The sequence below is a fragment of the Equus asinus genome, chromosome 2 (assembly GCF_041296235.1).
Source record: "Equus asinus isolate D_3611 breed Donkey chromosome 2, EquAss-T2T_v2, whole genome shotgun sequence".
Classification (NCBI taxonomy): domain Eukaryota; kingdom Metazoa; phylum Chordata; class Mammalia; order Perissodactyla; family Equidae; genus Equus; species Equus asinus.
Window position 1 is genome coordinate 5,041,667 of NC_091791.1, and position 72,089 is coordinate 5,113,755.

A 72,089-nucleotide genomic window follows, 5' to 3' on the forward strand; every position below is an offset into this window, starting at 1 on the left:
CTGCGGTCAACCTTAATCTCCCATCCTGGATAACACTTATTTGTAAATTCCTTTTTTTCCCCCCATTCCTGGATACTACTCTTAGAAGCACACAGCAGGATTTATACTTAATAAATAGTGAGTGATTTAGGTGACATGAGACAAAAGCTTGAGGAAATATAGAATCCATGTTATTTTTTTTCATTTTGCTCCTTTGAAGACCTAAAACAGGAAAAATCTGTCCCTCTTTAAGTCTTATGTCTTGACAGACAGAAGTGCAGACATTTAAATAATGCCTTTTTTTTTCTGTTGTGAATTTAGCATGTAAAAGAAAAGCCATCGAAGGAAGGGATCCTGCAAAATTCAATTGAATATCTGGAAGTGGTGTTGTCGATAAATAGAATCCCCTTTGAGGAGTTTCTCTCCAGCCCTACACGGCATTCAACTGTTTGGTTAAAGGGGTGAGTGGAATCCTATCCTTAAGATGACAAATGCAAGAAAAATCAAGGCCGGGTGGCTCTGGTTTCCCGGTACTTTTGCACTTGGGGTTGGAGTCAAGTGAAAAACAGAAATAAAACAATAGCACAACCACAAGGAGGATTTATCCCCCAACGACATCATCTGGGAGCGTCTCAGGCCACAGTGAAAAACACAATCCCATCTGAGCTGACAGCACCAGTCATTTCGCTCTTCCAATGCAGATTTAACGACGGAGGCGAAAGCAGAAACAACAGATGACGCTGACGGCAAAGGTGTGCCGTTTATTTTTTAACAGTTTGTATGTTTTGAAAAATAGTTGTGCAAACCAAGAAGATTCCTTAATTGCCACCAAGCACACCCCTGCCTGCTGGGAATGCAGCTGGAAAGCTCTGTGGCTCTGTGGTTAGGCCAGAATTTGAGACATTCTCTCCTTTTCTTCAACTCTTTGTGCCAAATGCACTCCGAGAGCGAAAAACACAGAACCTGTTATCATGCCTTTCCCAGAAATAGAAAATTAATTTCTTGCATTTATATACATACAAATTGCAGCTCTGGACACCTGCCCTACAAGATCTTGCCTCTGGATTTTGATAACTAGCCACTTCTGCCAGATTTCCATTGAATATAAATTAGGAAGCACAGGGAAATAGGGCCTTAGTTTATGAGGACTTGCATTAAGTTTTTTGGCTTTTTTAGTTTTGTGTTTTTCTCCATTGTTGCCCAAATAAAATGCTTTACCCTGCAACCACAGAGCCAGCTGGGCCAGATGCTGGCTGCGTCCTTGGAAAGCAAAACTCCTGAAATGGTACAGAGAACAGAACATAGGACCTACAGAGGGGCTGCAGCCACACTGCACATTTCATGGTCATTACGACAGTGCCGTTTGCAACTTCTTCCTTCCACTCAGAAGAGGGCGTCAGGGGTAATTCCTTCTGGGTCTTTGCTGATGGTCTTTGTGGTACTTTAAGGGGTGTTCTTTGTTGTGATTACCTGGAAGGACGGAGGGTTACCAACCCGCTGAAGACACCTGACAGAGAGTAAGGTATTTGCCACTGGACACAGCTACTGTTTCAAGAATGGATTCCATATTTAATCTATTTTCTAAAGTCAGAGATGATTTTTATAGGAAAAGAAAGAACTGTATGAACGGACTCCTCTTAAAACGGAGGGGATTTTCCTGGGAAAAAACCTTCCCGTCGTATTTCGCTTGGAATTCACCTGTGGACAGCCAGTGGCAGTATAAAAAGACTCATGTTTTGTCCAGGTGGACGGTATCGTTGGTCAATGGCGGGCACAGGGCAAAGACACCTGGCTAAGACTCCTGCCCTAGAGATGCTCTTCATAAAGATAAAAATACACATTCACCAAATTAGGTGTTTTCACATAAAATAGGACCAATTCTTCCCTATTGCATTCTACCAATCTCAACCTTTCTAATGTGGAGCAGGGGCAGTGTTTCGTAGCTAGGATTATATTACGCTTAGCTGGCTGTTCAGCTCACGTAACTCACTTCATACTTAAAAAAAGAATTGCAGGAAAAAATTAACATCTTTTTTTCTTGAGCATTTTAAGGCAAGCACCTACCTTCTAATGGTAGAACTTTATTTTCTTCCTCATAGTAATATATAGTACTGAAATTCCAAAGGTTTCTGGTGCATTTCAGCTGTCACCTCAAGTCAAAACCATAGAGTTCAGCTATAAAAGAATATAATAAATTTAACCTGACCTAACTGGGGATTTTTAAGCAGCCAATTTTTTTTTTTTAATTGTGTATCTGTGAGCTCCCTATGCCCACATATAGATGTTTTTTCTTGCCTGGTTCTTTCTTGAGTTCAAGCTTATGTACATATGTGACATGATTTCTGCTTAAAGGAAAGGGCTTTCAAAGATTTTAACGGGGAGATGCCACTGGAAGAAAAGGCAATTCTAAGCGAAACTTTAAATGGAGTATTTTAGCCTAGCCTCCTATCACCTGAATTTTCGCTGGCGTCCTGTCCTGGACAAGGATTGTAGGAGCCCGCCAGGGGAATCTCCCTCCCCAAGAAACGTCTATGGAACGCGCCCAGGCACACGAACACCCTGGCCCCCAGCCCAGCCTGCTCGCTATTGAGCGCTCACGAGGCTGGTATTTTACACACCGAAGTAAACTTCCGCACTCCAGTTCAAATGTAATCAATGTTTTTGTTTTGCAGCCTTTGTAGATTGAGTCTTTGTTAGGCAAGCACGTCTTGTTTCCCCAACACCGGAGGAAATCCCCGGCATCAGAGTGCCCCCAAAAGGCAGCCCGGGAAATGAGCAGGGGCGCGCTGACCTTTAGCGAGACAGCGAAGGTTATGCACATAACATTTGCTTGTTTACTTTGCAAAATAAGCAAGGAGTTGGAAACTCTGAGCTTCGCAGGCGCCTCCACGCGCACTTAGAAACCACCACTAACCCGCGGCAGCCCGGCTGCCCAGCTCCCGCGCGCGGAGCCCGTTATCTGCTTTGCTCTGTATCTATCGTGATGCAACTTTAATAACGTTAGCCAAGACTACTCAGAAAATCACAGCTGTAGCTGGAGGCAAAAAAAAAAAAAAAAGAGGAAAAAAATCCGTTAAAACGAGGTGCTTCTCCCCAGCCTCACCTAGGAGCCGGGTGGCGCCGGCCTGCACGGGGGCAGAGGCCACCGGATCGATGGCCGCAGCGGGCTGATGGCCACTGGTCGTTTTGATGGATATGACTGTAAAAAAAAGTCCAGATTGGTTCACAGTGGACCTCAAACCATGTCAGCTAAAACCAAAGAGACAAAAAAGTGACAGCTGTGGAGAGTGCACTGCAGGCAGTCAACGGCGCCTGTGATTTATTGTTCCATCTGCCTCGCCGCTGTGAGGACAAGTTCCTCCTGATTTGGTTAAAATGAAAAGGACCTCAGAGAGCGCAACGTGGGTTTTGAAATTGTGCAGAAACTTTTTTTTTTATTTCCTGATTTATGTCCCTTTCCCCCTCCAGAAAGTCTGCCCCGCTCGGGGAGCTCGGCAGGAGGGAGGGTTCGCGCGCCTCCGCCCCTGAGCCCCCTGATTTCGGGGTCTCTCGGGGTCCAGCGCCCCCATCCCGGCCAGGCGCGCTGCGCGAGGCCGCGCCGGACCGGGGGTGCCGCCGCCTTTTCGGGGCGCTCGGACGCGGGCCCCCCGCGGGCTCGGAGGGCCAGGGGCGCAGGCAGCCGAACCCCAAAGATGCGGCACGGGCCGCGGAGCAGCCGGTCCTGGCTGCGCCCTCCCCAAACCGTCATTCCCTGGAAGTTCACCCTCCTGTCCTCGGATTCTAATAAAAGTTTTATGCTGGTCAGCACATTTTCAGCCAATTTCCCATGAAGAGGCCTGTTGGTTTCGGTGGTGTATGGAAAGTTCTTCTCTCTCCTGCCTTAGCGCGGGGCCTCTGGAGCCCTGACCCGGTGGCCAGCACTTCCTGGCTGGAGGTTTTAGGCCTCACAGGTCCAACCTGGTGTCAAAAGCTGGCCTGTCTTCTGTCTCAGGATGTTGGTTTTACCTCTCAAGTGTTTCCTGAATTTGTGAAAATTCTTTTTCTAGCCGCTTGTCCATAGTGGCTTAATGCTCAAAAAAATATTTACTTTTTTTTTTTTTGAGAGAGAGAAAAGGAAAAGAGGGGAGGTTGGAGGTGGGGGAGGGGACTGAGAAAGTGGCAGAAAGAGGGAGAGAGAGGAGGCTTGGCAGCTACCGTGGAGCGGGGGCTGCCCCCAGGGGACCAGTTCTACTTTTGGAACATGTTCCTGTCAGGCAGGGGTCAACATCTTTTACCTCTTTTTTCCATTATTCAAAATAAGTATTGATGTTATGTTTTAGCTATTTAAAAGCCAGCTGCCTTGCTCATTTCAGATACTTTTCCTGGTATGATTGTATGTGGTAATAGCTGGTCTGTGTATCGTCTTTCACAAAATCTAGCCTTTCAGAGCCTCAGTCTTCAAATGATATCAATCAAAATTTATGCAATTCAAAATCCATATGTATAGAGTCCCAGTTCACCTCATTTCATGATAATAGTAAACCACATGTTGTGTACATGTCTAAAACACTTTTCTCGTTCTTGACTGTGTTAACCCTAGGGGCACTCTGCTCTGTACAGCTTGCCCAACTGCGCAGCATAATACATTGATTAATACTTGGCAGCCACGGAAATCTTGAATAATAAAATGGTGAAGGAGGTAAATGCAAACTACTAAAACAAGGACAGTGTCAATAATATTTGAAGAGGTGTGTTAACATAAACAACCCAGGAGGACCTTAAAAAGTGGTGGAAGCCAGTTCATCCGGATGTATGGAATTGTCTCTTATTAACCATCTTACAGTCGATCTTCGCTCACAACAGATGTAGTGACGAGTGAAAAATAAGCCATTTGGTCTGGCTGGGTCCTTCCTTGCATCAGAAGGAGGAGACCTCTGCCCCTCACCCCAGCCGGACCAGCTCCAGACTTCGGCCTGTTGCTTCTGCACGTGTGCGTGGAGCAGAGGGCGAAGGAAGAAAAGGAAAGATCATCATGAAATTCGTCCCTCGTTATCTTACTCCTAGGTGGGAAGAATTCAAGCGGGGTTTTCGAGAGTTCATTTGCATTCGCTTTGAGACCTGGTCAACATAATGCTTGAGGTTTTTTTCAAGAAACAGCTGATAAGGAGGTGGTTCAAAAGGAGATGAATTCACTGTACTTGGGTGTTACATTCTGGTGTGTTCAATTCGTGCACAGATTGTTTATAGCTACGCAGATGTATGTGCTCTTTCAATGACACAATCCTTCATATGATCTATTTTCATCAAAGGCAAAATCGGTAACTGTTCGTAGTTGCACGGTAGCACTTGCCTCTGACAGGATGCATTATTTACTTCAGGGTTAATACACATTACAAATAAGATTCGCTTTCATGGAAAAGCATTAAAACATTTGGCAAGGGGAGAGCTGAACATTTTCCTTAATTTGTTTTGGCAACTCTGAAAAACAGAGGTCATTACACACACTTCTCCATTCCAGAAACATACCAAGGAACAAATATTTTAAGAAAATAGAGATATAATTAAAAATACCACAGTGTCTTCGAAACCGAGACGGCGTGAGCGTAACTCACACTCCAGCCATCCGGGCCCACCTGAGCGAATTGTACCAGAAACAGAAAATTAGAGGTGAAGACTCCGAAAGCATTTCTTTTGGAAATCCTTAAAAACACAAAACATGACATCAATTATTCAGCATCAAACTAAATTGGTTTCGTTTTTTTCCCCCTGAAAACAAGCCTTTTTGAAGCATCTGTATGTCCATTTGCCTCTCCGTCCTGTGGTATCAAATGTTTACGGGAAAATTAATACTGAAAAATTAAGCACACTTTTGTTTGGATTCACTGCAATGGGTTCCTAAAACCACAAGGTGAGAAAGCCCTGCAGATGTGTCTTCCTTCTCTGCCCTCCAAATGAGCCAAGCCGGAGCAGGAAAGCTGTTGACAAATTAATACTTTAAGAAAATAAACTATGGTCGTGTTCAACACAGAGCAACTTTATCCTGATTAATTTGTGTTGGAGGCTCTCCAGCCCCCATTTACAAAGCCCCGCAGTTTGTACAAATGTAATTTCCTAATATTTACATGAGGAAAGCCTCAGCAGTTAAGCTTTGCCTCCAGTGTGAGTTTTGTGGTTTGTGAAAAGACAATAAAAATACAGAGAGGTAATTGTAAGCACATTTGAAAAAGAAAGGAAAAAAGAAAGGATTTTTTCTATCCTCCTCCTTGCATAGCCCTATAAAAACGGGCTGTGTGTGCAGACGCTCAGAAAGGGAAGCCAGCAGCGTTCAGCCAGCGGAGTTTTAAGTAATGTAACACCTAATACTTAATAATGTATCCTTGCAACTGAATACAGCTAACGAGCCGCAGAACACCCACCGTTGTTCTTAACGTGGATCTTTTGCATCCTGACATACTTCATCTTTGTCCATCTACGCGGTCTTGTCATTTTATGCCTTTATTTATATCCAAATGTCAGGCACTTGTATGACTGTCTGATTGAATAAATAGGAAAAAAGACAAATGCAGTTGTAATGTGTTGCTTTGTTCTGAGAATATTAAAAAAATAACCTTTCGTTTTAATGAGATTTTCCCCATCAGTTTACACAATTTTCCAGATGCAAAATGAGCTTTTGGCTGTAAAATATTTTATCACATTGTCTTACACAATAAAGATTAGATGTTTTCTCTCTCTCAACTGCACTGCAATTATTTTTTAGTGTTTGCAAATCATAATATCATTTAAAAACCATATTTTATACCTCATCTAAAATACTTTTATAGCAGTGTGATGAAAAAAATAACATCTATTTAACTACTCTTTTTAAGTGGCTGTTATGTGCTTTACTGTAATTTCCCAGGAAAAGGCCTAGCTAAAAAGCTTAGCTTTCCTTGAAAACATATCTCTCAAGCAACGTCTTTGCAAAAATCCCCAGAATTTAATTCCCCCGACTGGAAAGCCCAGAGTGCCTGAATGTAAAAATAGTAGCCCTGTCATTTCACATTCATTAAGTGTGAAACTCAGAAATTAATAATGTAAAAATATGCTTTTTAATTAGTCTTACATTCTGCCCAATGTACTTAAATGGGATCAGCGGCTCCCTAATGATTTTTTTCTTAATAAAGTATTAGCCTGTGATGCACCGAGGTTGACAGGTATGATAAACTGGAAAGTACTTTTGGAGGCGTATGAATGATACAAAAATAGTACTCGCCCATTTAAATGTAATTAACATCAGGGAGCAATATTACAAGAAGAGAAGCCTGCGAGATTTTTATTTCAGGGTTTTTTTTTTCATTTCTTATTTTATGAGTAGTTTGATGATTGCAGCAGTGATTTTATAATTTAATTACCTTTGCTGAAAGCTAAGCTTCCACTAATAGCAGGTCAACAGGATCATAAAGCAGTCTTCAAAAATATTACAAAGAAAGTAAATCCCTTTAGACGGACTCTTCAAGTATAATGTGTGTGTGTGTGTGTATGCATATGTATGTATGCAGATATTTCCTTACGTGTATATGTATATAGATGCGCATGCTCACATCTATATAAAGAGAGACAGAGAGAGGCTGGTATATAGATAGGTCCATGGGGTGTCTGCGTGTGTCTACTCAGGAAGTATGTCACCTGTGGTGATGAGGACCATCAGGAAGAAACTGTGGTTATTTGTCCTCTGAAGAGAATTGATGACAGGAATTCTTAAACACCTTAGTTTGGGAAAAGGCAAAAGAAGACCCAAAAAAGTGTATTTGATCAACACATAAATATTAAAAGTCACGGCTGAATAAGAGACTCAGTCGGTTGTCGCCTGGTTATCTCTGATATGCGGCCTCCAAAAGACGGCGGCAACTTTGAATGGGTCCACTATTGTCTCCAATAGTAAACGAGAAATAGATTTCTTAACACATTCGCACGCTGTCAGCCTTGTTTACTCAAGGACTTCCCCTCAAATCTCTGAGTTTCTGAATCCCAAATGGTGGTCCCATTCAACTCAGTAAACAAGAAAAGAATGCCATGACATGTAAAATACAGTCATGTGCCAGCTACCAACGTTTCAGTCCATGAACGGGCCGCATAACCGACTGTGGTCCCATCAGATTAGCACCAGGTAGCCAGGTGTGTAGTAGGCTATACCATTTAGGTTTGTGCAAGTACCCTCCATGATGTTTGCACAACAACCAAATCACCCAAAGATGCATTTCTCAGAAGGTATCCCCGTCGTTAAGGGACCCATGACTGTATGACAAAATCCAAAGTCTTGGGTTTACCCCTTACCAAAGAGAGGTGGCTGCAGACCAGTTCCATACCTATCCTGGGAGGACCCCTGGAAGCCCATGGGAGGCTGGGAGCTTAGATGACAGGTGTCTGATGGACATCCGTGGGTGACCATAGACTAGACACAGCAGCCGCAGACCAGCCAGAGAGTGCCACACAACCAACACTCATGACCGTCATTCTGTCTGCCCATAGAGCTGACGGAGCCTCAGGAGTTTCTTTCTTAATTAACCTCAAGAACAAAAGAGGAAACAGCCATGGCATTGTTTACCAGGCTTGCTAACAGCCTTTGTTGAGCCCTGATGATACCCATATTTTCATTTGTTCCAGAAGCAAACTAAAGTATGAAGAATGCCACATCAGTCAGTTGGCCACTTCTATGGAATTTAGCTCAAGGATGATAAGACCTGTCCTTATTTTCTAACAAGGCATGTACAGCCCGGTTTTTCTGAATTTTCACTGAATCATCCTCGTTGATATATTCCTTCGCACACTGCTATTTACACCGGCTTTCAATGCCTATTGGAATCCCTTAAAGAGAAACACAGTGGCTGTGTTAGGGGGAGGTTTGAATCCTGGATAAAGAGATGAGATTTCTCTACTTCATACAACTTTATTATCAATCATTTCCTTATCGTACTTTGAGAAGGAAAAAGGGAGGCGATTGTATAAATTGCACTAATTTTCATACTTCCTTAAAATTCAGGTGGACAAAATTCCCACTAGAAGCTCTGTGAAGGCAGGTGAGGTGTTTTCTTGCTCACCGCAGGATGCCAACTCCTGGCGTGGTGCCCAGCACACCACATGAATGCTGGGTGAGTGAAAGAATGTGAGATATGAAGTCTTCTCTGTGTACAGGGAGCCTCAGTGTCACCTCAGATCCAGTCAAAACCTTGATAGGGGTTGTTTTCTTGGTGTTTATGACACAAAGTGGAAATGCCTTATTCAGCTTTTCAGTCTATCATACAAAGTACCTAAAAAAGTCATTGCCAAAATAAAACTGCAGAGTGAGATGGTGAACACATTCTGGGGATCTAACGCACAGCACAGTGGTGATGGTCAACAACACCGTATCATGCACTTCAAAGTTGCTAGGAGACTAGATCTTACATGTTCTTACCACAAAAAAGAAATGGTCGGGGCCAGCCCAGTGATGTAGTGGCTAAGTTGTCACACTCTGCTTTGGTGGCCCAGGGTTCGAGGGTTTGGATCTTGGGCACAGACCTAAACACCACTCATCAGCCATGCTGTGGTGGCATCCTACATACAAAAAATAGAGGAAGATTGGAACAGATGTTAGCTCAGGAACAATCTTCCTCAAGCAAAAAGAGGAAGATTGGCAGCAGATGTTAGCTCAGGGCCAATCTTCCTCAGCAAAAAGAAAAAGAAAAGAAAAAAGAAATGGTCATTATGTGACTTGATAGAGGTGTTAGCTAACCCTACAGTGGCCATCATATTGTGATGTATAAATGTATCAAATTAACATGTCGTACATCTTAAACTTACACGATGTTAAATGTCAATATATCTCAGTAAAAAAAAAAGAAAAAAGAAAGAAAAGTGCAGAAAGCCAAGTGTTTGAGGCATCAGGGGACTGGAACCAATCTTTACAGCCCTTCACCATTCAGACGTCATCAGTTCCTAAACCAGCCAGTGGAAACTGAGTCTTCACTTCTGATACTGTCTACTAGGTGTTTCATCATCAGGATGTTCCTGAAGATTGGCAATAAATTTACCTAAAAACATGAATTAGAGCTAATACCATAGATTTCTCTTACTGTAAAACAGATTTTTTTTCTCTTACTATGTTAGAGATTTTTGTCCTACCTGGTGGTTTTGTTGGAGAAACACCAAAATGTTAACTAACTTTTTGACCACTGATAATTTTAATTACATTCATTGTTTTGTGAAGAATTATGCTAAAATGGATTTATGCATTTATTTATGTGTTCTTGAATCACATAGAATAAATCATTAAAACTGATTTTAATAATCTGGGACTTTAATAAAATCTCACCAAACTTCAACTTGTTTGGAGATTATTAGGAGGACCATATTGTTAAACTAAACTCCTTAATTGCATTCTACACAAAAATAAGACCAATTGAAACTAAGTAAAAATCACCTGTGAATAAACCGGGGTAATATTTAAGAACAGATCTACAAGACATGATAATGACCAGCCAAATAGGTTTCATTTATTGAGGATTTTCTAATATCATTTTCAAATGAGAAAACTGAGGTTCAGAGAGTTCCAGTGACTTACCCAAGGCTATGCCTCATCTAGAGGATGTTCACAAAAGGCAAAACCAAGAGACATCAGAGGCCAAGGGGGTTGACCTGGCTGCTAGGTAGCCTCTCAGAGGACGCTGGAGGTGGTCCAGGTGTTGGAGGGCCTTCTCCTGGAAGAATACTGACAGCACATATTTGGTACCAACTATCTGGGTCCCCAGATGCACAGACCTTTGAGTATGATGATTTTGGAAATATTTGTACTCACCCACATGGCATCAAGTGTATTTAGATATCCTTGCATATAACGTGACAGCTGTGTGGGCCAGTAGGTTAGACAATGGAAGGCACGTCAAGTTTACCCAGCTTATTCCTACTGACTTAATGGCAAATTTGATTAAGGCAGGATTACAAATCCAAGAAATAGTGACTATTACTAAAAAATGGTATACACAAAAATAACAAAATATGAAAGTAGTAATTTAGCTCCAGGGAGTTCCCTTCGTTCATCTGTCTTCCATCCCTCCTTCCTTCTTTCTCTCTCTCTCTCCACCCCCCGCCATCTTTCCTTCCTTCCTTTCTTATTCTCAAAGCCAGCTGTGAGGTTGATCTATCTTCTTTTCTATCTGACTTCATTCTCTTCTTGGAAAATACAGCTTGGGCCATTCCCTTCAGGGGAATTTAATTTCTTTCCCGAATGAAGGACTTACACTGAGAGTTTCACACTGCAGGAAGAGAACCAGGCTCTCTCATACTGTCTGGACAATCCTGGGGGCCAGACAAGTGTTTTCTGGAAACTTTAGTATCAAGTTTGTGGTCAACCAGGGTCACTGCAGACCAGAGAATCCACATGTCACAGAGGGCTGTTGAATCATCCATCTCCCCTCATGACAGACCCAGTGAGCCGTGGGTCCCCTGCTCACAGACCTACCAACAGAGCAGCTCCAGGCAGACCGGACGTGCCCGCCACCAGCCTGGCCTCGCCTCCAACAGCCACTCCAGTGACCAAGGTGTGATGGTCCCAAATGCACCTTCTTCTTTTTGTGGATCCACAAAGGATTCCGGTTTGCTTAAGTGTGAAATGAAATCAGAGGCATTAATGGAGACTTAAAGACAGATCACTGAACACGAATGGATGAAGCTATAGCACACACCAAAAGACCTGCTTCTAAGGGACACAGGAATCTCAACCCTGAGATGGGGGAGCAAGGGACATCATACTGGGGATGTGCTTTCTTCCCGGAAGGACCTGCAACAGCTCCCATAACAGGCTTTCTTAATGGCCAATCCATGCACTGGCATTTATGCAGAAGCCGAAGGGACTGCTTGTTTACTGACTGGATGAAAGAACATGCTGCAGGGTTAGGAACACAGGCCTGAAAGAGGCCTGGGAAATCTGGCAGACATGAGTAAAATACAAACCACCGCAAATGGTCCAGGTCCCTGAATTCCACGGATCCAATTACCCTAAAGTTTTCCTGCAAACTCGAGAAAGGTGCAGAGACACAGGATAAAAATGCAACTCGGTCACCTTGGGTCTTTGTCCAGAGTTGCTCTTGGCTCCAGCCAAAGGAATTGCCCAGCAGCCCCACTGCCAACACCTGTACCTGTGTTCTCTCCTTCCGCTCCACCCCAGATAAGACAAGGGAGAGGCTCTACTTGGCCCCAAATTCAGAAAAAAAATCCGAATTTCAAATGGAATATCAATCTGGATATGCAAAGTGATGTTTGATTAAGAAAAGAAAACAAATTCATTGTTAGGTTTCATAACTGTCCAAGCAGTACAATAATGGATGGAAGTTATACAGTTGGTTCATTTAGGGCATATCTAGAAGTCTTAATAAACACAGATTTTTGGGGGGTATAAAGACTAAAAAAAAAATCATTCTTCAGCAATCAGTTGACAGCTATAATGAAATAATTCCTCCCAGAGCTGGGTTTTGGCAGTGAACATTCCTTATCCTGTATCTCCCTCCATTGGGTCCAAAGTATATCCCAACTCCAGCCTGAAGAGCGTGGTGTAAAGAATCCCTCTGAAGACATGAGACTGGGGGGAGGCAGAGTCTCAGCTAAGGCCTTCTCTGAATGGGTATTAGCATTTGCAGTAGTGGACTATTTTGGAGAGGCAAACAGTGAAGTGAGTGCTGGTGTTTATGCATATATTGCAGGATGGAAGAGAGACCAGCAGTCCTCCAGCTCAGGAATCACGATGGTGCTGCCAGCTGATGTGCAAAGCAGGATCACAGCTCCGCAGTACAAAACAAAATTATCAGTTCCACCCTGTGCAGGGAAAGTCATCTGCTTGGTGAAGTGCAGCACTATGGTGAGACCAGAAGAAGATGGGCCAGGAGGAAGGAGGCTGTCCAAGGGATGTCAATCTAAAGAGGAGTCCATTTAAATATTGCCAGAGGAAGAGACACTTGGCAATTCAGGCTGAATAATCCTAATTCGGTTGTTGGCCAAATTGGGACACCGAATTCTTTGATCAGAGGCATGATAGGTCTGGCAATTCATCACGCTCTTGGAAGAACTCCTGCATGACAACAGCAGGTACTGATGAGGGCACCAATGGATGGTGATCTGGAAGCTTTCTGAGGTTCACCTTTGGGAGCTCCCCAGCCTGGTGGGGGGAGTCCAAATAGTGAATCAAGAACCTGACTCTTTCTCGTGGCGGCCACTGAGGCAAGCTTGCCGAAGCCTCCCTTTGCGGGGGGAAGGAACGCATTGTTTCTATCCAAATGACCTCTAAGATTAACCTAGAATACGGACATCTTCATGGGCTTAGGAATTCATTCTGATGTCACAGCCGCCAAGTGAAAGAATTGTCTGCCACGGGATGCAGAGCCTGAAACAGAGAAAGGCTCAAAATCTTGTGGACTGACACCAAATATTTAGCAGGCTTGGGTGACTTCTAAGTTCCTCCTTCTTAAAAGTAGTTCTCCTGTGATATTTGCCTGTAGTTCAGTCATCAAAAGACACAGCCACTGATTTCTCTAGGTATGAATCTTTGCAGAATAAATCCAAAATGCTACTGGAAGTAAGGGGAAAAATATTTCAGGCCTTCCACAATCCTTAACACTTCCACTAATGAACAGCAGATGGGGCTACAAAAATCACCAGATTAAAGACGTGGGGGAAAAAGAAGCTTTTAACCTGAAAACTAGTTCGCTCAGAACCATTTCAAAATATAAACAGGGCTTTTCTTGGCGGTTTAAAATGTTCGTGAGTCTGTTTCCTGCTGGAACTTTTGCAGAGCGTTCCAGATATTCTCGTGAGTTAAAATTAACTTACTTTTTTAACATGGTAGATTTTTAAATAACCTTCCCCCATGTTCTTCTATGTATGTTACAATGCAACTTACTAGAAGACGAAATGATTATCTAGAATTAATTTACTCACAGCAACTCCACCCTACAAAATCTCAGAACAGGGACAAAACACATATAGTGCTACTATTATAGTCACGCACGCCACACACACGCATGCGTTCGTGCACACAAAGTCTTCAGTCATCCTTCACTAGATTTAATGGTCTGCACTGTCACAGGCTGAAGAAATTCATGTATCAAGCTGCAGGCCGTGCACAGACTTACGTGAAAATGAGCCACCAACACAACGGATAGACTGGGATTGGTCAAGTAAGTGTCCTGTTGAAAAGGGACACAAACCGAACTCAGCAAGTCAAGAAAATGAGCCCTTGCATTTCCTTGCAGAAACAGGAGAAAACCAGCCCTGAGCCACGGCTGCAGTGGGAACAGTGCCTTCTGAGGCTCACCTGGTTCCAAGACGTTTCTTAGCCGCTGGCTGAGTCCACCTGGGGAGAAAGATGAGCAAGGAGCAGATGGACAGATGCCACTTCTGGACAAATTCAGGCCACAAGTGTGTCAATGAATTGAAAGCTGCCAGATATGGCTGCACACTGGGGTCCACTCCTAACCCAGAAAAAGAAGGAGAAGGCTCCTGCCTCTGGCAAGGAGGAGACACTGCCAAAGGAAAGCTGCCATTTTATGCTTGTGATATAGATTGGAGCAATTAACAAGTATACATTGTTTCAAAATAAGCTTAAATCTGCATTTTATGTGCGCAAATTTCCAGCTGTAATGGGATTATGATGTCAGCAGAGGGAGAGAAGTCCGCAGCTGCGGCGGGCTGCGGAGTAGTGGGCAGCTGTTAAAATAGAGAACTAATGGTGATTAATTCTTATTACGTGTTTGAAGATTTCACAAAGAGTTCAAGACCCAGCCCTTCCCACGGGGGATGAAGTGAAGAAAAGGAGGATTCCTGTGCAGAGACTCAGAGGAGAGCGCTCTGTGCTCACTGAGTGGCCTGGACTGTCACATTGACCAACCCAGTCATTTTGTTGCTCAGCTCTTAATTCCATCTAGTGTTGTCACTAGCCCGGATGCTCTGGGTGTCTGCGAGGTCACACTTAAATAAGTTGGTTTAGGGTGGTGGTTTGCTCTGTCTCCCAAGGTGGCCAAGACCAGGTGTTCATCAGGTCCCCAAGTGGAAACCATTGCCATCAGTTCTGGGGAGAAGAGCTGTACTGCCAGGAGCGTGACGCCCCGGGCTGGGCTCAGCCGGCAGCCTGGAGCGGTTCACCATTTCCTGGCAGGTAGCAGCTATGTGTGTGGAAACCAAGGGCTCAAACAGGCCCTTAGAAAACTCTTTTTAAAAATCCTTTTTAACTTTTATCTCCACCTATGAGTATATCCTGGGTCAGGTACTGGGGTGGTAAGACACGCATTCATTTCTGAGGTTTTATGTAACTTGGATTTCTGTAAAACGTGGTCTGTTTCGCTGTAGCTTTGAATACAAAATTGGACATTATGTTCTTAAGGGTGGGGGGGATGTATGATGACACAAAATAAGAAAATTACACAGAATAATGTTTAAAGTAGCAGAATAACTTTACAGTAAAAACAATCAAAATGAAGGGAAAAAATCTTGCAAACTCTTATGCAAAATATCCCTGGTCTAGCATTAGTTCTTAAAGATGTAAATTGAAGTTTGGAAGCCAGTGCCCGGCAGTCAGAACACTAGGTCCTTCTCCCAGGTCAGCAATTCCCTCTCTAGAAGGCACTGGAGAAGTCAGCTTCTTTATTTGTAACATCTTTTTATCAACTCTTTCAGCGCAGAGAGTATTTCCAGCTTTAAACGGAGAAGAATGGCCTGGCACAGGTCTAACTAGATACTGGACTCAGAAACCACCAAGATCAAGCCAGACGGCACTCCAGCGTCTACAACAGCACTCCATCTTGTCGAAGCTTCTCAGGGCCCATTTCCTGCACTTGGCGGAAGTCGGTATTTCCTTAACGTGTATGTTGACCTACTAAACGGGGAGGAGAAAGAAATACAACACAGGCAGTGACTCAAATTGCAGGAGACAATGAGCAGAGGCTGCAAGTTTACTGGAAGGTAGCTTGAAATCCCGGACGCTGAATGAAGGGAGTGACCAGGTATTGCATATGCATCTGTTCTCCACCAGGACCTCCTGTGTCTATTTCTGGGCATGCCCATTTTCTATACAGCGAGGCATTCCTCCACACAGGTCAGAACGCAGACAGGCTGAAATGGAAATGAGGCAGAATAATGCCTGCAGAGCTTCAGCACGGCCTTCTGGCTTTGACACAAGTCCTAGGGCTTCAGGGATGGGAAACAAAGAGCCCTTGTCTGCCCGCTCGCTATCTCGGGGAAGATCATATTGCTCAGTCCTCATTCCCCCTTTTCTTTACTTAAAAAAAAAGTAGTAGGAGGAGAAGAACTGGAGAGTTCAAACCAGAAAAAAAGCTTGAAGGCCCTAAAATACTGCGCTCTGCAGGGAGGGAGCAGGAGGGAAAGAGGCCAGATGATTTAATTTGGGGCAGTCGATGCAGTGGATCCCTAATCCATCGGCCTCTCCCCAGGACTCACATGTTTCTGGGGCTTGCGGCCATTCCTGACCAGTTTCCCTGTAAAAATGTTTTGGGCTCACCTAACTTTCCTTCCAGCGTTACCTTGATAACTTGGTTATTACAAGGAGCTCACAGTGGTTGGCTTAGGTTCTTTTATTTTAAAATGAAACTGTAGCAATGGAGCAATGATCGTCTTTCTGTCTCCTCCTTCATCCTCCCCTCCTCGGGGCGTAAGGATGACCTAGCTGGTTCAGAGCAGCATCCATGCCAGAGTAGCGAGGCTGTGGTGCGCCTTTTACTTGAAGGTTACAACTTGGCAAAAGTCAATCAGAGGAAAGAACAACCCAAGATTCACAACCTTCAGCTTAACTTGCTCTGGACCTTGGTGTTTGGGGCCAGTGGGGACTTTGGTGAATGGGCACTGAGGCAGGATTCCCGTGTCCTCTTTAAGGATAGCGTCCCATGGAGGGGTTGCAGGCAGCTGGGCCCCGGAGCCCTTGGTCTGGTCTGAGAGCTCACACAGCCCGCACGCGCACGTCGGTCGGGTGTCCCCAGTGCATTGCAAGCTGGAGCATCTGAGGTTTCCATTCAGCCCAGTGTCAGGGCCCAGCAGAGAGCGGTCACAGCTGCTGTGCTCCACAATCTCTAACAGCTAAAGGTAGGGGGTCCTGGAGGGGTGCCAGGAACTGCCTGAGAGGTCAGAGGAAGGGGGAGGCTGTGGGATGGGGGGGGAGTGCGGAAGGAGGCTGTAATGGGATGGCAGGATGCCCGGGATTCATGGGGCATAAAGACGGGGAGGTGGGGTGGGGCAGTGGAGGATCGTGGGGAGGCAGGAATGAGGCTGGAGGAACACGGAGCAAAGTGGGATGCCTCACAGAGAGGGGCCCAGAAAGACAGGTTGCACGGAGTGGATTCGGCATCAGATACACTTCCCAATCTGGTTTTAAAGTGTGAACGAAAATCTAGCAGCACATCTTAAATAATAAGCTGCAATATGCTGATTGGATCCCCAGGAAAACATATCTTTCTTCACACAAAGACAAGTGTTTCCATACTCTTCACACTTAGTCTATGAAAATCTGCAAGTTAAGGTATGACCATGTTGACCAAATGAAGATACAACAAAATTGTATGTAATGTGTTTTACAAAAACTGTTCAAATTTCTGACTTGCATAAAATACATATGTATATATATAATTTCCAAAACCAATTATTTCTGACTTTTCCACTGTTTTATTCCAATTTCCACTCCCCTGTTTCAATGAAGATGAACTCGTCTCCTAACAGAAGCGCAGCAGTGCAGTGCTGCTGGGCTTATTCAGAACACGCCTGGAATTCTTTCTGCTTGTTGGATCAAAGACAGACTAAAATTTAAGAGGCCAATGAGCAAAGACGGCCATGGAAGGGATCTCAGTGGGCATCCAGAGACCCAGGAACAAGAGGAAGAACCAGGAGAGTGCCAGGGCAGGGAGTGGCTCCAGGAAGGGCTGGGGGAGAGAGCAGTGAGGGAAGAACAGGTGAAGAGATGCAGGAGATAAACGGGTGAGGATGGGAGAGGGTGGACATGGTGCCTGGGTGCCGATTCTCTCTACCAAAGCTGCAAGACGACCCCAGCGGATTCCCAGCCCTACCTTAGGGAACCCGCACGGGACCCAGCCAATGGCCACCATGCTGTTCTTTTTGTACTTGCTTCTGTTCACACTTACCGCCTTCTAACAAACCATAGGCTTTGATCATTTATCATGTTTATTCTGTCTTGTCTGTCCCATTCCACTAGAAGCTGAGCACTATGAGGGCAGGAATCATGGTCTGTTTTGTTCATTGATGGATCCCCAGGGCTTAGAATAGTGCCTGATAAATGGGGAACGCTCTATCCATAGAACGCTTAAAAACCCAAGTAGTAAAGGAACGAAGTAAAACACACGGTCCTCCTAAGCTTATAAAATATCGCGCTGCTTTCATTTCACGAGAAAAACAAAACATGAAAACTTGAGAGAGGTTCAGAAAGGGTTATGCCACCCAGAAACATCAAGTGACGACTCAAGATAGCTGAGGAAACTTGTGCCGGTCAAGTTTATTGCATGTCACCAGCAAGTACCTTTTGGGACCGAGAGAATTAGCAAACAAATTCCACAAACCTCTGGCAGTTATTTTTAGCGAGGTAGTGGGAAATGAGAGCCTAGAGGAGAAATGGCAAGAATGGATGTGAGAGTGATTTTTTAACTCGAAAAGAAGATTGATCCTGATTTTTACCATCTGGGAGCTAACCTAAATCCCTAGGAAAATAAGGCTCCCTCAAGCCAAGGTAAAATTAAAGAGACATAGCAATCCATACTCATTAATAGTCCCATAAAGCATCAAGAAGGGCTTGCTCTGGTCCCAGTTTCCTGGCTGGTTGGAGGCACCCATCTTGTAAAGAATATAGTAAATATATTTACATTGTTTATGAACATGGCTTGATTGCAGTTAAACAATTGATGGAAGTTAATCCCCTTTGGTTTACATAAAAAATAGTGGTGGGGAGCCTGAAAACATATCTGAGTGATGACAAATTGGATTTCCTGATTTGGGGAGATAGCCTGTAGGGATGGGAACAGATGAAAAATACACAGGCAGCTGGGATATTGAAGCAGGTAAATGATTTAAAGCAGCTTTGGAAGCAGTTTGTTAAAAGTGAGTTGCCATGAGAATTTTCCACCCCTCATTGTCGGGGCATCTCCTCCTTTAGCACTGTCAGAGCCAGCAGGTGCATTTCTTCCACCTTCCTGCCACACCTCCACCTCTTCTTCCGTCTCTGCTCCTGACTGTCTTTACTCGCCCTAGACCTTGGGATTGCGTGCTAATAAATTGGTAATGATTGCGTCTTTGGCTCTGCCACCAGATGTCCCTAGGACCACTGTGCCCACGCAGGTCACTGCTCTCTTTAGCTACAGCAAGTTGTGGCACTTCAGAGAGTGGAGTGCTCTTAGCATTCAGGTGGTGACCCAATCCCGCCAATTTACAGGTGAGAATAAAGTCTGAGAGAGAGAAGAGAGCACACCGCAGGCCCTGACTCATGACTGATGGAGGCAAAACCAAAGCCTGCTTCCCGGACCCCCAGCCGCTGCCCTCTCCATGCTGCAGGCCCCTTTCCTTCACAGGGAATGGGGCCGTTCTGACCCGATGCACTTCTCTCACTGGTACCAGAAGAACAAGTTCTCATCCATCACTTATTTTTAGCCCACCTTGGAAAGTTTCCAGTTGCCAAAGGCATAGAGGTGACCTGTTATTTTTGTTTTTACTATTATAGAACATTCTGAGAAAAGAAAAGAGAAAAGCAGAAAAAACCCAGCATTCCACATACCCATAGGTTATCCCTAAGAACAAAACATCTTTTCACACATTTCACTTATCTAACGGTTGAGAGATGATACATAGATAATAGATAGATAGATAGATAGATAACTATAGATATTGTCTGAGGATGCACAGTCCAAGTCACACTGCTCCTTGTTGGTCACAATCCCAGTTGACCAGTTGGGCCCAGAGGCAGCATGTTGCAGTGAAAAGAATTTGGAGTACAATGTGGGATCTATTTCTGAGACCCCCTGCCTGTCCAGCCTGGGTGAGCGCCCCTCTACTTGAGCATCTTTCTCTACCTATAAAATAAGGTATTTCACAAATTTATAGGGTTAGCATAGGAGATAATTAAAATAATAATGCTAACCATAATAATAACAGTAGCAACCATGCACGTTCTCATCATGTGCTGAGTCTTCATAACGCCTTTTCTCTCAGGTGTACAAAGGCTGCATCCTTCCTATCAGAGAAAGTAGAGCCAGTGCCCCAACCTGAATGTTGGTCCATCAGATCAAGGGGGAATTTAACAGCAGTGCTCAGAGTGCTGGGTCCTGCAAGGACCCTCAAGAGGTACATGAATTGCTACGCATCTTCAAATGGCTTTGAGTTTAGTTAAGGAGATGGGCAACACCCTTGCCGCGATTAAAGTACTATCGAGAGCCTCCTCCAGCACTGTCCAGGCCCATCCGAGCTCCCAAGCCTACTTGAACTTCAAAATTTAGCTCAAAAAATCAGCTCCTCTATAATAAGCACTAACGTTTTTTTCCTTTATGTCAAGGACCACGGCCCAGCTCTATGTCGTTATCAGAGTTTATCCTCTCAATTACTCTGTGTCACTTTTACTTTTAGCCTTTACTTTGCCTGTAAGGAAACAGAGGAACAGGAAGGTTGGGAACTCGCCCGGTGCCCCACAGCTAATACAGTACTTGATACAGAGTAGATCTCAGTAAGTTTTTGTTGAATGGCTGAATGAAAGACTCGGGGTTTGAACCTCGGGCTCCCTGGTAGTCACTGACATGGCAGGGACCAGAGTGCAGGGAAAGGGTGAATCTGAAATGGGGTGAAGAAGGAAATGGTGGGACTCAGTGACCAGAGTCCTCTGGACCACAGGGCTTTAAAACCAGGCAAATTTCTCAATCTTTTCTTTACAGCTCCCTCCCTGAGCTCTGTCTGCCTTGGTTTGTCTCTCCTTTCACTTTCAAAACCAGTTGTCTTACTAAATGTAAGCCACCTTTCAGTGACTCTCCTCCCCCAGTATGATGGTGACACAGGAAACTTCTGGAAACCTAAGACTTGCCTATGGGGACGTGTTCCTGCCCACTCTGGATTCCGTGGACTCGTGTGATAAATGTGGGACTGGGAGCTCCCACTTTCCGTCGACAGCTTCTCTGGTTTCTTCAGTCACTGGGTAGCCACGTTGCCTGGGCTGGGCTTTGCTGCCGCTAAGAAGGAGGGAACCCCTGGATCATGCTGTTAGCCACAGGAGGACCCTATGCTCTGGCCCTGGCTGAAAGGCCCCAGAGAATGAAGAAGAACCAGTTTCCTTAGAAAGGGACTGGCTGGGTCAGAGCCTAGGATGGCTCCCTTTTCCTGCTTACTGCACATAAATTAAGGGAGTCCTGGGATGAGCAGAAGGTAGTTATTTCTTTTTCGTGTTCTGACACCCCCTTGCTTCTAGTCCGCCCATTCCCAAGAAGTGGCCCTTGCTGGTGCAGACACCCACTTGGCCTTCAAAGGAATGTAATCTCACAGAGGAACAGGCAGTGAAGGCGGTGTCCTTGTGCAAATGTAGCAAAGCTGTGCCCACCTTAGGAATTGTTAAGAACAAAACAACTAAATGGCCCAGTCTGCTCTCTTCCTGAGCCGAGGGGACCCCCTAGGCAGTTACCCCCAGGCTGCTTCAAGCCAGGCTTTTTTATAAACTCTTGGTCCCTAAATAACAAAGTCAAACGTAAAACTCACACAGGAGACCAAAATTGCAAGCAGCAACGTTTTTGACTTCAGGTAAAAAAGAGAAAACGCATTGGCTGTGCTGAGTTTCATGACAAATCCCTCTCTGGGCCATGTGGAACAGGGGGCAGGCAGCCATCTCAAGCTGCCATTGGGCATCTCGGGCTGCATTGGGAGGGGCTCTCCAGATAGAGACAGACAAGCCACCTCTGAGAGCTTGGATCCGGGAGGAAACACAGACAGACAAATGGACCCAATGCGCTCTGTCTACCTGGGAGATGGCTTTTGGATGAAAAACAAACAAGCAAAACCTGTATTCTGCTAGGGGGAAAAACAGTTAAAATAGTTATTTAAAAATTATTTAAAGTGAAAGTACCATTTCCATTCTGCAGAAATAAAAAGGATCCTGAGTTGGAGAATTGGCTGGAGTTTTCTTTCCTTAGACAATTAGGAGTTCTTTCCAGAAATGAGTCACTCTTTTCAACTAGTGGCGAAGCGGAGAAAGCACTGAAGCCACTCCTGCCTTCGCGGTGGTGTCCTCCTGCAGCAGAGAGGTCAGATCATCCTCCGACAGCGGAGAGGTCAGATCAGACCAAAGTGGAAAGGGAGAGGAGAAGAGGAGCCACTTGGAAATTGGCCCCATCCTCATTTCATTCACTCATTCACTCTCTTTTTCATTCATTCATTCATTCATGCATTCATTCATTCATTCATTCATTCACTCAGTTATTCAACCACCCTTCCCTCTCTCAAACTCACCTCTTGGAAGCCCCCCCGTTGTCCGCTCCCCATATTTCCCTGCACACATACCATAACAGACAGTGGTCCTCACTAGGCTGCAGCCCCCGTGGGCTGTGATTGCCTTATGGAGCAGGGGCCCACTCTAGCATGACCTTGTCCCCAACTCAGTGGCTGGCAGTTGGAGAAGCTCATGGAAGAATGTATAGAAGAATGCTTTGTCAGGCTTGGCTGCTGTATCCATTTTTGTGACTATAACGAGGGCAGAGGCATTATTGTGAAGGTTAGGGCATCACGGGGCTGTTGACAAGAGCTACCCAAAGGTACCAATGAAGCATGACGTGTTCTTGGAGGACTGGGTGAGGGTGGTTGCCTTGGGTAATCGGAAAAGCCTCCTTGGGGAAGGTCTCCATCCATCGCTTCTTCACTGAAGGAATATTTGTGGCGCTCCAGCAGCCTGCCAGAGGCCAGTGATTAGGAAGTTGCCCAAGGCAGATGCAGTCTGTCCTCATGAAGTTCAAATCCCCCGGGCGGCCGACAAGTAAAGAGGAAGCTGTACTGCAGGGTGCTGGGGGTTGTGAGGGGGAAGGGCAGGATGGGAGGCGTGCTTGGGAGAAGCGCCTCAGCCAGACCTAAGAGGCCAGGAGGCCTCCAGGACGAGGAACACGTAAGTGAGGAACTAAAGCTTGGGCTGTGGGAGAGGGGCTAGAAGGATGAAAGCCTGCAGGTATAAAATTGCCTGGAAGGATTTTGCAGATAAGAAGGGACCCTAAGACTCGGTAAACAGAGCACTGACGCTAAAACATGGACACAAATGATGGCAGCGAGGTCAGGGCCAGAGTGTACAAAGCCTGGGTTTTTACCTTAATTTCTGGACCCTGAGAAGCCACCGCAAATGCGTGAGCAGGTGAGTTACAAAGTCTGACTGGGCAAACTTAACAGACGGAACGAAGGCAGGAAGACTAGGTTCTTGTACCAGGGCCTTTGAAAGAAAGAATTGCCCCTTGTTAGAGGAGGCAAGAGCCAAGGAGACCCGAGAAGGAAGCCACCTCACTGATGCCTCAATGAGAGGACTAGGCCCCAAGCACCAGAGCGCGGCCTGGGCTCTCATTAACCTTGGCCACTCCTGGCTCCTGCGCTTTGCGAAAATTACCCTTCCCTAACCTCAGTTTCTTCATCTTCAAACTGAAGGACGAAATGTTCTGGAAGGTCTTCTCAGCCCCCATGCACTCTGCTGGAGGTGATTTCATGCAGGAAGCAGTGCAACCTGCACGTGGAAGAGAAAGTAGAGGCTGCAGCGTCTGCGATGGTTTTGACGGCATGGTGTCACACAAGCAGTGGGCCGTCCATGAGGAAGGGCCGGCCCCTCAGCGGAAGGCACGGCTGCGGGGATGTCCACCTCTGCAGGGTCTGATGGGGGGCATTGCAAACCACTGCAGCAGAGCCCCTGGCATGGAGGGTGGGTGGGGCGTGCTGCCGCTGCTGCTGCTGCAGAAATGCCACTGGGTTGGTAATACTAATGATACGGAGAGTTTGCAGTGCAAAAATTAGTTTACAGAGAAAATGACTCTCTGGAGAAGGCTGGCATCCACAGGAGGTCAGCCAGACAATGAATCACTGGCTGATGCTCAGAGACAGCTCTGGTGACTCAGGCCACTGGCCTTTTGGTGATGGGGACCCTGGGGCTGCACACCAGAGTTGTCTTTTAGCTGTGACTTAAAAGCATGACTGAATGAGGGATGCTGTTTCTATGTGCTGTGATGCAGCTTTAAGTTTCTTAGAGTAGATGGGAAGAGTAGCTCCCCCTGGCTTCCCGAATCCACTCTGTTTGAGTCGGTAGAGGCCAAGCAGGGGTATGGGTGGTACCCAGGGGTGATTTGCGGGCTGTGGGGAACGAGGCGACTGGAGGCAGAATTAGTGTGCTCCAGGGGTCAGCTGTCTAGTTGGCTGATAAACAAAAACCAAATAGACGGGAGAGAGAGTACAGAGTGTGTTCAAGCCAGAGAAGCTTCAAGAAAGAGCAGTTGCTCAGGGCCGGCTCCGTGGCCGAGTGGTTAAGTTCGCGTGCTCCGCTGCGGCGGCCCAGGGTTTGGATCCTGGGCGCGGACATGGCACCGCTCGTCAGGCCACGTTGAGGCGGCATCCCACATCCCACAACTAGAAGGACCTGCAACTAAGATATACAACTGTGTACGGCGGGGGGGGGGGGGGGGGGGGGGGGTTTGGGGAGATAAAGCAGAAAAAAAAAAAAAGAAGATTGGCAACAGTTGTTAGCCCAGGTGCCAATCTTTAAAAAAAGAAAAAAGCGCAGTTGCTCCTGTAACCCAGAGACCAGTGATTCAGGTGTTGGAACTCATAAACAGTGTGCCATTCAGTTTCTGTGGTCATTTTCATGAGTATCAAAGGACACAATCTGTGCCACCAAAGGGAAGGCCACTCTCGGGCCAGGTGTCCATCCTCTACTTCTGCTTCCCACAGCAGGCAGAAAACCCACTACTAACTGTTACTCTTGCCCTCATTTTAGAATGGTTTTTTTGTCAAATGACCATTAAGCCAATTTTCATGCAACACTTACACTAAGCCTCCGTGAAAGCAATTGTGTGGAGAAATTCCTTGAAAATAAAGTTGAAATTTGATCACGTGGCTTCTACTTCTTTCTTACATTTTGCGTAAAGGTCAGTATTTTGGATTACGCCTACAGATTCTCAATGCCAGACAAAAGCCCAGTCCAGCAGCTTAGCATCACTCAAGTAGCTTTTGACACTCCTGTGCACTGAGCCTTCTTGAGTCAAATCCATGTCTTCAACTTCTTCCGGTGGGGCCACACAGCAGAACAGGCGGCACCCGTTTAATCCGAATCGCATCTCTAAGGCACAGGCGACGCCGGCATATGCATCGGGCATAGACAGCACAGGAAGCATCCTACGAGAGGCTGAGAAAGAGACTCTGAAGACAGACCCTGAAAGTTTGGAAGGGAGTCAAGGCAACCAGCCCCTCGCCCAGGACGGCTCCCCCAGCTCAGCTGCCCTCCAGGCCTCTGGCTTGCATCATTTTCAAATATCAAAAGCAGCCTGACCTTACACGGAGCAGAAGGAGGGAGCACGCTGCCTCGTCGACACTCCCCAGACGGCTCCAGTCACTACAGTGCTCTCTCTTGTGCCTTTTTTAGCAAAACGAAATCCTCTTGTCTGGGGCTGCCTCTGCCTGCGTTTTGTTATTGTTCATATTCTCCCTGAGACAGAAGTGTGAGGCAGCTAAAAGCATTCCTTTGGAGATGCTATCTAATCAGCCGGGGATTTTCAGAGACGCTGGAGCAAAAGAGTGCACGTGAGTGTGTGCTTGTATTTGCGTATGCACACTCTTGCGTGGGGGCTTGTCCCTCTGCCCTCCTTAGTGTCTGGTTGTCAGGTAGCAGTGAAAAGTCTCGGTTTGGCAATGTGGCTTTTTATGGGCATGGGTCCCGAATGCAAGACAGTGTTGCATTTTTAATTACGATGATGTTAAATGGACTTAATGGGTGACACTCTCTCAATTCACAGAGCATTTTATTAAAAAGGCCAAAGTTTATTTTACAATCAGTAATAAACAGGAGCACAAAAATGCAGCCATTGGCGCAATGGCCCTACCACGTTAGTTTCGTCCGCAAACTGCATATTATCCCAGCTCCATAAGTGATGCAAAAAACGAAATTGAAGTCCTATGCAGCATTTGATCATCTGACTTAATAACAACAGATGCTCTGAGCGGTGGCAGTTTGAAAAGAGCTCTGTCTGCTGCTGGTTATGAAATGGCGGGACATTTGGCATCCTCTCGCATCACACCATTTGAAAACCATAGAGTCACGTAATTGGCCAATGAGAGGTAGGAAAATTTAGCTCCTGTCTGCATAGCACAAGTCATTTCATTCCAGTGATGCAAAACATCAGTGCTGCCTTTCAAAAGAAAAGTCTGTAAAACTTGCCAGACTACATCATCTTTAGCATCGGAGGGAACACACACATACACCCAGTACCACCACACATTGGTGAAAAACAGATTTAATAAAGCAGTTTTAATAAAGAAATGCTATTTTCCTATCTAGTGTTGTGTCATGACTTGAGCATTATTAAAAGTGAGTAGATATACGTCCCTAAGCAGAGCAAGGTTGGACCAGCCCCTGAGGAAATGCCTTCTCCCCAGCACACCCCACACACAGACCCTTGATGGGGAAGCAGAACAGAGGGGCAGAAGTGGCAGGGGATCCGCAAGGCACAGTTGCGTTGGCATCAAAAGCCACAGGATGACTTTACCGTCCCCATAGCCCTAGGACTTGCTCATCTCCCACGCAGACCCTAAGGAAGAGACAAAGGGAGCCGAATGGCCGACCCCAGTTGTCATGTGCCTTCTTTAGGATTTGGGCTCTTTCTGTAAGGTCAAAGCTTAGAGTAGAAATGCCTAAACCTTCTTCCCATTCCCTCTCCCTCGTTGTCAATGGGACATACTACACATGAGCCAGATGGAAATGTCCAAACCTCACAAATTCAATGTTTTCCTAATGTCCCGTTCCAGACGACAACCCCAGCTCCTGGGTGGGACCTTTCGACCAGCTGAGCCCGTCTTGCTCAGTTGTGTGGTGTAGAGCATACTGCCAAAGTTAAGATAGATTCTGTCCATTTCTCAAGGAAAAACAGAGAGGAGATGTGATTATTTAGTTTATCCAAGCTCAAAATTGCTTGAACTCCAGCTGCTTACATGTTGGCGGCAACAGATGAGAAGAAGACTCGCAGGCCCTTCGATCTGCCCACGGGCCTTCTCTGCCTGCTCTTTCTCTTCTTCTTGGACCTGTAAGGGGGCCGGGTGGAACCAATCAGCAGAAGAGCTTCAAGGCTTTGGGGGGCTTCAAGGCTTTGGCTTCTCATGGGGCTCCTGAGATGCACTGAGCAGAATAGAAAGAAACCAGAATCAAAATCCTAAAGCAAAGAATTTTAGCTTTGGAAAAAGGAAGTGAATGATGCTGTTAAAAATCATAGGAAAAGGCTACTTGGAGACTGAATGGCTTTGAATTGACTTCACCCGTTCGAAAGCTTTGGTTCAACATGGTCTCGCAAGTGTAGTATGTGACTGTCATGGTTACAATGAAAATGAGAGACACCGTGGCCATTGGGACCAATGCACTGGCATTGGGAGCCAGGCCCAGCAAGGCCCAGTCAACTGGTCCAGAGCCCTGGTGACACGTGTAAGGCTCCCAACAATTTCGCAGGTTTGGCCCCTGAATGATGGAAAAATACAAATAGTATCAGATGCCTCACTGCTGTTTTGTTCTCAGAGCCTGTGTCAGAGAGAGAACCCACAGATATCTGAGCAAGTTTCTTCTCACACTGTATAAATGCCTTCCTGTGATGGGGCCCAGGGTCCGCTTCCCGGGGTGAGTCCCGGTCAGTGAAAGTGTGTCCATCCTCAGTGGTCACGAGCAGCCCTCTCCTCCAAAGGACATGAATGCGCAGCACAAACTCAGAGTCCCAACAATGACGAATGGTACCTGCCCACCCAGGTGAGTATAATCCTGCAGGAGAGCATGTTCCTCTCTTCCTGCGTTGGATATTGATCTCTGTCCTTCAACGGAAAATTGCACTTGATATTTGTTTCAGTGAATCGGAGGAAAAAGCAGAGCGTGTGCAGCCAAAACTTGGGGCAATTGCCACATGTTTTTTCGAGTGTCATTGAACATAAACCTTCCTGGCTAAGAGCTGATTGGTTGGGTTTTATTTCAGCCTAGAGTGATTTTTTAAATGACTAATTTATAAAATCTTTGAAAATAAGAGTTTCTAATGGAAGTGCTTACACAACCATAACTCTGGCGTTGCAAATGGCACCATTGTCGTTAAGGGTGTGTTGTTGTTTATTTTATGCTAATCTGCCTTCAATGTGACAGACTGTCACCTGCACGGGGGGTACCGTTCAGCACTATATTAGCCCATATGGCACAAGCTAAATTGTATTGAAGCTACGGGCTAATTACGGATGAGTTAATAAAGCCAGGCAGAGTGAGCCTGGCCATCCCCCTCAGCCCTTGGAGGACCCCCTCCCCAAAGTGAATTAGCCGGGTTTGAGCTTTCCAGTTCTTTGCAGTTGGGCTCTGAGAATAAATCCATAGCTCCATTTTACATATACTTTTTGTCCTTCCCATATTTTCACAATTTTAATGCTAGATTTGAAAATACCTTTGGAGACCCTTGACACTTTCTCTAAAGCCCATTTTCTTATGAACAGTTTAGATTTCAATGCAGAAGGAATAAATGGGGCTGGGGGCAGACCCATGAGTTACTTCAGTTCCTTCAGTTTTGATAAAGAAAAAATAAATGTTTTCCCCATTTAGGCTCTAGGCAAATCCTCTGAGCACAGACCCTTTGGAGCCATTAATTATGGTTTAGAAGTGGCAAGCACAAACTAACTGTGGTAACATGTCCATCAGGTTTTTAATCAGAAGCAGCAAACATTTCATTTAGATGGAATTAATTAGCTAGTTTGAAAGCATTTCCTTTAAAACCTATTTTGGTTTTCTGGCAAGCCTCTCTGTAGCTCCTCACCCAGGAACTGGCAGGCTGTACCATCCTGGGTGGGGACGGCCACATGTCATCTGACACTTCTCCCAGCTCCACCTCTGCCACTGGCAAGGGGAGCACATCTCCTTTTAGCTGGGAGGGTAGGCCTGCAGGCCCGTCCTCGGAGACCCACAGTGATGCTGCTCTGTTAATCAACTGGCATTAGGAACGTGGGACACATTTGGCTTCTCTTTCTCAAATCAAGCCCAGGCTGCTTGCGATATGCCAGCCTGGGGAGTCAGATTTCTTGGGTGACACCCTCAGCTTCTCCCTATGTAGTCTTTAGATGTCTCAATTAACTGGGACAGTGACTCGCAAAACCTGACAATCTGCCGCTTTACTAATATTTGCAAATAGCTGCACTTTGCATCTCCTGGAAAAGTTCAGACCCTGAGACGCCAAGCCGATGGGCCTCCCACTACATCTTGACACCTGAAGTGAATTTTTTGAGCACCAGCAAATCTGATATTTTTAGTCAAACACAACATTCATTTTCATTCTCTTTCTGTATTCTCAGTTAGGTTATTGGCATCTAAACTCAAAAACCATCAAGCCCAGAAAAAAAGAAAAAGGCCGGCAAGTCAGTCTGGTGTGCACACGAGGGAGGCAGGGGTCCCAGCCCTCCCCTCGCTGACCAGATGGTGGCAGGCAGGCTGCTCATCCTCCTCAGGCCTCCACTTCCCCATCTCTGAAAAGGGGGCTGGGCGGGACCCCCTTCGCGAGTTTTATGAAGCTCAATCAAGTGGTCCCACATGATGCTACCGGCATAGCTTCTGGGACATCATAAGAACTCAACAAAGAGTTGAGAAATACATAGATGTATATAATCACAATCACTGGGCAAGTGACCTGGGATGTCAAAACAACAGGAGCCTTGACTCCACTGCATCTGAAGCAAAGGACTCGAGCTGGAAGGGAAATGTCAGTGTGTTGGGGAAGTAGCGTGTTCCCTCCCACCCCTAGGATAGAGCCCCCAGGGGAAGAGGTGTCCTATTCTGCTCAGAATTCTGAATCAGAGCCTTTCTGGTCTACAGGGGATGCCGGTTGACGTGTATTCTTGCCTGTCTGAGTCAGGGTGTGACATGGGGGTATAAATAACATAGAATTCACTAAAAGGATTTGTCCCTAAGCAGTCATGGGAGTAGATACTCAGTGTAGGGAGGCTGCCATTTCCGAATCTGGTGTTGGAGCTAGGAGCCCATGGGATGTGTGATCAGGGAGGGAGGGCAGCCATCAAGTTGGGGCGCCAGGTCTAGCCAGCCCTGCGCAGCTAAGCTGGAACCTGCGGGCTCTCTCACCACCTCTTGCCCTCAGCTTTGCCGCTGGTGGTGACCTGTAGGAGAAGCGGGTGGGTACCACCATCTTGGCCCTAACTGCACCCGATCCAGGCTGACAAGATGCAGAGGACATCTGGGCCCACCGGTGAGAAGTGACACCACGCATGAGCTGCAAGGGCACCTGGCGCCCTCCACCACTCCAGATCCCCCTCATGGCTCCTTCCGGCCTCTTAGAAACTTTCTGTGGCCATGCTACCCCAGACCTCTGTAGAGAAGGGAACTCTCCACGGACCCAGTACACACCGCCCCAGCGCCAGCAGGGACAAGGAGCCGGACCACGGTCGACTCAAATATGATCACTGAATCTCTCAATTTACATGGAAGCAAATTTTCTGAGTCAGTCGAAAGTGTCCACGCTGAGGGTTGCCGCTAAGTCAAAGGTGTCCTTGTCCTGCGTCACTGGCCTTCAGAACTGCACCGTGCTTGGGTGGACAGGGGCTTCTGAGGGAGAGAGCACGGCCCGCCTGGAAGTGTAACCTGGGCAGGGGGGCTTTGTGCCCAGGGATGAACAGCACGGTCAGGCAGTTCCAAAGGAAACAGAGAGGGACCCATATCCCCTTGAGCTGTGCCTCCCTCAGGATAACACTGAATTGGTTTCGCTTCAAGGATAAAAACGGCCCCCACTCTTGAGTTCCTTCGAGAACAGACTATGATTCATTCACTCCAGCGATTACCGAATTTCTCACTGCATCAGCCGCCCCAGATAATGAACTTCACCCCTGAGTCCAGCATCCCCCTGGTTCCAAGTTTACACAAGGCCCTCGCCTGCCTAAAGAAACAGGTGCTTTTCATTCTCTGTTTGGTGAAAGGCAGCCCACGTTGGGGGGAGGACGCCACTGTCCTCGCCTCCTGCCCCTGGCCCACTCCGACACCTGCACTTTCTCATGATTCCTCCCCTCTCAGTGCAACAAACCACCCGATAGATTCCAGGAGCCAGGTTGGGCCCCCACTGTGTGTGTGTTGGGGGAGGAGTGGGGTGTTGCAGGGGCAACACGATAGAGCCACCGGCGCTTGCCTCCTCAGCACATGCAGGAAGGACGGCTAGCCTCGACCCCGGAGACAAGAGAATGCACGATTATTTGGCAGCACGACTTGGAGGGATACTACTGTCATCTAGTGGGGAGCAGCCAGGGATGCTGCTAAACACCCTGCAGTGGACAGGACGGCCCGAACAGGGCACCACCCAGCCCCAGAAGTCCACAGTGTTGAGGTTGAGAAACCCTGGTTTAAAGAGAGAAGTCAGTACCTCTGCCTAATTCCAAGTCTTTAATTTCCCAGCCGAGGACCTGTCATCTCCTCCCCAAAAGGAAGAGATGTGAGCTTTGCCGGTTATCTAGAAAACAGTGTGGACTCCTTTACTGGATTGGCCTAAAAAATACATAAAATGAAATAAAAATGTGATAACTCCCCCTTGCTCTCCCAAATATCCAGAGAAGTTGAGGGAAACTGTTTCCTGTTTTATAAAACACCCCGGTGCCCTCCTGCAAAGGAGAGTGGTGCCGCCTCTCGCCCTGCTGCGCCTGCTCCCATAGGCGCTCTGCTGACTTGCTGAAAGGACCAGGGTTTAAATGCACAGCCCGCCTGCATGGTCTGTCTGGAGCTCTGCCAAAGACACACAAAACAGAGAGATATAGGGGACAAAAGAGACCATGCCAGGCTGGGTGTCCCGGAGGAGACCGCCCTCGGCGGCCAGCACCTAATGGTAACCTGGCCAGCGCCTGCCAGGCAGGACGAGGAAGCCAGAATCCCTGCCCAGCAAGAGGAGCTGAGGCCCAGGGCCCTGGGGAATCCCTGAGAACATGCCAGTGGCTCCTGAACAAACGCCTGGTAGCCTCTAGCTCCCCACGGGGCAAGCCACCAGTCATGGAAGACCTCCACAAATGTGGTTCCAGTGTCCCCAGCAACATGACCCCACGGACGAGCTCCAAGGCAAATCTCCACCCTGGCCAGCAGCACCATCTTGAGGACGCCCAGTAGTGTACTGCTGCATCTGGCTGCAGCAAACCTTCTAAAAAATGATAGCTACCGCTTACATTGTCCTTCTCCCGCGGGCACTGGTTAAGCATTTCCCACACGCTATTAGTTTACTCCTGTGAGGTCAGAACTACGACCATCCCTGATTTACCCAAGAGAACACAGAGATACAGGGAGGTTAGATGACTTGTCCAAGGCCACACAGCTAGTACACGGCAATCTGGATTTAAACCCAGGTAGCCTGACTTCAGAGTCCCTGCTATTAGCTATGACACCAGTCCAGAATCTCTGCCGTCTGGCAAGAGGCAGCTTGGCACGCCGCCTGCAGAGGCTCTGATTTCTCACGGGCACAATGGCCTTGATCATCTCCATGGTCCCTAGGAGTGTTCGGGAGTCACTCCCAAATGTGGTGGAACGTTCTGAGTACTGTGACTGCCGTAACAAGGCCATGCCAACCCATCCGTCCTGCCCAGCTGAGGGCCCAGGTCCTCACGGGGGCATGAGAAGATGTCATCAGATGCCTCCTCCTCCTTCTCCGCACCTGGCACCCGAGATTCTGTACCATGGACCAGAGATTGATTCTACCTAGAACACCTGCTTGGAGTGAGAGGACATTGGCTGGAGATGGTGCTTCTTCTATTAAATGAGAGATTCCCTGGCATTTATCTCAGTGGGACGTCAGCCAGGCAGCGAGCGCTTTGTAACTTCCTTCAGAGACCCTTGTTCAGATAGATGAGCGTTTCCACTGCTTACTTCCGCCTAGTTGTTCCTACCTCTTTCCCTTCTCTTCAAAGACATCTGAAGGCTGGACCATTTAACAGCACACTGTGTTTGCAATACAAATTATTGATCGTCGGTTTTGAGACTGTTTTCTCACACAGCCTCCTGTAGTGAGTTGAGAATGGAGTTCCAGTAGTAAAGTGCACCCTTTTCTCAAGTTCAACCACAAAAACACTTCTGTGCTACAAGACTTATGGGATGTTCTTGTCTTTATTTTACTCTTTCCTAGAGATGCTGCCAGCCAGGGGGAGATGTATGCGCACCCCTTTGTCTGTTTATGCTTCTCGATGGTGGGCCGAGGTGCACAAGCTCCAGGGAGAATTTAGCGCTCCTGACGGACAGGGTGGACTCCTACAGACCACAAAATAGGGGGCCAGAGCTGGAGAAATTGTGCTTGCTTCTACCTATTATGAAAGCACTAACTGTGGCCTGATGGCTAGCAGCAGACACAGGACAAATGTGTAGTTGGGTTTTGAAAATTCTTACAAACATCGTTTAGTGTCCTGAGCTGAGAGAGAGAATTTCCCAGAGCGCTCATCAGTGACAAGAAAGTGATTTATGTACACAACCGTAAAGGTAAAAAAGAGGTTAACATGAACGTGTGGGTCCGGCACCAGGAGCACTTGGGGGGTGTGTGTGTGTGTGTGTGTCTGTGTGTCTGTGTGGTAGGGAGTGGGTCACGGGCAATGATGGGGCTGGGGTGAAGGCCATGGCTACATTTTGCCAAGCATTTGGAAGTTTACAAATATCCAAATGTTTTGAGTCATAAAGTTAGCTTAGTGCCCCAAAGCCAGCCTGAAGTTGGCCATTGTCTCCAGAAGTCCGGGGTCCTGCTGCCCCAGCCAGAGACCTAGGTGCCCGAGATGAATGTATCAGGCTGGGATTCCTAGGCAACGCTGGCTAATTTAATTTTACCATGAATTGTTATCATACCAAAAACATTACAGCTGGTGTTTTGCAAAGAAAAATAATATTTTAAAATATATTGTCTTTCCTAAGGTGGCATGTCGAACAGATCCCCTCAACTGTTTCACAACTTGCTAATTAGATGAAGCCAATTTAATGACTCAGGCATATAAAATGTCTTCTCTTCCTGCTCCCTCCTCCACTAATGCACACATAGACAGAGAATTAGGTGGGATAATTTTAAGGCGAGACCCATATAAGCTGGGAGATTCAAATTAAGGTTTAATTAACCTGCTTAGTACAAGAATCTCTGAGCAGCGGGAGATTTGACACACTGTTACGTGTGATCTGTAATAACCAGGCACAACAGGCTGCTCCACAGCCATTATGTGGACCTGGATATCTGCCTTGGCCTAGGTGCTTGATCGAATGTCTGGAGCCTGTCAATTCCAGAGGAGAAATATTTGGAGATATATTCACAGGTCATCCTTAGGCTATATGTACATTCACAGATGAGTCGGGGAAAAGAGGCTGCATTCAGTCAAGCTAACTGTGATGCTGTAAACAGCCAGTTGGATTCGTCAAAGGATTGACCGGTAAATACATGAGTTATTGATTGCCCACTCAGACCGTTTCTCGCATAGTGGCCTGAGGTGAGTTGAGACTAGAGTTGAACCTGTGGCCTGTACTCTTTGTTCCCGGTTAACCAGTTGAACACTCATGGGATAGCCAATTGTTTACTTTTATCTCTGGGTTAGAAAACAATCTGACTGGGGTCAGTCACTTGTGTCTGTGTGCATGAGCGTATTACCACCTTTTTGGAGCCAAGGGTCATGTTGGAGCACGACTTATATAACAAACTGCTAGAATGTTCCCCTCTTATCTCAGTGTAATCCCACATAATATGAATACCAAGAGCTTAGAATCAACTGAGAGTCAAGACGGTTTCCTCTTTTGCAGCCAACATCTTGCTGTCCTCAGCTAAATGGTTAGTTTTCAGATGCTACGTTTTATAGGGAAATCATGGGAAGATTGACATGCCATCTAAGTCATGGCTTTGCATGTGAGTGGTTGACTAAGATGAAAAGAATCCCTCTACGGCTGGATGGATGAAAAACGTAAGAAAGAAACACCCTTCGTTGGACTGGATTAAAGACTCCTTCCTAGAATCATTTGAGAGCTCATGGTGAGAACCTTCACATCTGTGGCTGCATCGACGGCCTACCACAACTTCCTCCTTCCTCCCCACCACGCTCCAAATCTAACATGGCAGAACTTACCTGGCCAATCCTGCCTACTAAACATACCAAGTGGAGTTTCCTGTAGAAGACCAGGTGGTCGTGGACAGTTACCAAGACTGGGTTTAGACATGCAAAGTTTCCTGGACCTGTGTGGAGAAGGCCAGACAAGTTAGCAGGGCCTCTGGCATTCCAGCCTCATGAGAAAGGCAGTAACTCTTAGGTCAGCCAACTAATCATTGCCTTTTCCTTTTAGCCCTAAAGAAACAGCCAGACACATAGATGGCAGTCTCCTTGGGATGACTCATTCCAGGTTTACATCATGATTATCTGTATAATAAATACATCAGTACTCATATCTGTTCACTGAGCAGAAAAATTCTAAATAATTGAAATTACATACATGGCATGTACATAGTTCCTACAGGAACTATGTTTTTGAGAAGCCAAATAAACCTAGCTGATTAGGTAAAGTCTTCTTTGTAGAAGAATTCCAGCTGATGAAATGGAAAGGATGATCAAATGAATAAATGCCATTTTGTAAACCCCAAGGAAATGGCTGATTCAGGAAATAATCATTAGTAGGTGAAACCTTTGGGTGAAAGGCTGGGGGGGAACTTTGAAATTGGGGTATCATGCTGTTGTATGAACCCATTGATCAATTTTAGTATCATTAGAAGTGGACAAGCAGAAAATATGGGCCTGGTGATGTGATACTATGTGCAGAACTTGAAGGATCTTTGCCAAAAACGTTGAGCCTAAATCTAATCAAGTCTTTAGAATTAGCGTCCAGTGTACAGGAAATATTCAGATAGTCTAAGGTGTTAAATGACACAATGAGAAAACAACAGACAAATTCATTGTAAAGGACAGCTGAGCTGGCTTTTCAACAAGTCAAAGTGATGAAATAAAACAAAAGGGAAGTGTGCTCTAAACTTAAAGGGACTTAGAGACCAAATGTAAAATGTGGCCCTTGTTGGAATCTGGACTTATATAAACCAGCTCTCATTAGACCTGAGACAACCGAGAAAGTTGACTAGGGGTCAGATATTAGATGATTTCAAAGGCGTATTTCTCTTTGTTATATGAAAATGGGGCTGTGTTTATGTGAGAAAAGGTCTGTATTTTTTAGAGTTTCACAATGAGGTATGTAGAAGTAAAATGAGATAATATCTGGAATTTGCTTTTAAATACTTAAGCAAAAAAAACGAAACTCAAGTAAGGCAAAATCCTGATAATGACTGAATCTTGATAATGAGTATTGGGGAGTTCATCATACAATTTTCTCCATTTGTAGGTATTTTTGAAATTTACCTTAATAAAAAAATGATGCCATTGCTGTGGATGGATGATGGATGAATGGATGGATGGATGGATGAATGGATGGATAGATGGATGGGTGGATGGATGGATGGATGGATGGATGGAAGGATGTTGGGTTATATCTTATATTGCATGTGCACACTTTGTCCGTCAGGGGTTATTGCCCAAATTTACCAAAATATAGAATCATGTCACACACAAAAGACCCCACGGCAAAGGCACATTTTATCAGCCTTGGTGCTGGCAAGAGCTTCATCCTTCCCAGGGAGTTCCCACAGAGCTGATGCTGGAGTGCTGGAGGGGTCAGCGAGGCAGTATGCACCTGAGCGTACCGTGGGTGCTCAGTCTTTGCTAGTCTGGAGCAAAAAGAAAGCATGTCAAAGACTGCTCTTTAATCACTGGTCATTTTCCTTAGAAACATCCATTGGAGAATGATAATCCTTTAAGGTGTGTTCAATTATAAATTAAATTTATAAGCATACTGGAACTTCCTTCCTTTTATACCCTTGTAGTCTCAATTCTGAGCCATGAGAAATATGTGAAAGAGAGAGAAACTTTCCAAAATGGTGAATGTTCTGATGGCTTTGGAACAAATGTTTTTCAAGTATATGAACTATTAGTGGGCTATGAAATCAATTTAAAGGGTCATGGCCAGCATTTTAAAAATCAACAATAAGATAGAATAGAATAGATGAGAATCAAAACGCATTTCATACAAGCGTTGTCTTCTCAAATTTTTGTTTCAACTCTGTAAGCATGAGTGCTGGGTCATGGTGTACGCCGTTTTTCTTACTCTAGGTTGCCCTTAAAATGTTTAGTAAACATGGTTCTCGACATAAGCATGATTCAGGGGATGTTACTTTCACACAATTTACTCTTTTAACTTCATATGGACATGCCATGCTTATTCTACTAAACATCATTTTCAAACACTGTATAAGGTTTGAACAAGTTAAGGGAAAATATATAACACTGGATTTCCTTGAAATTATGGTCACCTGTTCTGATTTGGACATCTGGAATGAATTACTGTCCCTGTAAGATGTAATTGAGAGGAACAAGAAAATTTAGTGCCATACAGAGCAAGAAAGTAGAGTTTAAAATATTTGGCATTTCTTCAGCTAACACTAGGCAACCATCCCCATTACAACAGTGCAAGAAACCAGATGGCTAAGCAATGGGCTCAGACCCTGCATTGAGGCGTGTGCTCCAGGAGAGACAGGAGTAAGCTCTGAGTGAAGGAGAGAGCAGTTTCTTTGATTAGCTCTTGAATATGATGTAACTATACACTTTTCTGGCTTCTGGAACTTTCTGCCAGACTACCAGGCTTCCTGTTGCCTCTCACCTTGCCATCTATGGGCATCTTCAAGACATCCTTATCTGACTCTCCTGGGAGAGTCACCTCCCAGGTGTTGGGGTCTTGGTGTTTGAACTTTCCCACTGCTCATCTAGACTGAGAAGACCCTGCATTTTCTTCCAGGGGCTAATCTTAGATGCTTCAGCATTTCAGCCACTGAACAAGAGAACCTAGGAGAGCAGTGGCCTGGTGGGGCCAGATGACGAAAAGCCTAGAACACACTCTGCCACTGCTAACACTCCCAACCTGAGGACAAAGAAGGAGGTTACCTGGGCCCAGCTGCCTTGAGACCCACCCCACCAGCTCACATTTTGAAGGCTCCTGCTTTGGACATTTCTCAGCTCTTCCTTTTCATGCCAAGCTATCTGTCATGAGAGGTCTCTTGAGCCCCATGGGATCCTGCCCTGCCTTCAGAGAGCTTACCATAGAATCTCATTTTTTTTTTTAAGAAGATTATCCCTGAGCTAACATCTGCTGCCAATCCTCCTCTTTTTTGCTGAGGAAGACTGGCCCTGAGCTAACATCTGTGCCCACTCTCCTCTATTTTATATGTGGGATGCCTGCCACAGCATGGCTTGCCAAGCCGTGAATAGGTCCACATCCGGGATCCAAATCGGCAAACCCCAGACCGCAGAAGCAGAACATGCCAACTTAACCGCTGTACGACTGGGCCAGCCAGAATCTCATTTTTTAAACTTTACTTTTTGCCCATGCACTGGGTTGAACAGTGTCCCCTAAAAAGGCGTGCATCAGGAACCTGTGAATGTGACCTTATTTGGAAACAGAGTCTTTGCAGATGGAATCAAGTCAAGATGAGGTTCTACTAGAGTAGGGTGGGCCCTACATCCAATGTAACCGGTGTCCTTATAAGGAGAGGGTGATTTGGACACAGAGACACATACAGGAATAATGCCATGTGAAGGTGGAGGCAGAGATTGCAGCGATGCAATTACAAGCCAAGGGCTGCCAACGGTTGCTGGTAGTCACTAGAGCTTGGACAAGGCCAGGAAAGATCGGTCCTAGGGCCTTCAGAAGAGCATGGCCCTCCCCACACTTTGCTTTCAGACTTTTGGCCTCCGTCATAGAGAGAGAATAAATCCTGTTGTTTTAAGCCATCGAGTTTGTAGTAATTTGTTACGGCAACCCTAGGAAACCAATACAACCCACAGCCTAATTCTAGATTTAGGGAGATAAGGTCAGTCAAGTACCGTAATGAGTGCAAAATTAGCGCTTGCCCAAAAGCAGCACAGCTGCCCATTTTCTCTGAATCGGGACATACAGTGAGGGAAGCACACAAGGCCTTTCTACATTCCTTTGGGGGTGGGCCTGCTCCACTTGAAAAGTGGCCAAGCATGGCAAGGCCATCAATTGCTTTCTTCAGTCCACCTGCAACATTTGTAGGTCACGGAATTTCTCCCGAGATGATGATCTTCTTGGCGGTCAGTCTTGGGTCTGGGTATTGCATTTACTCTGTGTGTGTGTGCGTGTCTGTGTGTGTGTCTTTGTCTCCTTCAGTATTTGCAGGGAGGTCATGTACTACACTGGCTATTTGGAGAAATGGGTTGTATGAGAGAAATGAGTAAACAAGAGAGACTAAAGGTGGGCATAATGGTAAGACGAGCCCTGGACATAAATCCTCCCGGCTGTCGTCTGTGCACTGTATTTGGGAGAGCCTGCATGTACCCCCCTAGTTCCTCCACCCTCAGCCTCACCCACCATCATGTATGAGCTTAAGAGAGACTTCTTGAAGACCAACACACTTTCAGGACAAGATGGAAAAAGTCAGAATGGTGAAATGGCGAGCAACAGGCACTTACTTGGAGGCCCAGAGCTCCTCTAATCCCACTGGCCAGGCAGGCCAGGGAGGACCGAGCCCAAGTGCGGTGGGGTCAGGGGAAAGATCTAGCTCACTCAAGCCGGCTCAAACATCGCAGGTGGACTGAAAAGAGCAGTAAGAGAATTTCATGGAAATCCAAGAATAGACCAGAGATTTCCAGGGGCTGATGCCCACTAGGGCTTCTGGATTTCTAGGGATTCTTCAGACTCCACAGCAGAGTTACAGCTCCTTGTTTTGGTCTCCACCACTAACCTGATGCACAGATGATGAGAGGAGAGGCCAATGACTACAGGACAGAAAGTGCTCCCCACATGAAGAATATCAAAGTTGTGATTTCCAAGGGAACAATGCCTTATCTCAACCTGTCTTGTTGAACCAGAGGTCATTGATTAGCAGAAGACCTGGATATCTTCCCAAGCCAAGCAACGATGGGCAGTGTGGCAGGGCCCCATGGCATGGTCATGGCTGCTTGGAGCAGCAAGGGCTACAGGTAGGGTCTGCTGCAGAAGGTCACGTAGGCAGGCAGCCCCAGCCACAGATGTATGGCCAATACAGATGTGGAATTAGAAGAAGCCCAGACCTCATCCTGCTGCTCACACAGTAAATCACATTTCCCTGAGCTTGTGGGTGCATAAACACACACACCCATGTGTGTAGATATACACACCACACATAGCAACACATGATCTCTACACAAGTCCTCATGCGTATACGCCCACTACATTCACCAATACGTAGATCAACACTGTACACACATGCACTCTTACACATACACATGCTATCATAGACACAAGTCTCTCTCTCACACTCCCAGACAACGTGCACACACACTCAGATCTACAGGTATGCACGCATCAACCCGGAAACAGAAATGCATGTGCACAGCCGCACGCAAATGTCTGTCTGCTCTTGTATGAGCAGGCGCGTGCACAAATGCAGAAACTAACATGTGCAGACACTCAAGAGAGGATGTACACATTTACACACACAGGCACACAAGCAGGCAGGTCCACACTGCAGGAGATTTCATTAGTTCATGTATCTTTCACCTCTCCCCACAGGTGGCTCTGCCTGGAAGACAGTTGGCTGAGAAGGCAGCTTCTGGGCCTTGTGGGCACAGGGAGCCTCGAGTTCACTATTGATTTCTGCCTTTCACGTGGCATCAGGACGGCTCATCAGAGAGCAAGCTGCTGAGGTCTGTAGGCAGTCCTACACACAGGAAGCCCAGAGCTGACAGTTTGGAGAGAGCAGAGGTTGCTCAAGACAAGGGGTTGCGAAGAGGAGCAGACGTCCCTCCAGCCAGAATCCTGCCCTGCCAGGGTGTGGGGGCAAGGTGGCTGTGCACAGCACGGGACAGGAGGCCTCTGGACATGAACCTGATGTCCGAGGCAGCGTCCTGCAGTAGTCATGAGCTGGTCTCTGGACTCCACTGCACAGTTTGAATCCCGATCCACTTTCCCACTCAGGGCAGCACTGTGTCCTTCCTCCGGCTGCCTGCCCTCTTCACGCTGCACCCTCCTCACCTCCAAAAAGGGGGGAGCACTGGGGTTGCATGAAAATTAGTTGAATTCATGCATGCACTGCTCCAGGCAGCCAGAGGACAGTAGCGGAAGGCAGCTGAGGTTGCCCTGGGGCGGCTCTGACCCTTTAGAACTGCCTCCTGCCCCTCTGCACCCAGCTTTAAATCTAAAATGTTGCTTGCACTTCCAAATGGAATTTTTAAAAGTGAAAATCAATGTGCTCTAACAGAAAGCACAAATGTTCAATTACGAGATAAATGGAGCGTTAGAGAACACATTACGTAACATGATCGGTTAATTGTGCAGGCGTTAAATATCTAGAAACGCCCGTGGACCTTCGGCTATGCAATGAGGCATGGCTGCCTCAGACGGAAGCAAACTCGCAAGGCGACTCAAAGAATCCAGAAAAACAAATGCCTGCCACTTATCAATCCTGTTTGCAGGAATGGAAATGAATCCCCACGCTCCCATACGGAGAAATTCCCCCGGGTTTCTTACTCCGATTACTGCTTACCTTAGTATCCGCTTCACCATGATAAGCTGGGGCCTCAGTAACTCAGCTTCGTCGGTTATAGGAAAGGTCTGCGTGCCTCCCCAACAACCCCACCAGGTGCACCTGCCTTTGTCGCAGCCAGGAGCAGGGGACTCAGCTTGGCGAGGTGCTGGGAAAAAGGTGGGTGCTGCTTCAGGCCAAAACATCGTCTCTTTCAGCTTTGCACCCCTTTGCACACTCCACAGCAGGAAGCCACATGCTTCTTCCTCCTTTTCCCTCCTAGCAACATCCAGGTATCTCACAACATTTATTAAGCACCTGCTGTGTGTGAGGCCAGTGCACAAAACATCTGGGTAATCAAGGCCAAAGCTTGCCATCTCTTAGCCACTCGGGCCCACTGGTCAGGTCTGACCAGCCAGCGCTGTTCAGTGCTGGTTATGGGCTCAGGCCCCTGCATGAGGGCAAGCGCCTTTGCATCTTCTTGGCCCTTCCTATGTTGAAGGACGCTTTATGCTCTCTGGCTGCAGGAGGGGTGTTGCACTCAGTGTGTCCCATGGGCAATGGGACCAGGGTGCCCATGGTCATTCAGAGTCCAGCTGCCATCATGTCCGGAGTCCAGGCTGTCGCTGGGATTGCACCCTCAGGGCTCATCTGTATGTGCATGCAACGTCCTCCCTCCCCATATGTCACTGCAGCAGGCACTGAGGCTCGGGGTGCAGGACCTCACCTGCTGGCCACCCTCACTGGTCAGGGGCCAGCCCTCTTGGCCTCAAATCCTAGCCCTCTGATTTTACCAGTGGAGTGAGCTCTCCTAGCTTCAGTTCCAATGACTCTATGATGAAGGTCATTGGCAGGAGTCAATGAGATAAAGCCCCCAGCTCTCCATCCAGCACAGGGTATGAGATGCCCTCAAGGAATTTTCCCCATCACTGTCATTATTGTTGGTATGTTTATCTTCTCTGGCCTGGAGACCCAATGGGAACAGGAAAGCTGGGCACCCTGCCCTAAGGAGTGCTGGGTCCAGTGTCTTCTATCAAGTCACCACATCACAGTGATAAGGACCCTGGAGAACACCACGCCCAGGGTCCAGACTCCCCAGGGATGAAGCAACAGTGCCTACTGTCTTTCAACTGACCCCTGAGAAATCCCCCATGGAATCTGGTGCCTGTCCAGCCAGATCTCCGATTCCTACCTCCCCAGGGGCTCCTTCACCTATCTGCCCTTGCTGCTGGGCGAGGCTGGGGCCTTTGAGTCAGCTACTCATGCCTTCTGGCAAGGTGAGGTATGCGGGTGCAGAGTGGCACTTCTCGAGATGCAGCTCACACGTGCCAGGTCCGCACGTGCCCAGCTGGGGGTCTGAAGACTTGCTGGAAAGAAACGAATGACTTGGTTCCATCAGCAAGCATAGATGCTCATTTGAAAGAAATGATTCCCACTTCACACCTTACTGTAATTTTCCAATTAATTGTCATTTAAATATGTTAATGTGGCTAACTAGGTTGAGCATCAGCTTAAAGACTTTCTGAATAATGAAGCAAGAACTCCTGGTACACACACAAAGGAGGAAATTTTCTGCTGAACGCACGCAGCAGGACAGAGGCAGCTGTGCAGTCCTGAGATGGGACTGGCCCTAGCCCGCAGCCAGGCCTGGCACGACAGTACAGATAGGTGCTGAGGGTCCTGCAGGGCCTCAGGGCTGGGCCTCAGGAGCTCGGCTAGGTGCTCCCTTTGGCTCCTTCTGGCAGAGTGCCAGCAGTTCCCTTTGTGGTGCGTGTGAGGGACTCTGGGGAGATTCCTGACTCCAAAATATTCCCCATAGTGGCCTGCTGTGGCTGCCCAACTCATCCTCATTACTGTTTCAACTCTTCTTAATTTTGCCGCTGGATGCCCTCACCCCAGACACGAAGTACCCAACTGAGTCCCCGGAGATGTGTTGAGTGGGCCACTGCCAGGAAGAGGGCATCCTTCCTGGAAATAGGAAAGCTGGGCCCCCTGCCCCAATGAGTGCTGGGTCCAGTGGATGGAGCGCAGGACAGGCAAACGTGATGGCGGACTTTCAGGCACAGCTGACCCACACTGGCCTGAGCTGCCAGGGATCTAAGCTCATTCTCCTCTCTCCAGGTGAGATGAGCCCAAGGGGCCTCGGACAGAGAGGCAAAGGGAGCTGCTTGGTGGGAGAAATCCACACACCGACCAGCTGTCTGTCTCCCAGCCTGGGTATCCTCTGCAATAGCCGCCAGTCACGGGGGCCATATCTGAATGTTTGAGTTTGAACGGGGGCTCTGCCCCTCCCCTGGGTTACCTACAACAAAGCATTCCTCCCCAGGCCTCTCCTGCCTCCTGTCTATTACACAGGGCTGATAAAGAGGCTGACCTTGAGGGTTGTTGTAAAGATTAAATAGGATCAAGTACATGAAAGAGAACACAAGCAGTAAAGCCCTCTGCGTCCGGAGGTAGAGGGCGCTAACCCAAAGTTGACTGGGAAGGACTAGGCGGATATCTCAGTGCACGCCCTGCCTCTCCTCACCAATGACACAAAGCTTGTGCCTGGCTGGCAGGTGTGCAGGACAGCCCTGGCATCACATCCACCAAAACCCTGGGGTGCTGGTTGTAGGATGAGATGCCCTTACACAGCCTGGCATTGTTCTTGGTACATTATAGGATTGTCCTCCAGCCCAAATTTACTTTTTATGCATTGATTGATTCAATGTATATTTATGGAGTTCCTATTATATAATATACCTGATCATATCCTAAGTGATGGGAATACAGTAGCGGATAAATAGAAAAAGTCCTACCTCTGGAGAGCCTATGTTTTAATGGGGGGTGCTATGGACTGAATTTTGTTCCCCCAAATTCATATGTTGAAACCCTAACCCCACATGTGACTGTTGGATAGAGGGTCTTTAAGGAGGTGATTAAGGTCAAAAGAGGTCATAAGGGTTGAGCCATGATCCTTTAGAACTGGTATCCTTATTAAAAAGGAAGCAACACCAGATGTCTCTCTCTCTCTCTCTGCCTTGTGAGGACACAGCCAGAAAGCAGCTGTCTTCAAGCCAGGAAGAGAGTCCTGCCAGAACCTTGATCTTGGACTTTCCAGCCTCCAGAACCGTGAGAAAATAAACTTCTGCTGTTTAAGGCCCCCAGTCTGGGATATTTCGCTCTGGCAGCCTGAGCAGACTAAGATAGGGGAGACAGACAATAAGCAAATAAACACGAATATAATCTACCAGGTAGTGTAAGTGCTATGTAAAAATAAATTCTAGCGAAGGAGATAGGAGGCCCGGCTGACACCAGGAGGACACATGGAACAGACAAGACAGGTGGACCAGTAGTGACTCCAATGTGCCCCTGGCATTTGGGCATCCAGGTGGAGCTGGACAGGGCCTCGCCTCTTGGAGCACCACTTCTACCCAGTGATCACAATTCTGTAACAATTCTATCATATGACCAGTCACGAAAGGTTCCTTTATCTGAATTTTATCTTCCAGTTATAAATTGGAGAGTTTCTTTAGACTTTGCCAGTCACTGTCGATTTACGAAGGCAACCACGGTAAATGTGCAGAGTAACAGGGGACATTCACTTACTTAGCGCTCGGCAGTCTTTTAGTGCCCTAATTAAGTAAGGGAAGTAGGGAGAGCTCTGGTTGTCAATACAGACAGAAGCGTTTAGCTTCAATACACAGGAGGCAGGGAGGGAGCCATCGTGGCTAAGAGGTGATAGCAACGATAATGGAAGCTCAGGAGAAACTCCTCCAGACCTTCCTGTGACAGGTCAGGATTTCCTCCATGCTCATGTCAGAGGTGAAGAATCAGAGATGCGGAATTATCGGGCTCAAACCCACCTTCCTGAAAGTCCCCAGGACCTGCCTTCTGTGGCAGGAAACCTGAAGTGGTGAGGAAGCCCTCAGGGAAGTCGTGAATCCTCCTCCCTCAAACTTTCAGATCCAATCCTGACTTCTTCAACTTGCCTCAGAGCTTGAGGAAAAGGAAACTGCGAACCTAGTCGAGCAGCCGCCTACTCAGGGCTACTTAATCCGCGACCTTTGGCACGACAGAGGGAGGACCCAGTCATCATTTCCGTTTTAGAGATGAGGAAAGTCAGGGGCTTAGGGAGCCCAAGAGACTCATGCAAGTCACACAGTCAAGACACTGGGGCAAGGATTCAACACCAGGCCCTCTGATCGTGAGACTGCTGCCTGTCCTCCAGTCTGTGGCCTGTTCACACACATACTGGTCCATGGGAGGTTGGTTCCTTGTGCAGCGGGAAGCAGGGTCTGTCACCCAGGTGAGCCTCGGGTGCTCTAGGTTCACAGAAGAGGCAAAGGCTGCTCTCCCCAGGAGGCTGACCCCATGGAGACCTTGGGTTCCATGCTTTGTGTGAAGCTGAGGCCTTCCTCCTTGTTCCAAGGATGTCATTGTCCCAGCCACCAAGGGAAAGGCAGCTTCTCTTTGGCCTGAGGTGTTCTGGTAGGTTTTCCAGCAGGACTTACAAAGTCTTTAATCAGACAGAACGGGGGCCAGGTGACCGGGTACTAATGTTCTCAGACTGCCTGTCTCTAGACCATAGGCCATGCAGACACTGGCCTGGGGACCCCGATGAAACTCCTTTCCAGACTATGGCCAGGAATATTCAGGTCCAGCTGTAAACTGCTCTCACTCTAACCTTTGCGTGGGGTTTGCCTCCATCCCTTCCTGTTCCATGGCCTGCTCTACTCTGGCGAATATGGGAGCTCTCTCAAGTCCAGTCCCAGAGACTGCAAACGCTGGGTGGGATGGGACCAAGTCTGACTTGTCTTTGGGTCTGTTCCACGGCTGTTAGAAGGAAGAACTTGACACGCCCTGGTGCATGGTGGATGCATGCGTGGACAGGTAGGAAGGTGGCCCAGTTGGAATCCTTGCACAAGAGTGATGAGATGAGATCCTGGGTGAGCAGAGCAGAGGCACTATCACCAGAGTGATTGAGGGCAGAATGACATGGGATTAACATCATCAGGAGAGCACCACCCAACATGAAAGACAGCAGAGCCAGCCATCCCCCAGTGCTGCCTCCTATAGGCCAAGTCCATGTTTAAGGTGCCAGCAAAACCAGGTCTGGTCAACTATGATGCACCGATCCAGAAATCTGCAATAAAAAAGTCCAAAACGTCAAAACTCCAACATATTAGACACTTTGAGTCTGAGGTTGGATATTGCCTGTATTTTTAGTTACATATTGAAACAGGGGACCATTCCAGTGCACTGGCATTCTACAACCCCCCTCACGCCCCACAGACAGCTTCTTCTGTGTCCTCAGGTGGACAGTGGCAGGGGCACTCCTCTGAAAGCACACCAGCCAGGCCTTGACTCCTGATCTAGGGGTTCTCCTACAGAGACCCTTCAGAGAAGGACTCTGGGGACACATCCATGCAGGTCTGAGTCTTTGAGAACTGCACCTCGGGCATGCAAAGGGACCTATCAGGCAAGGGTTTTCACTAGCATTAACTTACTGAAGCTTCATGAGAAATGTACCTATTTTACAGATGAGGAAACTTGAGGCTCAAGGACGTTGACAGGTTTGTTCACGATCTGACAGGTAGAAAAGAGCAAGGTGGGGATTCAAACCCTGGATGATCCAAACTCCCAGACCCGAGGCTTTGCCACTGTACTAGGCTGTCCCTTCTGGGTGCTACATTGCCCTTCTCAATGGTTTCCCAACTCCAATTGCTCCCCCTGGCCTCCCCCCTCCTTCTGCCCACCTAAATCCACCCAGCAAATCATAGCCAAAGTAGGCCTCTTAAGACATTGTCTTAACCCACCTGGGCCACAATAACAAAATACTACAGACCTGGAGGCTTATAAACAACACAAGTGTATTTCTCGCAGTTCTGGAGGCTGGAAGGCTGAGAGCAGGATGCCAGCATGGTTGGGTGAGAGCCCTCTTCCAGTCTGCAGACATTTTCTCATATCCTCACATGGTGGAAGGGGCCAGTTTGCTCTCTGAGGTCTCTCTCATAAGGGCATTTAGTCCCATTCATGGGGGCCCCACCCTCATGACTCCCGTCCCAAATGTCCCACCTCCTGACACCATCACCTTGGGGGTTAGGATTTCAACAAATGAATCTTAAGAGGATGCAAATTCAGCCCCCAGCAGATATGCTCCCAAGAGCCCACGGTGACTCTCCCTACGGTAAGTCCAACGTTACAGTTGCTCTGCTTCCTTTCCCAACTGCTAGACTGCGACCCTCCACTCCCTTTGTACCTGTGTCATCCTCTGTTCCAGCTCCAGAGCTGTTTCTCTGCTTAGTCAAGCTTGTACCTCCTGATTCCCCGCTTTCTATGCCTTTGCTCACGCTGTTATCCTGGCAGGAAGGGCTACCCAGACACCTCCATCCTTCAAGCGTAGATCTAAGTCCTTGTCTGATGTCCCTCAGGACTCTCCCATGGTAATTAGCAGAGCCCAATGACTACTGATTCATTTATCCCCTCATTGGTTTATCAGCTATTCAATAAAGTGGGTCTCTATTTCAACCCACTGCCTGACAGCTCATATTTGTTTCTCTGTCACTTGATTCAGACAGCTTAAGAGTTGTTATTACCAAATGCCATCCGTTTCAATTGGTAGCTTGGTAAGCCATCTTGAAACAAAATGACAGCTGATGAAAACTTGTGTTTGTTAGTCTAATGGGTCAGTGAACTGTGCTACAGAGATGGAGTACGTGAGCTCCTGAAGAGAGGTTCTCTGTTCCTCCAACTTATCAGCCGATTTAATGTCCCTGATAGATACACCAAGCCACAAAAGAGGTGGAAACTAAATGACTTCTCGTGACAACTCATGCATCTGACCTGTCTTGGGACAACTTAAAGACCTAGTTTGTTGGAGAGTAGGTGATTTTTTACTCACCCAAAGACCTCATTTCCATGTTTGAACTCCTCAGTGCCTATCTCACTTGTCCATCTACTTTTGTGACACTGACTTTCCCCGTCTACCATTTTAGCCCATGTTTTTGGTAAAGTGTGATGTCTTGAGTACATTGAATAATTAATCAGGTCCCTGATCTTTTTGTTCTTCAAAGTTTCCCCACCCCTCTCACCTAAGAGCCTACCATGTCCTTTGCCCTCACTAGTTATGTGGCCGACTCCCACTCTCCCTAAAAGACCCCCTTAAAGATCCCTTCCTCGTGGGGGCCTTCTCTCACCTCCAGCTTCCTAACCAGACTCTTTGTGCTCTCATCACCCCTCGAGTGTCCCTCTTTACCCTACTTGGGATGTGTGTAGGATTTGCTCGCGGACTTCCTCAACAGACGCAAAGCTCCAATAGGGCAGGGACCCCTCTATCCAGCATGTAACATGGTATCACCACCTAGAAAGCACTAGTAAATATTTCTTCAACCTATGAGTAAATGTTCAAATTAAAGCCAATAATTCCATGTGATGACGCCAACAGTCCCCACGTTATGATGTGTCAGAAAGCCTTTCCTTTGATATTTTCCAAGAGGGAGACTTGAAGAGCCCTGAGCTCTCAGGGATGCAATAGCCACATGCATGACCAGGCTTGTCAGGAGGCCGCAGTGCACGGAACAACCAGTCCCAGTGTGATCTTTCTTCCTTTTTCTCCACAGAACCGAAGTCGTGGGGAATGAGGTCCCTTGGTCTCCTCTATAAACGTGTTTGGATGTTTCTCACTTAGGTCAACACTGACAGTCATTGCAAGTGGCACATTGAAACACAAAAAGCACGAGGCATTAACAGATCCAGCCACTAAGGGCCCTGCACCCTTTACAAGAAAAGCCCTTCCATAAACGTAACAGGCCGAAATTGTGTAAATGTCAAGGCTTTCGAAGTCGCTCACTCCCATGCCCTTGATAGGCCCTTCTTCAGTATTCTACCTCTGTGTCCACAGAGGACACTGGCTGGGGGAGTGGGAAGCGAGCATCCTGGCACTTGCACAGCCTCAATCCCAGTGAAGCCAGGAGGGAATGGGCACGCAATCCCAGCCTGCATTTCTGTGAATTTCGCCTGCTAAAAGGCTGCACCCGCATGCTTGTTGGCCTTATATCCAACTGGAGTTACGTCAGCTGTGTCCACTGCACAGCTTGGGTGTTTTTCCCTAGGAAGCTGCTTTGTCACATTGCATCCCCTCTGGGCGTATGTGTACAACACCCTGCAGCCCACTGGCCTTTCTGTCATTCCCAAGCTCTTCTATATGCACAGTCTCTTCATGACCCTCGCAGCACACCTGGGGGAGGTTGAACAGGAAAGTCCCCATATGTTGTCGGGGACATTGACACAACGAGTAGATGCTTGATTGACCAGGGCTCTTGGCCAGGGGCTCCCTTCCAGACAGCATGCACCCTTCCATTTCCACCTGCACAGGTGTCAGCAGCCTCTGTCAATGAAGGCTCCACTCCATTGGGACCACCCTTGATGCTCCCATGTGTTTGAATTAAGGTCTTGGTGGAGCATCATTTCTAAAAGACCCAGCTCATGGCTGAGAGATGCTGGCATATGGAGCCATTGGAATTTTGATTTGAACTTGTGCCTCTCTGGTCGTGCACACTCCTCTGTGCACCTGCCTGGCTTGGCCTGGAGCCACTCCTTCCAGGTGCAGTTATGGGAGGATGAACACTCTGAGGGAGGTTTGACTCAGTGAGATGGGTGATTGGCCATTCTCAGGACAAAGAGATTCTAGCTTTGGTTTTGCAACTATCATCTTAAAGCCAAGAGGGACTTCACTGATGGATGGAAGCCTGGGCACCTACACTGGTAAAAATATCGAAGAGGAGAGAGGGTGTCTTTACAGTTTCAGGTTAAGTCACCTGAGCAGGAACAATGTCAGGTGGAGCAACAGTCATGGGGGCTTCTGTGCTTTGAGGACCATGTTCAATGTGTTGGGTTGGGTGGAGGTAACAGCTCTATCCTCCCCAAAGTCTTTGAAAACTGGAACAGGAGTCTCTCTCTCATCTTTACCATCCCCTGCTCTTTGGCATCTCCCAGGCTTCCTGTAGTCTGCCTACCATCAGAAGCCTGGCCTTGATTTTTCCAGGTCCCAGCTGGGAAAGCTGGAGATAGTACAACCAGGGTGGTAGGGCCATCATGAGGGCAGACATCACTGTACTCTCCCAGGCCACTGGGAGTGGGTGCAACCACTCCATGAGTCACCAAGATGAAGCTGAAAAGCCCCAGGAAACATAGTGCCATCAATCTGTGCTACATTGACTAGTGTCCCCCAAAATTCATGTCCACCTGGAGCCTGCATATGTAACTTTATTTGGAAATAGAGTCTTTGCAGATGTAATCAAGTTAAGATGAAGTTATACTGGAGTTACATGGGTCCTAAATCCAATGACAGGTGTCCTTGTAAGAAGAGGGAAATTTGGACAGGGAGATACACAAAGAGGAGGATACAATCTGAGGACAGAGACAGAGACTGGAGTGATGCACCTACAAGCCAGGGACATCCTGGACCACGAGAAGCTGGAAGAGGCCAGGAAGAACCCCCGATAGTGCCTTCACGGGGAGCTCGGCCCTCCTGACACCTTGATTGCAGACTTCTGCCTCCAGAACTGTGAAAGAATAAATATCTGTTGTTTCTAGCCATGGAGTTTGCAATATTTTTTAATGATAGATGCAGGGAACTAATATGGTGTCCTTGGCACTTTGGCCCCTTCTGGGACGAAGAATGAGACGTTGCACAAGAACACACCATGGAGCCATGGAGGGTCGAGTGTGTGCACGTGTGTGTGTGTGTGTGCACACATGCAGGCCACAGGATCACACAGAGGACCCAAAGACTGGAAGGCTAGGTACACAGCTCTTTCCTCCATCTCAGAACCCCCTGTCCTGTCCTTGATCCTATGGCTGAGCAGGCAAGGTTGTTAAGACAGACATCACTGCCTTAGGAGCAACTCTACCCACTTGCTCTCATTCAGGAAACTGGCTTGCAACCTGCTCTCCAGATGGACCCACGGAGGCCCAGTGTCTCGCAGCTGTCTGTGGCTGGCACAGCGGTGTACTCGGGTAATTGCAGAGGAGCCGCAGCCAGGTTTCTGGGGCTGAACGTCACTCTCAGTCATTTTGCAGAGGCGGGGTGGGCTGCCCCGACCCATGGCCTGAATTAGCATAACGGTCTTCGTCCAGAAGGAGACAGGAAAGGCGAGAAGGTGAGCAGCTGCCCTTCCGCCAAGCCTGCCCATCCCTTTGCTGCTGGGCCTGCCAGGCCTGGGCTAGGAAGCCTGATGCCATCTGTTGTGAGGGGCTGGCCACTATTCCAAGGGGATCAGGTGCTCCAGAAGTCAGGAGAGAGCCTCAGATTTCAGGAGACAAAGTCACTTTTAGACCACCCTCTGGGTGGTCAGCACCTCCGGGTTGCTTAGTCTTCTTGCCACATGCGTGGAGACTGGCAGGATCTGAAGCCGTCCTCAGGTGCTGGCTCAGCTGGAAGATGCCAGAAGTGCCCATGCTCCTTCTTAGGAAGTGGTTCAGACAGTGCCCACGAGGCTGCCTTGCCGTGTGTAAAAAGGTGCCTTAACCGAGCTAAGCACCCAGCCCCAGGGCCAGCCATCTAACAGGGTTTCCCTGCATCAGGAGCTCCGGGCAGAAGTCTGTCTGTCTCTGAGGAGCTCGGGCCTTGTAAAGGAGCCTGAGAACGAGGATATGGGCGTGGACGTGGAGGCGAGGAGGACTTCCATGGAGGAGGCCACCTGTCCCTTCTGAGGATGCCAGCATCATCCCTGTCCCTCTGTAGTGCCTGAGCAGCCCTGGCAGAGGCCTCCCCAGCCATGTGGCATTTAGGGAGGAAGTCAGGAGCAGCAAGAACATAGGGGCAGGGACAAGGTTTGTGGCAGGAAAGTCCTTGACTGAAAACGTTGCCACCACCATTACTGGGATACCCTGGAGGCTGAGGTGGACCAGGTGAACTCTAGAAGTTCCCTGCCCTCCACCTTCTTTCCATCCTGATCATCACACTGGTCACAGTCAATTCCCTACAGGGCTGGCACAGGCTTAGTGCCCGGCCATGCCCCGTTCATCTCTGGGCACCAGAGGCACTCCTGGAAGGCAAGACAAAACCCCTGCCCCCAGCCCCACCCACCAGGACCCTGAGCATCATCCCTGCCCAGGCTCCTGGTCTCAGGGTCTGGGCTCTCCCTGGCAGGGCATGGAGATGGGCCCTGGCTTCTGAGCACCTATTACAGTGTGGGCTTCATAAACATACAATGTTTTTTAAAAGCTGACGTCATGCACTCAATGTGTACCCTCTCCAAATTCATGAGTATGCATGGCTGTATGAAATGGAATCCCCAGTGTGATGGCATCTGGAGGCGAGACCTTTGGGAGGTGATTAGGTGGTGAGGGTGGAGCCATCATGATGGGATTAGTGCTCTTATAAGAAGTGTCAGGAGAGCGAGAGTGTGGCTCCTCTCTCTGCTCTCCGCCATGTGGGCACAGGGAGAGAAGACAGCCTTCTATAACCAGCAAGGGGCCCTCATCAGACACCGACTGGGCAGGCACCCTGATCCGGGACTTCTAGACTCCAGAACTGTGAGAAATAAATGTTGAAGCCCCTGGTCTACGGCATCTGTTACGGTGGCCCCAGCAGACTATGACAGCTGGCCTCACTCGTAGGGTGAAGAGAGCCCGAGATTTGGAATCAGGAGAGTCACTGAGGCTGCGATGAAGCACCCTGCCGAGAGACACAGGACTTGGCCCTCCCTGCTAGGAGATGGGGACAGCTCGCTTCACTCTGCTGGGCTTCGGTCTACACCTGGACATGGTGACAGCCAACTCATGAAACCTCAGACCATCTGGGAGAGACAGCGCTCTGTCAACAGTGCACTGAGATTGTGCCCACCATTCCCTCCCACCTGACCTGCCTCTGGGGTGCACCTTTTCTGGGTGAATGGAGACCGCCCCCGCATTTCACTTCTTCCCGGGCCTGCGGGTCCTGCACCTGCATTTTGCTCTTAGTGACATGCCCAGACTGCTGACAAGAAGGCCTCATTTACTGGAATTTTTCATCCAGCAAACTCCCGCGTCCCTTATTTGTTTCCCAAGACAGTTGGGACCATGTTTGCTTAGACAGAGATGTAATGAAAGCAGTAGAGAGTGGTCCTCCTGGCGACTCTCCAGCTCGCTCCTGCTGGATGCTGGAACAGACGCAACTCCCTGAGTGTGCTCTTCCATAGCCAGGGGCCACTTGGCAAGCCTTCCCTTCCTTTTTGGGCCACAGACCCATTGTCGGGGCCTGTCTGTGCCCCCTAGATCCATATGTTGGAACCCTAAGCTCTGACGTGATGGCATTTCGAGGCGGGCTCGTTGGGAGATGATTAGGGTTAGATAAGGGCAAGAGGGTAGGACCCTGATATGATAGGATTGGTGCCCTTATAAGACGAGACACCAGTGCTCTCTCTGTCTCTTTCTCTCTCTGTCCATCTCCCCCATGCACACACTGAGGAAAGGCCATGTGAAGACATAGAGAGATAGTGGCCACCTACAAGGCAAGAGAAGAGGCTTCAGAATGAAACCTACCTTTCCAGCACTTTGATCTTGGACTTGCAGCCTCCAGAATGGTGAGCAATAAGCCCCCCAGGCTTGGTGCTTTGTCATGACACCCTAGCAGTCTAAGGCAGTCCCCTTCCCTGGACACTTGCCACCCACCTGACTCAATCCATTGCCCTTCACTCCCTGTCTATGAGATTGGCAGCCTGGCTCTGAGAGCAGTCAGAAACCAGGCTTCACCTGGAGTTCTTTGGCAATTATGGCTTATTCAGGCCTCAGCAGCTCTCAGGGGTCAGAATGCACCACGACACGTCTTTATTCCCTGCCTTCATGGGAGGTGCCAGCCCACAGGGTGATGGCTCAAGGACTCCTGCTCCCTTGCTACAGGCCGACGGGCACAGCCAGCCAGGCCTGGTTCCCTTCCAGCTGCAGCCTCCACAGCAGCGGCCCCGTGGAGGTGAGGCACGTGGTCCTCAGGGAGGGCTGAGCGCAGTAGCGCATGTGGCAGGCCCACCATGCCCCTGGCATGGGCTGCGGTACCAGCTGCAGCTCCAACAACTGTCATCTGACATCCTGACGTGGACAGGTGTCGGGAGCCAAGAGGCCTGGGCCGCTCTCGCGCTTTCCCCACCACGCCCGAACCCTTGGGCCCAGCCTCCGGCCAAACAGGTGTACAACAGCCTGTTGCAGGTCCTCAGAGAAGGCTGCAGGCTCAGGAGAGGGCTCTGAGGGCCAAGCAGATGAAAAGAACAAAGGAGGTGATGCTGTGGGTTGACAAGCTCATTGATAACAGTTTAGGGGAACGGGCCTGCCTGGTGACAGCAAATTGCTCCTAATGGCTTTTGCCGCCTGCAGGCCCCAGTCAGAGGGAACAAGCTGTCAGGCTGGTCCTCGGGAGGCGACATCCTCCTAGGCAGAGGGACGCCTGCCCACTCCCTGCTGGTCCAGGGCCTGCCCTTGTGTGGCCTTTATGAGGCAGGGACGAATAACAAGGGCCCTGGCACTGGGTGAATAATCCCAGTTATACTAATAGCTGTCAGTATTGACTTCCAAACGTCATCCTTGCCCAAGCATGCTGGGTGTGGCCAGTTGAGCCCCGCATCCATCGGGTGGGTGTCACTTCTTAAAACCCCATTTTGCACATGCAGGAACTTGGATCCAGAAAGATTCAATGTTCCCAAGGTCACGTTGAGGGAGAGGGCAGCAGAGCCCAGATCAGAAGCCCTACAGTCCAACTAAAAACACCATGCCTTTTGTCACTGTGCAACTTTGTCCCTATGGTGGAGGGAGTGTCTTGGGGGAAGCTTTCCCCAGCCAACTTCAGGAACTGGGTGGTAGGCCACAGAGAAGGGAGTCATGCCCTAAACCCTGTCTCCATAAGATGCCACCAAAAGTCTTCTTTAAGGAAAATGACAAAACCAAACAGACCTTAAAGTTAGCCCGAAGGCAGAGGCCTCTTTCCATAGGCCACTCTGATCCTCATCGGGCCAGGTGGGACAATGTGGCCAGGCTGTTCGCTGGGATTTTGCTCCGAGGAATGCCTGCGTGGACTCCTGTCTTTGTTCCAAAAAAGAAAATGCAGAACAAAGTTATGTCCATGTAAAAGATGCCCAGACCTCCCAGGTGGAAGTTCTGGCCAGCAGCTGCCGTTGTCTGGTGAACAATCAGCAATTAGATTTGTCTCTACTGTTGCAAGAAGGTTGTTGTTTGTGGGCTTGTGTGGGAGGCATGGGGCCAGAGGACCACATCCAGCAGCTCTGCCCCCTGCTTAGCAGGTACTGGAGGTAGACAGGCCCCATTAGCCCACCACACAGCGAGGGGCCTGAACCATCAGTGACTTCCTGGGCTCTAGCTCAGATAGGACTGGAGTTGGTGGTAAGGACTTGGCCAAGAGGATGTTTACCTGACCAGTCAAGTTTGCCTGTTTAAAAAAGAATTAATATGCTGAGTATCCACGCTAGAACTGCCATGGGTGACTAATTTTGTATCATGTGAGTTAAAATAAAAATGGAGCCCCTCCTTCTTTCTAATTTAATCATAATGCATCATTGGTTCATTCATTCACTTGTTTGCCTCCCATGATGCCTACCTAGTGAATACCCCCTCCTGTACCTCTCTTTAGAGTGGATTAACAAATACAGTCACCTACTGTATGAGGTCCCTGTGGCTGCTGTAACAAATTACCACAAACGTGGTGGCTTAGAACAACAGTAACTGACCCTCTCACAGTCTGGAAGCCACAATTCTGGAATCAGTTTCACTGAACTGAAGTCAAGGTGTCGGCAGGGCTGCGCTTGCCAAGAGGCTCGGACGGGGAGCTGCGCCCTGTCTCTTCCTGCTTCTGGAGGCCACTGCCACTCCTTGGCTTCTAGCAGCATCACTCCAATCTCTGCCTCTGTGGTCACGTGGCCTCCTTCTCTTCTGTTGATGTCAAATCTCGCTCTTATAAGTACACTTGTGGTGGCGTTTAGGGCCTACCCAGATAATTCAGGATGATTTCCCTATTTCAAGATCCTTCATTTAATCACGTCTACTAAGTTTTTGTTATAGAAGGTAATGCACACGTTCCAGGAATTAGGACCTGACGTCTCTTGGGCCCTTTATTCAGTCTTCTGCACCCACCATTGTAGGGTCAGTTAATTTCAGTACACATAGTGAGTGACGATGCACCAACCTGGTACGGTGCTTTTGAAGATTCTGTTATGCATGCTTTCACAATCCTTAAGTTTCAAGGAAGCTAACGGGTGATGACTCGGTAACTCCAGTCTGCGTCCAGGTAAATGTATTGACACCTGACCCAGGAGTGCCTCTGGGTGCTGGGATAACGCATGCATTTACTGTCCTGTTTGCTATTTTCTATATTTTCCAAATGTTCACTGGGAGTGGGACATTTCCTGTTTCCTGTCTGTCTGTTATGGTCTTGTCACTGTGCATCCTGGCACCCATGCCACAGCCTGCCCGAGCAGGTGCCCCATGTGTGTTGAATGAATGGACCTTCATGATGGAAAAAGAGGGAAGCGTTGTGAAACACAACGAGGACAGGACAGGGTTAGGAGCCTGGTCCCAGGACCCCCTGCTGCACACTGACCCGTGTGTTCAGCCCCTTTGGCAACACCTGGCAGATTTGGGTCCTGTTGCTTCGTTCTGTACCTTTCTCCTATTCCCCGGGGCTCCATTTAGGCAGATGCTGTGGAATTGCCGCTGGGTCAGGTCCAGAGCTGAGCCACTGCAGCCGAGCCCCCAGGGCACTCCTGGCATGTGCAGCAGTCATGACAATCACAGAAAAGGCACACCCACAGCGGCAGCTGCTGTTTATTGTACGTGGGCCGTAGCTCAGCTCATGTCACTGTGTTTCTAAAGCTCATGTCCATAGGATGAGAGCTGTTTTATTCTCCTTTCACAGTGGAGGAAGTTGAGGCTTGGAGAATTAAATGACTTGCCCAAGGTCACTCAGCTGATAAGTGGCCAGGCTGCGACTTGAACCTGCGGCTGTGTGGCTTCTAAGCCTGCAGTTTTCCAGAAAACCAGGGCAAGAGGAATAGCATAAAAAGGCTGACCAAATTGAGTTGTAAGTCACATTTTCTTAAAGTTTTGTTTTCCTTCATTTATCTAAAATAATTGAACGAGTGAAAAAAAAAAACATAAAACAAAACCTGTTCTAAAGTGCACTAGGTGGGAGGTCTACTCCACATGGCTCAGTGTTGGCCTCTCCAGATGTTAAGCTGATAACTTCCCAGCCACGCCCGCAGCACCCTGCCACAGGGCAGGGCTGCCCATCCCCTTACTGTCCTCTTTCAAGTGCGTCTAGATTTACTTTCCAGCTTCTTTACTTAAGTTGATGCCGGTTCCTCGCCTTCAGCAATTCTCTGGGCTCTGAGAATTCCTGGGCAGGACAAGGATAGCGTCCACCGGCTGCACAGGGCCAGGCAGTGGAAGCATCATTCCCTCCCTGGGCCTGGACTGCAGCGGGTGCATCCGCTGAGCCCACTCTAGGCTGGTCCCATCCGTCCACCATTTGGCACTCACACACTCACACCGATGCTCGCAAGCTCAGTGAGTGGAGTGTCACCCTTGCAGGGGCATGCCAAGCAGGACAGGGCGTCTGCCCAGCAACCCTGGCGAGGCCCAGACTTCTGGATGGAAGCAGAATGTTTCCTTTGATGTTCTTTCAGTTGCACCCTTTAAAAGCACTCAATTCACCCAGAAAGTGAAGTGGGTTATTTACGACCCCAGCCATTGCGTGTTGGGGAGGGGTGCCAACACACAGATGATTGTTCTGGCATCATCGCCTCCCAGTGCTGTTTGCTCAACAGCATTAAGCTGAAATATCGTTTGCCGGGGATCACTGCCCATCAGGCACTTAATTACATACAAAATTAGATTTCCTTGTGGTTTCACTGAAAGCTCAGGGTGTTGGAATAATTACTAAGAGAAAAGATAAAAATACAAGTTTATCCCCCACACTGTCCCCCCGAATAGCAACAAGCAGAAGCATGAACCCTGAAATGTCCATCTTTTCCAAAGTCCAGGCATTTGGTGGTTGGCCCCTCACTCTGGTCCTCCCGCAGGAGAAAGCTCTGGGGCCACGAGGGGCTGAGCCTCTTCCCGGAGCCCAGTGAGGTCTTTTCTCGGTGGTCTCTAAAAGAGGCCCCTGTGGTTCTCCGATTTTTGTAATGGGTAAAAAGAGATCAAGCAGGGACCGTATTTCTGGAACTTTGGAAGCATAAGGACCTGGATTTGAATCCTGGTTCCGATGGCTCGTGACCTGGGCCATGTCACTCACCGCTCTGAGGCTTAGGTGCCCCGGTTGGAAGATGGAGTGATGCGACTCGCCTCCTGGGACTGCTGCGAAGGCTCCGTGAGTCCGTGTCTGCAGACAAGGCTCAGCGCCTGGCTCACAATGGGTGCACAGAAATGGGAAGAGTTATGATGACTGCTTTTGCACAGTTTTCCAGGAGGGAAGGATTCCTATGCCTTCCTTCAGCCTGGTGGCCTGAACACTCATGCTTTGATGGACAGCACTGCGCCCACATCCTCCACTTGCCCTACACGAGGGAGGCTGGGCTTTGGCTCACACCCCTCCATGAAACAGGCGGCTGTTAGGGTTTGGAAAGGTTTTCAGTCTTGAGACTCCAACTCACGGCTCCTCCTGCCAGGGAAGCCACCGAATGACTGATTCCTACCCCACCAGCAAAGGATGCCACAGCAATAGAAAGAAAGCGCTTGATGTGAAATGATGGGGCAAGCTTTCCTCCCCCAGCCCTTGTTCTCTCCATTACCTCCTAGAAGCTTCCTCAGAGAGAGCCAGGCTCCTCCTGCACAGCGACCTGCCTGTCCTGTCCCATCCAGGCCCTGAGGGCCCATTGAAGGTCTGTGCTGGGCTGCAACTGATTTTAGGGGCGCAGGGCTGGGTTCCCGCTGTGCATATGTTCCGTGCTCTCGGCTGAGGCCAGATGAAGCTGTACGCTGTTTAAGGGCCAATCTGGGTAAGCAAGAGAGTGCAAAAACATGATACCTCTGGAAGGCTGGAGGCAAGATTCATTTAACAGCTTCCACTGTCATCGGTGTCACCAAGCTGAAGCTTGTCTTGTTTACCGGATGAAGGTTTCACACTGTGTCAACGTTCTGCCAGAAGCCGGCATTAAAATGAGCAGTTAGTACAAGTCAGTCATAAACATGGCAGATCTGTGAGACGGGCAGAAGCCACTCGGAGCTCCCCGGTGCAGCTTTTCAGCACTTGGCATGCTGCTAGCTCAAACTGGAGAGGGGCTGTGTGCATCATTTGGGCCCGAGTGCAATGCACTTGAAATAATTACTTTAATCAGCAAAAGTTAATTACTTTAAATCATAAATTAATGGCAGAGCATTTGGCAGAGCCTGATGTGTGTGGCGAGGCTGTCAAGTAAAAACCCAGGTGAACCAGCGACCCGGCCTCAACAGCGCGGGCAGGAGCCGGAGCCCACCTACCGTGTGTGCCTCTTCTGCTCCATTAGGAAGAGCTCTTTGTAACCGGAGAAGAGCCACCTTAAACTGTCACCTATAAAAAAAGGGGCATAAACAGGCAGACTGCTGCTAAGCAGGTGCTGCCGGAGAAGCCGGCCCTTGACAATAATAAGATCTTAAAATGGCATCTGCCTTTATTTTATAGCACAATTGGAAAGATGGTTAAAAGTAATAAACCCAGCTGATATGTTTTATGAGTTGGTAGTTAGCAGTGTTTACTGTGGATGAAGATTTTGGAGAAGATATCGTCACCCCATGCACAGGCCCGCCCCCCCCGCCCCCGTCCTCAGCATCGAGAGATCTGAGCAGCTGGAAGGCGGAGGGGCCTCCACATGGAAACAGGCAGCAGCCACGTTGATCGTTTCTTGCTTTCCTCCTGCACTGGCATCCCCCAGAAGAAGCCAGAATGAACTGGAGAGGAAAGAGGAGGGTCTTTCGAAGAAATGGGGACGCCTTTGTGAGCACATCCTCTGCCTGAATTAGCCTGGAGTGTGTACTGGGGGCTTGGGTGCCATTCAGAACATTGGAGATGACGCAAGATGGTCGGTTAGGGCATCTGGCAGGCCTGCCCACCACGTCCTTCGGGTGTCAAGTGACATCTATAAGACCTACACAAGGAGAGAAAGAGCTGGCTGGGGAACTGGTCCTTTGGGTGGCTGTGGAGCACTCATCCAACCTGTGAGCCAGTGGAGCACTCATCCAACCTGTGAGCCACATCTAAGGAACAGGAAGGACAGGTGCAGAATCAAGGGCATGGGGACATGGATTCAGCCCAGAGCCCTCACTCCCTGCGGGACAAGCAGATGATTGGGAGGCCCGGTGTTCCATTCACTCATCAGAGACAGGGAGCTCACTCCAGACACTGAAATTAGAACGAGGAGCAAGCCAGACCCAGTCCCTGCCCTGGGGACGCTTATAGCCCAGAGGAGGAAGCAGACATTAAACAATGACAAGAAAGCATCACGAGGCTATAAGACAAGCAGAAAGTTTGGGCCACACGGACACATTTGTGTGAATCTGTACTGATTTGGGAGGGGCAGCAAATAAAATCAAGCCAGCTTATTGGGGGGAATCACAGACAGTATTTGCTTTATAACCTCAGTTTCTATAGATTTTCAAAGATGGTTTGATTTAAATATTCTCCAATTACTAGGACTGGATTAAGAACCCCAGAGGCATAAGCAGACGTGAAGATCCTTCTCTCCACGTGTAATCAAGGCAAAGCTAGGCAGTAAAGCATAAACCGTGTGCACCCGTGCTGCACGGAGAGCAGCTTGGTTTCTAGGTTTTCCTGATGCTAAAAACAAAGCCCGGAGCACGTGCAGAGCCTGCTGTTGGGTGACCCAGGGCTTCCGAGCACTCTAAAATCTCACCAGATTCTGGGGGATTACATGCCAACACCCCCCGCCCCCACTGCAGGTACAACTCTGCTCAGTCCCTGCCATTCACTCTCCTTGAGCATCTTGTCCAGGGTGAGGTCAGCACTCAGACCTTCTGCTCGACAGTGGAAAGTCCACCTGAAGGGGCTGGGATGTCTGTGCTGGCGGGTTATGGCTCCCAGGAGACCCAGGCAGGCCCTGACGTGCTCACTGCTGACAAGGAGAAGCATGGTGTCTTGGTCCTGGGGCTGGGCCTCCCGTGGGCTATTAGGCGGGGTAATGGCAGGAGACCTGGGTTTTACTTCTGGGTCTGTGTGACTTTTGCCAGGCCTGCCTCTGCTGGCTTCAGGCAACTCATCTGTCAAGGGAATTGGACGAGAGGGTCATAGAGGCTGTCTCAGGGCTCACGGACCTGGGATATGAGGACTGGCTGTCCAACCCTGGGAGAAGTAGCCCCTCTTCATGCACTGAGATAGGCCCAGAGTTGCTGGTTCCATTTTCAGAGAATGCACGGTGGAATCCCACTGCTGGCCAGTGACCCCAGGCTCGTGCCCTGAATGGCCTCCATTGCTCAACCCAGGTCTGGGGAAAGCCCAGTCCTCCTGGGATTCCCCAGGCAACCAAACACATCCTTCAAGGTGGCATGCCACCACTGCATGGAACTTGGCTTTGGGTTAAGAAGATTTGGCTTTAGGTCTGAGTTCAGCAGGTCCTATGCTACATGACCTAGGACTAGTTATTTAACCCAGCAGCTTCCATGTCCTCATCTGCATGTAAGAGATGACAGTACTAAAGCCAAGATTTGTTGCAATAATTGGAAGCAACAAACATAAGGAGTGTCTAGCACACTTCCGGGAATATGGCAGGTGCTCACTAACGATTAGCTAACAAAAAAATTGATCATCAGGGCTCAAGTTCTCCCTCAGGTCTTCCCCAATTATTTCCACCCTCCCCTCATGAATCAGCCTCCCCAGAACTCTGCTTTCTTGGCTAGTACCATGGACCACTCGGATGGCACATCCCACACAATGGCACTACACCCATATCACTTTGCTGGTCACTTGGCTCAGCTGGGCTTGATATGCACTGACAGCAGGGAGGTGCCTGGCCTGACCTCACTGTAACTTGCTCTAGGGAGGTGACCAGAGAAAGAAGTCCCTATAGGCTTGAGCCACCGACAAAGCCAATGAGCAGGGCAAATTTAGACACTGAACCTGGTTTGTAACAAGCCCTCTGTCGTTTGTTGGCCTTTGAAGGATATGCAGGGAGTTGGGCATTGCTGCTGGGTGTTGGTTGCCGTGAATAAAAAAATAATCTCTCAGCACAGGGCCCGTGTCTTGAGACTGTTGACCACTGGAATTAAAGCGTTCTCCTGGCGGAGCACAAGGATGGAGTGAGGTTAGGGGCGAGCTGAAGGGTGCACCACCCAGCCCCAGCGCAAGGGTGCTCAGAACCTGCAGAGGCACATTTCTCCAGATGCAAGACACCTCAGAGTTACTAACTAAAAAATAATGTTTCAGAAAATGAGAAACATTTCTCCTGCGTCATTCACATCAGTGACTTGAGTACGTGGGACATTGCAACTGTTCAGAATTTCATTCTGTTTCTATCTGTCACAAGTATTTTGGCAGACCCATCGTTAGCCAAGCTCATCTTCAAAATACTCTGGGTCAGATTTGGGCTTAGGTCCCACATGGGAAATTTCCTCTTTCATCAAAGTCTGTCGCCAGCTCCCAGGTCCGCTCTCACACCACAGGGTTTCAATTAACTGTGGCCTGGAAGGAGAGCCCGTCTTCTTCATGATCTTCCTTGGATCACGACAAAACTCGAACCCTAACAGAAGCTCTGCCATGACAGAAATGGGCTCTATCTGAGCTCTCCAATACGGCAGTCACTCTCCATCTACCGAGCACTTGAAACGTGGCGAGTGTGATTGAGGAAGTAGATTTTAAAATGTATTTAATTTTCATTAATTTAAGTTTAAAGAGCCACATGTGGCTAGTGGTTGCAGTATTGCACCAATGCCACCACAATCCACATTAGGAATGGTGACCGCAGAGTCTGTGATTTTGAAACAGTCCTCAGGGGGTCGGGTTACAAATGAAGTCAGTCTCCAACTACCTGATGGTCAGCATCCCACGTAACTTCCTCTGAGGGCAGACATTAACTTCCTCTGAGGGCAGACATTACCGCCACTGTCCTCTTCACACAGCTTTTTGGTTGGCTCAAGAGAGGACAGCTGATGACTGGGGAAACATCTTTAATTCCAAAACAAGAGCATACCTTGTCCGTCATGTCAAGAAACAGGATTTGTCTCGGACACACTCAACAGGCATGTGTGTTCCACATCCTTCAACATCTGAAACCAAAACACAGGCCGCTGAGCTATCTGCAAATGAAAAGCAACAAATGCAACAAAATTTCATCCCAAATTAAGTGCACAAAAACTATTTTCAGGATTTTTGAAGAAGATCAGAGGAAATTAAATGTGAATTTTGCATATTAAAAAAGGCATCATTTGCAATCCCACAAAAACATTTCAAAATGAATTCGTGGCTCCCAGTGGTACCCAGTCTCCCAAGGGTTTAGGTCCATTTTCTCCCACTGAAAACCCCATAATAGCTTTGGATGAATAAACATTGAGGGAGGCAGAGTAGACTTACCAACTTTTCCCCTGCCATCAAAGGCCGAGAGAACTAGGGCACAGACATGGAAGCCAAAGAGCTCATCCACTTTGTCTAGTAAATCTCTGAGAAATCAGATAGAGAAAGCACCTGTGGCCCATTAGCCAAGTGGTTAGAGCAGGGGGCCTGGGGGCTTTGCTGAGGTGTGTTGGAAAGATCAACCAATTAACTTCCCTCTTCTTGGTGGCACCGTGAGCTCCTTAATGCTGCAGTGTCCTCTAAGAATGGGCCCTGGGGGCCTGGGGAGCAGGGCAGAAGTAGAGAGCTGCAGCTGGCTCAGGAAAATCTCACCCCCTGCTGGGGAAGACCAACCCAAGGCCAGCTCAGAGTGTACGGCTGACCAAGAAGGGCCGTCCCTGGGGAGGAAGGAAGCAGAGCCCAGAGCCCCAGCTATTACTGCAATTGCAAGCACAGGATCCAAGCAGAAAAGCCCAGAAGCCATTGCAACGAGAACAATTCCACACAAAATACAAGTTCTGCCTTGCACCAAACTTTCATCTTTTCCCCCAGGCATTTACTCAAGGAGCATTATTTTATTTAATTTTTTTTACTATTAATATTCCACCCTCGATGTTCCTGCAAAGCCACTTCATGCAAAGGAAGAATGGACTTACCGGGAGGACTCATTTGTCTTCAGCACCTGGGCTGTTTTAAATTAGAGAGCACCCAGCATGGGGAGCCAGTGCTATTTTAATCATTCCAATGTGTCCAGTGCTGGAGATGAACTCAAAAGGTGAATATTAAAAGTAGTTGTGGAATTCAGTCATTTCCCGAATGAGCACGTAATCGCCAAAGGCAAAACCGGAAGGCAACTTCACTTCCAATCAGCGTTCCCATTTCATTGAAACCAGATTGGGATTCCTGGAAGGAAGCCTACAGATCACATCTTTAATACTCATTTTCATATACCCCAGTAAAACTGTCAGGGTGAATCAGTTGGTGAAGAAGGCTTCCTGTATAATTTACAGATGTGCCTCCCCGTGGCCCATTATTTAGACCTGAAACAGAAATATGTTTTTGATCAAGCTCAGAGACTTCCCCTCACCTGCACAGGTCCCGTTGGCTTTAATTTGTCGATTAATACTGGCCTTTGCACACTGCACTGACCCGCCACACCGGGGACATTAATCCCCACACACGCAGCGGAGATGGCTCGCCAGCAACTGGGCTTCTCGGGGGTGACGGGGCAGAGAGTCTATAACTGAGAAACGCAGACCTCGGCTGCACTGCGGCTCCTGAAACGGTCGGAAGGGCTCTCAAGGAATTCTGGGAGCGCTTGGCCACCACACAAAGGGGCCATGGTCCCTCAGCTCCGAGACGGAGGAGAAACGCCAGGTCAGATGATGCTGTGGGGAGTTTGAGACCCACCTAGCCCTCCCCTCCTCCCTCAGGAACAGGTCAAAGCAAGCTGCAGTGTGTACCCATCACTCCTACTTCTCTCTCTCTCTCTCTTTTTCTAATTCCCAGAAAGTCCAGTCTCTACTGTGGGCTGGGCTGGCCAGACAGCCTGTCAAATCCGCCTTGTGGAAACGCTTAGGGGAACGAGGAGCCAGCCCACTCCCAACTTCCGATGTCGTCTTCCTTTTCATCTTGGATTCTGGTGTTGTAAGACACCAGGCTGGAGAAATGAGGATCGCAGGGGTGGTGGACAGGAAGGCAGATTTGCAGGACGTGCCCTGAGCTCTCGGGCTGGCGCTGTGTGGCGGGGGCCATGTGACAACATGGCCCTGGCGCTGTCCCAGCTCAGGCCACCTGCCCCACGGCCCTCCTTGTGGCAGCGTCTGGACTGTTGACTAGGCAATTTGCTCAGCTGAAGGATTTTGGCTTCCAGAGAGCAGAGGATTCCTCCCTGCTCCCAAACCTCGGCTTTGAAACATATTTTTTTAAGGAGGGGAGACCCCAAATTAAATGCAAATGCATCTGAAACAAATGAAGCCCAGGAGGTAATGGCTGAGACCCTGAGCTCCTTCCTTCCGAGACAGCCCAGCCAAATGGGAAGAACAGACCCTGAAGCCAGACTGCCAGCGTTCCAATCCCAGCTCCATGACTCACAGCTGTGACATTCAGGCAAGCTCCTGTTCCTCACACGCCTCAGTTTATTGATCTGTCAAATGGGAGTGAATATGGAGCCACTTTATACGATGTGGCAGGGATCAAATCAGACGGTGGTGTGGAGTGCTCAGCGCTTGTAAATAAACGGCTGTCATCACTGTTGCAATAGTGTCTTTCTCAGAGAATATGTGTGGACCTCCCCACAGCCATGGCTGACCACTGGGGCAGGGCTCTGGCTGGGCAGGAGGGGTGAGGCTGGCTAACAAGGTCACATGGGGTCACTGCAGCCTGTCACTATGAGCTAGATTAGGTTAGCCCCGGCCTGGACAGCACATGTGAGAAGCACCCAAGGTTGCTTTTTCTGGGAGTGAAAAGGTAGTGATACTGTCCATGTAACGCTAGCAGGAAACTTAGAAGGTAGGGAGGGCTGGATGTGGGTCTCGACCTGCCTCTCAGGCTCTAGTTTGTCATCTACAAGATGGAGTTCATCATGCCTCCTCCCCATTGACAGGAGAAGACGCACACGTGTGCAAGGAACAGCCACACGGGCTGGACATGCTGAAGCAGAGAGAGGAAAGGAGGCCTGCATGGGCCAAGGCAGTGGTGGTTTCCCCATGTCATCTTTACAAAGGGGCTGGATTTCCCCACTACCGCTTTAAGATCCTTCACCACACACACACACACACACACACACACACACACACACACTGACAACACGATGGTACAGCAGGAAAACAGCTAAGATTAGGGCAAACGCTAGCAGGCAAAATTTTGTGTCTAAAGGAAAACTCACCTACTTCATTATCCAATACGAGGAAACCTGAGTAAAGTCTGTATCATCGCACACCCAGTAACCAATCATCTCAGGACCCAATCACCTATTGAAGTGGGCTTTTCCTGTGAAAGCAGCCTGGGAAAGGCAGTAAATTCTCACACCCAGGGGGCCCCTACACAGAAGACTGCGGCAATGTCACCCATATCACGTATGTTTAAATTTGGCCCCAAAAAGCAAAGGCCCCGAAGCTTCCATTCACTTGTGAGCTGCATCTTCCTTGACTGCCTTCTAGAAACCAGGCACTGGGCTCGGTGTGAGAGGAAAGCTTCCCGCAGGTTTTGTTGAAGGAGCATGGTATAAATAAAGATGTGCTCTTGAGATACAAAAGCAAAGCATAGTTTGTATATTATGCTCCTCCCAGGACATCAAGAGGAGCTGGGCTCGTCCTGGCCAAGTCAAGACTTCTAGGAGCAAGCCATGTGGATCTCACATCCAAATGTCCAGTGGTTTATGGTGAAATCAGGGCCTGTGTGCCTTTCACCTTCCTCGTCTCCACAGAGGGCTTAGGTCTAAAGGTGAGAATATCTCTCATGGAAAAATCTACTGACAGTGCTCTCTCTACCTTAGGACAAGACTGTCTTATGCAACCTTGCTGCCTCCTCCAGTCACCCCACCCCCGACCCAAGCACCCAGTTTCCAATATGGCGCCTCCTGGAGCTGAATGTTCCGTGACTAGGACAGAGGGAAAGGAAATGACTTGCTCACAGGGTGAGATGACTAAACAGAAAGAACAAGGAAAGGAAAATGCTCTTTCTTTAAATACTTAACGATACACATAAAAAGTCAAAGAAAGGCTTTAGTCATTGGGGGAAAAATATTATTCGAGTCTTCACACTTCTCTACTGTGCACACACATACCTGCTTGCTTACACACACACAGGTGTGTGCACACATGCTTGCACACACACCCCGTGGGGGCATGCACACTCTCAGGGCTTGGCAGGCAGGATGAGTGCTGTCCTGCTGTCTCTCACCCAAATATTTACCTGCTGAGTTTCAAGAGATTGCAGAGCTTTACCCTGAGAATGAATCTGATCTTTTCCACGTCAGAACAGGAAACGAGAAGCGAATCATGGAGCTCAATGGGACAGACCATCCTGAGGACAGATGGGAGGCAATCACACGGGCAATTGTGCATGCGGAGCTCAGAAGGAAGCCGAGAGCCACCGGAGGATCAGGAAGGACACTGGAAATTGCTTTCCTACAGGCCACTCCCCTCTGAGACCCTTTCTGCAAATTCTGTCCTTGTCCCCAGATTTCTTCAAGTTTCCCTGTAAGCCTTGGGAACTCTCTTGAAGTTCATTCCAACCTCAGCCTGAGTGGTGGAGCGTGACCCCCTGGAAGCCCTCTGCCTGGTAAGCTACTCCTCTCCACCCTAGAAAGCTGGTGTCTCTAAGGCCACAGATGGAACAGTCTTGTACTCTTCAGCTAGAGCACTCTCAAACTTCAAATTCCCATTGAGGATATAATGACTCCTCTTAAATTTATGTAACAGGTAAATACCTGATACTGGATTCTTTCCTGAGAACAGAGGCAGCAAGAGGCAGCTTACCTTCAAAGGAAGAAGGGAGAGGAGTACCTGTTTATTGAGCATCTACTATGCCCTTTCTTTACACAATCTTGTTAAATCTTTGCAATAGCCTTATGAGGGAGGTAGCAATATCTCCATTTACAGGTAGAGAAACCTAAAGCCCAGAAAGGTGAAGTAAATCACTTGAGGACACACAGCCGGGAAAATACAGCCAAACCTGCAAATTGACCCAGGTCTGTCGACTCATATCTGAGCTTGCTCCTCGTCTGATCTGTAAGTCCCCATGTCAACTTCGCATTTACCACCACCAAGCTCCTGAGTGTGGCTGTGGAAAGAGCTGGAAGCCCAAACTTCAAGACACAGTCCCAATCTTCAAGCTGGTGCAGACTGTTTGGGAACTAAGAGGGAGCAGACAGAAGTGCCCAAGAGGGAAGACTACGGCCCTGGGCAGGCAGGTGCCTCTGCGTGTGGGAGGAGAGCCAAGGCAGGAAGAGCAGTCATCACAGGGCCTGACCCAGAAAGTGGGGAGTGGCCCTCCCCTGAGGGGTCTGCTGGCAGGCGGTAAGGGCAAAGGGTGGTTTCCTCCAGAGGGGGCATGATTCCCCTTGAATGGACCAAACATTCTTTCTTTCTGGGTCCTAAAAGCCAAGCCATGAAGAGGGGAGCTGGGGTTCATCCTCTTCGGGCTTTTGGGAGAAACCAAGGGACTACTTCCAGAGCCTTCAGAAAGGGCTCCAGCCCCCAGATCCCAGCCAGGGCCTAAGGTGGGCCAGGGCAGCAAGCAGGAATCCAGGTAAGCAATAACAAATTCCTCACAAGCTCGGAGCTCACAGATTGACCAAGGCACAAAGATTCTCCAACTAGAAGAAAAAAATAGACACGTGTGTGCACGCATGTGTGTAGTTTTGAGGTCACCAAACAGATGGGCAGAAACTGGCCAAGGAAGGCCACAGGGTCCCCAGCAATGGTACTACTGATGGTTTATGAAGCCACTGGCCTCTGAGTCCGCCCCAATCCTGGGAGCCAGGACCAGGGCTGTGGCAGGTGCAGTCTCCATCTCAGGATGTTGGCCTTTCTCTAGAAAATGCGAGCCTCCCCTAAGGTATAGGAACATCGCATGTGTCTGGAAAGAGAAAGGATCCCTGGCCGCCCACAGCCATAAACTGACCCTTCACTACCAGTTCCCAAGAAATCCTGAGAAAACGCATATCAGGACGATACCCTTAGTAGACAATTAATATTTCACGACTCCATCTTAATTGCCAAAAAAGTTCATTTTTGAGGCAAAGTTGTGACTTTTTATCTACATATTTAAACAGTTAACATAATGACTGAATGGCTAATATGCAATGGATGCATTTTTAACAGGCTTCTTTGAAAAGCCATTCAAAGCTGAACTTGAGCCGAGGACCACGGGGAAGGAAGGGGTCGCGGGCAGAGCTGGCAGAAGGCTGCTCCCGCCTGTGCCAGCTCCGCTCTGACAGAACAAGTGTTGCATGAGATGTGAAGGATGACTATGGCGGCCTGCAAGCCCTGGAGCAGGTGTTCCTCATCCTCATTTGCAGTGGAGCGTGGCCCCTGGCTCAGCGAGCCGCAGCCAGCGCCTGGCAGCCCCTCATGTACCTGCGTGTGGAGAGGCGCTAATGATAATGGATGTGGGCCAGTTACCCAGCCCATTTGGAATGGCACACTATGGCCTGGCTCGGGGCAAGAGTTGGCAGCCCGCACAGGAGCAGCAGGGATTCTAGGGTCCCAGGGGGCTCTGGGATGTCCCTGGGGTCCTGATGCCCATGGCTGAGGTGGGTTGTGGCTCTCACAGAGGAGCAGTATGCTGGACTCCAATTCTCTTCTGGCCTCACCAGATCCTACAGTGACATGAATCCCTATGTAATAATTCCAAAGGACATGTGGCTAGCTGCCTGCTTTTGCCTTCAGGAAGTCCCACTGGGCAGGGCAGTCTTGCTGCCTTGTTGGGCTACTGGGGCCCAGAGCATGTCCCCATTTGCTGCATGCCTGGCTGGCCCATTCCTTCCTGGTGGCATGCTCCTGTCCACTCATTCTTGCGCCGATGGGTCCTCCACACATACTGGGCGTTCTTATTGACTTAGGACACAACATGTCCCAGAGTCAGCCAGGTTCAAATTCCAGCTCCATCCCTCACCAGCTCAGCCTCGTCAAGGCAGTCCCTGAGCCCTCTGTGCCTCTGCTTCATCACTGTAAGACAGAGGAAGGACCACAGTGACCTCACAACGCTGAAGCTGTTGTTGGGGGTGGGGATGAATGAAGCACGGGGGTAAAATTCTTAGCACTGTGTCTGGCACGTTAATGATGGATACGTATCAATTCAAATATGGTAATAACATAATAAAATGTAATTACTGTCATACTGCCAGAGGTCAGGCTGTGGAGATACAACGGGGCATGAGACAGAAGTGCTCTTACTCTTCCAGAAATCCCTTTCCAGGGATGGAGGTGGTCACGTAGCTCATCAGGTGCTCAGGGCTCTGAGAGAAACATGTAGCAGCAGGAATGGAAGACAGAGCCTTGACTGGTCCAGGAAGGCTTCACAAATGAGGGTCACTGAAAAGGGTCCCCAAGGACCAGTCTGCACTCACTCCGAGAGGAAGTGAGGATCTGTGAGTAAGGTGTTCCAGGCAAGGACTCAGCCAAGCCTGGAGAACTCAGTGCACATGGACCAAAAGGAGGGCAGATTTGGAGCATCCAAACAGGTGAACTAGGCAGGGGAGGGGCCTCTCACCACAGTCAACAATAAAGGCAAAACAAACTTGCTCCCACTCCTAGTGCCACTTGGTCCCCAGCCCAGGAGGCTGAGCAGGGGGTGTTCCAAGCATCTCCGAGGACAGCTGCCTGGCCCCCTCTTGGGACGCCGTGGACTATCTGCTGTGTGGCCAGGGGCCTCTGGGGGCTCAGCTTCCTCCTCTGTAGAGTGAGAAGTCAAGGGGCAATTGCTCAGGGCCCCTTCTAAGCTGAAACTGGTGGTCAGTAATATTCCACAGAGTTTGAGAGAGCTGTTTGGGAAAGTGAAGGGCATCACCATTTACCAAGAGATGATAAATTCTCTCTTCTGCGCCTGTGACTTTGGCCAAAAGGATGCACAACTTATCAGAGATGGGCCAATGGGAGACTTTGAACAAGTTCCAGATTCCTGCAAACAATGATCCAGATGACATAAACTCTTGCCACCAACTTGTTTTGAGAAACCAACCGGTCAATTTGTTTGTTCAGTAGCGTGATTTTGGCATTGTTTACTGATTTTGTTTTTCTTTGGAAGAATAGGTCTGGACAAATACACCTACTTCAAGAATTTTCCACATGTTGATAGTGAAGCCATGCCTT